At 41.4% G+C, this 72,089-nt stretch overlaps 2 protein-coding genes across 4 annotated transcripts in view; one reads left to right on the top strand and one right to left on the bottom strand.

Moving 5' to 3' along the window:
• cep170ab (centrosomal protein 170Ab) overlaps positions 1-957 on the bottom strand; it is a 15,606-nt gene extending 14,649 nt beyond the window's left edge. For 2 of the 3 annotated variants that reach the window (XM_075463690.1, XM_075463689.1), the window contains exon 1: positions 870-957. The gene's annotated coding sequence lies outside the window, so the exon portion shown is untranslated. The other variant, XM_075463688.1, reaches the window with a different exon arrangement.
• A 2,653-nt stretch (positions 958-3,610) lies between these two features.
• On the top strand, positions 3,611-37,821 carry LOC142378802 (BCL11 transcription factor A-like). Its single transcript, XM_075463691.1, has 3 exons — positions 3,611-3,949; positions 6,532-6,924; positions 32,551-37,821. The coding sequence occupies exons 1-3, from the start codon at positions 3,895-3,897 to the stop codon at positions 34,527-34,529; spliced, it is 2,427 nt and encodes an 808-aa protein (XP_075319806.1). The 5' UTR covers positions 3,611-3,894; the 3' UTR covers positions 34,530-37,821.
• The last annotated feature ends 34,268 nt before the right edge of the window (positions 37,822-72,089 follow it).

A 72,089-nucleotide genomic window follows, 5' to 3' on the forward strand; every position in this document is an offset into this window, starting at 1 on the left:
TATGATTTCCATCCAGCAGTCTGAATTCCTGTGCACATTTAGCACAACAGCTCTTTTCACTCCGCAGCAGCAGCATTAGGGCCTTGCTGACTCACGCTCTTGAGTAGCCATAGGTGAAATAATGTTTTTTAATTACGCACACTTTGTCATAACTGAAGCTCTCCTTTGTGCATAAACTCAATCCCAATGGGACCCGACAGCCCCATCAGTCCCTGTGGAGGACCTTCAGTCGCCTGGCTCCCAGTGCCCCAGATTTCCTCATAAGACGCTTGACCACACACGGCTTCACCCATTCTCAGACATCAATGCTCTTACAAATGACAACATATCAACTGTGCTTGCAAGCAGCCGCAGCTGATGGGTTAAGTCGGCCAAAGGCAGAGCCTGAAAATTAGCCCAGTTAGGCCGTCTCAGTCCAGCGCTTATCATGAAGCCATTTAAAACCGATACCATATCCAAGAGAAGAATATTCAGGTCGAATAACCAGATGCTACACAATACAGAAATCATCAATACAATCAGACGCATGTAGCTACAGTGAGTCCACCGTTAATTACCGACTTGTCATCTGAAGCGTACATTGATCCCTCACGTTAAGATCATCTCTTTAGGCGCGCAATTTAAGCCAAATACAAGCCATTTCAGACAGATTTACGACGATACTTCTCGTGCGTTTTTAAAGCGGATTAAACAATGTTACTGAGGTTTCCTAATGGTGTGCATCCAAAAAGCTCATCCATTATGGACGGCGTATATATTTGTCGCACAAACAGCGATGCTCATTTCACCGCCTCCATTCTCAAAGCAGCAAAATGTGTCAGAATAGGCCGGTCCTGAAAAACAAACTGAGCAACATAAATGTATCTCACCGGGTGCTCAATGGACAATCAGCATCCGATACGTTGAAGATTATGAACAGCGCTGCTCCTGCTCCTGTAAACCCGCTGCCCAGCCCAGTTCCTTCAACGATGCTGCGTCTTGGCCTCACGGTGGCGCTGTGCGCTAATGTAGGGACACTTCACGAGGTTATGTAATACTCAGGGCTACTAACAGCAAACCACGAGTGGTCCATATTAAGCGCGTTTTTGGATTTCTTTTAAGCAGTGACTCCAAAAATGTAACTTTTATCCTATGGGCTAAACACCATTTAGCCTACTTTGCAAGACATCCTTTGAGACACCCTTCATTTATATATTTATGCCCGAAATAAGGAAACAAGTAAAGAGATGTACAGGAATATGAGTAAATATGAAGGAAATTCAGTGTTTAAGGTGAAAACTGAGTTTGTACAATTTTGACAAGTTTTAAAGTCAATCTATGTTCTGAGCACCTTTGTTCTTCAACACAGCCTGAACCCTCTTAGACAAGCTGTCAGTCATTTATTTAAGTAGTCTTCAGGAATAGTTCTCCAGGCTTCTTGAACGACACCCCAAAGATCCTCTTTGGATGTCGGCTGCCTTTTGTTCCGTTCTCTGTAAGGACGATCCCACACTGCTTCAGTAATGTTGAGGTCCGGGCTCTGGGGATGATTCATCCCTCCATAAAACCTGCTGCCACAGATTTTCAGTCCACTTCTTGTGTCCTTTGGCACAGCTCAGCCTTTTCTCCCTGTTTCCTTTCCTTAAAAATGGCTTCTTGACAGCCACCCTTCCATGGAGACCATTTCTGATGAGGCTTGGGCCGACAGCAGATGGATCAGCTGAAGGTGAGGAAGCATCTCTCAGGTCCTGTGTCAGGTCAGTATATATTTTTTTCAATGTGCCCACATTTTTTTAGGTTTTGCTGACTGGCTGTTTGTATCTATGCTCTTAGAAAGGACTGTGTTGCTCAATATCTAAGTAATTGGGCTAATTTCATCCAAAAACCTATTTTGCGCACTGGGACAAAATTACGTTGAAATTTTGAACCTTTTGAAGAATTTCCAAAGCTCAGCTCTGTGGCCTTCTTTACGTGAATATTCTTGCAAAGCATCATTGTATGTACAGTCGATCTGACACTAGATGGCACCAAAGTCCGAGAAGGGATGATGACGATGCGGTCTCAAACGCAGTTGTCCATCTTTATTAATTATGAGGTAAGGTTTGCGTATCACATATCATCTAAATTACATACAACCAGAAGGGAAAAAAATACTGAAAAAGAAATAAAGACAAATAAAATATATTCAGAATGCAAGCATGTATCATATATATATATATTTACATATGTATCGCAGCAAGGCTTTAGGTAGTTCATTACCTAATATAAAGCGTAGGCCTAGATTTTGAACATCTGATGACTTTATCTCATAAGTGAGATAATTGGCTTTTATGCCTTACATGTGATTGGGATGTGATTGCTATGACTCTGTTAGAACTTTCTTCGGTATGTCACGGCATTGTCAGCACTCGTGTAAGTGTGTTTTATGAGCGACTGAGCACAACCTTTTGCCTTAAACTACCTTTAAATGTGGTTTATTGTTTTAGCTCAACACCCCTCTGAGGTTCCATTACACAGTAATTATCACCCAGTCTTTTAAAGCAGGGACACACTTCACTGATGCGGTGACGCATTGTTGCCATCCTGGTCTCTGAAGCATGCAACCATCATTTTTTCTTCTTCCAGTTTTTCTTTTATATAACGTTAAGTGTATCGGACAATATGAATAAATGCATGAGTATCTACGTTTTTCAAACAACGTTTACTTGTTTTCTGTTTTTGTTTTTAGCGCCCAGTTTCTAATGTAATTGTATGTGATTTAGTGGCATCTATACTTTAAGAAAAACTAATATAAATCATGTGAAAAGGACAGACAAAACACTTTTTTAAATTTTTTAGTGGTTTTAGTGTGTTTGCTGATGCCCCATATGGCTTTGAGTGTGAACTGTTGTCTTTTTATTGATGTCCGATGTTAGTTACTTATAAACGTTTCAGCTGGTCTGAGAGCCAGACCAAAACAAACTAACAAAATGATCATTGTTGAATAGTCTGATCGGGGATCTATAACAATCAACAAAACATATAGATACAAATATTTTGTCCGTCAAAAGACGTGTCATGTTCTAATATATTTTTTTTATCATCTTTACGATGTGCCCACGTTATTAATTTCAATCCTCTTTTTTTTTTTTTTAAGGCCACGTGGGTTTCACATTATGGTACTCATCAGAAAGTTGAGCAAAACCCGAAATGACTAAATTTCTTATGAGGTTCTTATAAAAAGCCAACGCATTCAACAAAAATAAGGAGGCCTGTCATGGCACTAAGATCTAATTCAGTTTAAGTAGTAGAATAAACACTATTCTCTTTTCCCATATGTATGTAATAAGGTGAAATCCTGTGTGCGCTGTGAATTTACATATGCACTGCATATTCATATGAGCATTAAACCAGAGTTGGGGTTCCACTATCCTTGTTCATGCGCTTTGTACTGCTCCTCTATAACAACTAGTAGTCTCTGTCTCTCCCTCGTAGCCCAGCCCCCTTGATCCCCTTCGTCCATTGGTTTCTTCGGGGTGTCTCTTTTTTCTTCGGCCATAGGTAGCCCATAATGAGTGTCCATTGGCTTCCATTAAGAATTGGCCCCCTCCCACAGGCAGTCTTTGCCCTGCCCATGTTTTGTATGTCCATCCACTGCCTGACGTTCAAGTTCGCAGGAACGTCACGTCCGCACTTGAACTTGCAGCTCAGGGGGCTTCGCTGTACCCCCATCACTCTCTCTTTGCGAAAAAGTCATGAAGAGCTCCACACAGCCCGTAGCGCGTTACGCATCACGCTCTGTATGATCTGCAGCTCGGTTTCTTTTTTTCCATCTGGATGACAGTCGCATCAATGAAGATATTTCATTTGGAGTCTACCTTGTAGGAACGGATTTCCCAATGTGAACTCAGCTGAAAAGCCGCCACTAAACCAACCATGTCTCGCCGCAAGCAAGGCAAACCCCAGCACTTGAGCAAACGGGAGTTTTCGCGTAAGTAGAGTTTAAATCACCGCTTGATTTATTTGCTGTGGTTGTACCTCTCAGCGATCCACGTCTTGTTTTCTTTCGTTTAGGGCAACTTCCCCGGGGGATTGTAATAGATAAGAGTAGCCTATGAACGGACCCTCCGCTGTCCTGAGCGAAATTACAAAACCCAAACAAGACACGAGCTATCTTTAAATGAATGTGGAATATCCTGGTGAAAGTTTATTAACAACGTGACAGAGAAGTTGAGTTAGTTTAACTGTTGTATAACACAGCCTTCAAGGTTTCTTTCGCCATTAAAGGGCATGCACGAGCTTTATGGCCAGAGACCTTTGCCTATATGTGAAAGGAGCAGCGCAGGCTCACAGCTGCTGCCGTTCACCTCTAAGTTAACATGTGTTGCTTGTGCAGCCACCACACAACAAGAGCCTCGCTTATTTCTCATTTAAGAACGTATTTACAGATGTTTGCGCCAGTTTGGACACAGGGAAGTGGTGTTTACATACACCACTCACAATTGTGTGCGCTACTTTCAACAAATGCAATTTCTTTGCCATACTTTATCCCTTCTGATATTTAAACTATGTGTATCCAGTATATGCTCGTGTAAGTAGAATCAACGGAAATAGGTTGCATTGATAAAACATAAATAGTCCGCGCACGATACTGTATGATGATAACGAGAGAGAGAGACAAGCAGGGAAGTCGTTTTACGCACGTGAGTGATAAAAACGCAGGAATTGATTTAGACTTTATGGCAGCTTTTACGCACAATAGAAAAAAAATGTATATGCAGAAGAATTGTTTCCCCACAATTCGGCGAATGACAGCAGGTCGCCAGTAACTGCTTTATCAATGCACTCGGCGCGTTAGTGAACGTGGAGACTCCAAATATTCATGTTGTTTTTATATCGCCTAAATTGATGGTGCAGATTAAGAGCCGGCATATTTATTTTGCCATTATTACGGCTATTATTGCTGTTAACGTGTCGCTGCGTGCTGTTCAAATTTCCGTCGAAACCAATTATGATCTCGCAACACGAACTCCCTCATTTATTGGATAATTGTCAGAAGTATTGCCAGTGGGGGGCGCACTATGATTATAGTCCTATTGGCCACTTTTGAGCACGAACTTGATCCACTTTGTCCTTGTGCTGCTTAACCAAGCGCATGTTGAGGATCGTTTTAGCAGAAATAAGTGATTGCATATTTGATGTTCACGTTTTTTTCCTTTTTGAGAAAAACAATAAATATATATTCAGTATATTAAAAGACAGTTCAGAAAAAAAGCTTTTAAAAGTCTGCTTTCATGGAAAAACAGGAAAACAAATGCCTTTCTAATTTTATTTTGGGGTTTGATGCCTACTTTAGTATATTGGTTATGTTTGTTTACACTCATATTACTAATTTGGACAGAAAAATACTCGATTGCATTATCATACTGCATAGTTTTCTTTTGGGGCTAATTATGAGCTGTCATAAAGCTAATGGACACTAGTTCCTGTTTGTATGGATATAAAAAGAGTGCTTGATCCATGCATATTTTCTCAAAATTTATTAGAAAATTAATTAGAAATGTTATTTCAGGTGGAATGAAACCATCAATCCATTGTTATTACAGAGATTCATGTTAATCTACAATGTCAAATGAAGACAGGCCGAATGATTTTCCTGATTAGGAAAGAGACGTGTTCAGTAGTCCAGTGGGATGGGCTGGCTTAAACTACCTAAAATTATCTGAAAAAGATATCTGAAAAAAAGAATTGTATTTTAGTTTTCAAAGTGATTCACATCACTTTTGCTTTGGCATCAAAATGAGATTATTTGGTTTGAAGAAAATCTTTCCAACGAAGCCAACCTCACATCTCGCCTGTGTCCGTTGCATAAATCGGTTAAGATAAGCTCTGGTAAAATAGGAGCGCGTACCTTCATCTTTAATGCAGTTGAACATACAAGTAACAGGGCCAATCTCGCATAGTCCCACACCACCTTCTCATCTGACCTGATGCAGAATTAAAGGTTGTACCAGCGGCAAGAATTCATCACATCTTATCTCAACACCCCAGTTGGGGTGCCCAATGTCGTTTACCATGTGGTGAGATTACTTCTTTTAAAATGCTCCCTCTCTCCTCTCGTCTCTCTTCTCTCTCTGTTAGTACTTCAGGGACCTACTCCACATCCAACCCCTCAATGTCTAACCTTGGTTCACGAGATCCCAGCACTTTTAACGAAATGGGGTCCAATCATCTTGAACTCAAATTAGAATCTATTTTTTGATTCTCAGAGGTGTTAGGTTCATTAAAAAAGCGAGATTGGCAGCACAATAAAGAGGGTCAAGCAACTTAATCGTTTGACTGCTGCCTGCAAGCTGAACATGTCAGTCCTTATCGAAGCTGTCTGTGTGCTCTCTTTCTCTCTTCTTTTTTTCCTAAAAATGTTGTAGACACACTTTAAAACCTGACCTTATTCTTGTAGACATCTGTAATGATATGTGGTAGCAGTGTGAGTCTCAATGATCATTCTTTCACAAAACTGCTGCTTCTCACTGACCATTATATTAATGTTCTCTCTTTTGTCTGCTCATCCAGCTGAGCCGCTCTCAGGTGTTTTACCGGAAGAAGACTCTCAGGACTTTCCCAGGCTGGGAGTGGCTCAGGGCGAGCCCCTGAAAGGGGACCAGGACCTGCTTACCTGCGGCCAGTGCCACTCCCGCTTTCCCCTGGCTGACATTCTACTGTTCATTGAACACAAACGGAGGCAGTGCCACGGTAGCCTCTGTGTGGACAAACCTCTGGACAGGCCTCCATCCTCCCCACTCGCCTCGCCCCTGTCCACGACCTCCTCGCACTCGCGAACCCAACATCACCTCCCTAGAAGGGGGCGTCAACCTGTGGAGGTGGCGGTTCAGGTGTCGCCGCAGGACGAGGATTGTTTATCTGCGCCCTTGCAAGGAATAATCCCCAAGCAGGAGAATGTCACAGGTAAACACAATGGGTGCTTAAAATGGCTGCCATGCAAGAGAGCACTGATGAGCAGGGAGAAAGAAGTGTTCAGCGAGTCTTTAAGATCTAAAGGTGTGGAGTGGTTCAAAGACAGTTTATTTCACAGGAAAACAGAAACTCCTTGAGATGTATTTGGTTTGCCTTTGGTACTAGGGATGTATCAAATCTGCATAACCAGGGTGTGAAATATCTGCTGCCCCATTTAGGAGCTGCGAATTTCCCTCAGCTGAGTCATGAACCCAAATGAAGAACAGCCCTCTTGAAAATGATTGTGAGAAACGGAAACATTTGCAGTAAAAAAGACACACAGATAGATGAAAACAGACAGACTGAAAAAGAAAGAGACAGAGAGAAAGCAGAGATGACTTTCTTTTTGTTTGTCCTGCATCACAGATGTGCTCAGATCCTGTTGACTTCAAATTCTCTCTCATGTGGTGTTTAGAGATGTATCTCTATCCCTCACTGGCTTATTACACTGTCATACAGTATCTCTTCTGCCCTCAAATATGCGCCTGTAAAGACTTACTCTGATGCTAAAATTAAAAAGCGATACAGAAGAATGTAATTATCTATGAGCGAAGAAGTGTTTATTTGAGGAACTCTACAGCCACTAATTGTCGGTGTTTTTCTTGATTTGAGTAATTAAGGACTTCTTAAGATGGCTAGTTGGTTTGTTGGCTGTCCACGGGGCTAAATGAGGCTGCAGAGAAAACATGAGTCGCTGCGCAAACAAGCATGAGTCCCTTATGACTGGTTTTATAGAGCAGGCTTTGATTTTGACCAGCCCATTTGAATGTTTGTTCCTTTCCTTTAACCGAGCTGATAGCAGGTGCCAGATTGTGCTGATTGTCTGGGCAGTTGTGATTTAATTTAAAGCCAATACAAGCTAAACACAGACAAAATTCGATCATTTTCACTACTGTGCTGTGTTACTCAGTGCTGCATCTTTGCAGATGGATTTGTATAGTTCTACTGTTTTTATTATGGGTTAGTTAGCCCCCTGTGATCCAGAATAATTGCTGTTCATTAATGTACAGTTTTTTGAGTATCATTGTGTACATACGCATGTGGTTTTATACACAAACGTCCTCAAACACATGCACACATACACATCTGACATGCCTCTTGGCCTTGTCAGCTGTTCAAACATGCTTTTCTTTTCTAATTTATATCATCATGCAGCGGAGTTCAAATGATATCATAAGGTCACTGGCATTGTGAGCAGAGCTTTATTTATAGGCCTTATGTCTTTGGACCTTGTGTTATAGCAGTCAGTATTTGCTTGGGTTAGTGATGATTAGATTAATTGGGCTGTTTGTTGGAGTAACAAGTCATCTGATTTTGTTGTTGTCCCATTACAACAATTTGCAGCAAATAAATAAACCTGCAAGAGATTTTGGGGTCAAACAGAAGATGCATCCACTATGCAGCATAGACACCACATTACTCTCATGTGCATACAAGCAACTACCCCCCCCCCCCACAAACACACACACCAATTTTTTCTGCATCCCAGATTGATGGATCCAGACTGGCAGTGCCAGTGAGCCACCCCATGCTCCATATGCTAGCTGCCATGTTCTTTTACCCTGCTCAGTTAGAGGCTGACACCGAGCTGAGCCATCTCAATACAAACTGTCCCCACACTTGCTTCATTCCCAGGTCATTCCAAGGGAGTAGATTATAAGTTGCAGCCCTGAACTTGAAGGTGGCCCCTCCACTGCCCACCCCACTTCCTGAAATATCATTTGACACAGATGGATTTCCATACAGCAGTTTATAAAGGCAAAGGCTGGGACTAGGTTAAGGAAAGATTTTGCTGGACAAGAGGGGGCTGACACCCAGGATGGTTGAACGTGAAGGTGGGGGAGATGGGGGAGGGATGAGGGGGCAATCTGTAATACATCCGGAGATGGAGATGAAGCTCTGCCTTTCGGTCTGTCTAAGGGACAGCTGAGGCCGTCTGGGAGCCTCATGACTGCAGCTGGGGTTGGGGTCTGCTGTCTGGAGCTGTGGGCCGTTAGGAGAGAGCAGAGCAGCCTGCGTCCCGTCATTTGCATGATAAACAATTTAAGATATGCATAGAGACATGGAAGCTTGTCTACAGATTATGGATGGCCCAGAAAAAAAGCAGATGATGGTTTCTCAGCCCATGATCAGGATTAGATAAGCATACTGGTGGCCAAACGTGATTGTTACCAGTACAGAAAACTGTTTGGTCTTCCTATATTGAGTAATTGGCGCAATAGGCCATTCTTTGTTATGATTTTGGATGTACGACACTACTGTATATAGGATTCTGCACGTTCTACATACCATAATTCGAACAAATCTACAAATCATTTGTCTTTGCTGGATTGTATAAATGTAGCACAATTTTTTTGTGCTTGTATTATCACATAATTTTGGCTCTCTACTTATCCATTCCAACATTAGCACCTTTTACATTCTCACCAGCATAGCCACATGTGTTAATGAGGCCATTGTAGCTGTGCAACTCAACCACCATCTCACACCTCTGCTTCTTTCCAGAGCACTGCCTCTATTGTAACTTGGACTCTGAATCGATACTGAGTCAATTATGGCAGCCACCTTTCCCCTTTTTTCCTCTATGAGGAGGAAAACATCCTAACAACGGAGCAATATTTCTTGTAACACCTCTCTGTGGCTGCACTGTGTTTTCCTGCAGAAGCTCGCCTGTCCTGTTTTCTCCCTGTGTGTTGTGGAGACAAAGGTGTTTAGCAGGCTCTGTGTTGGCACTTTGCCACTTTCTCCACCCCCCACTTCCCTACGCACATACATGTACACACTGGGTATCTATCTGGGTATCCATCATGCGGAACCTGGGGGGCTGGGCAGTGGTGAGCGTGTGTGTTAGTTGTGAGATGGATGGGCTCCTTGGTGTTGATATTTTGTCTAGCGTCCAGCATGCATGTGTGCATGCAGTCGTATGGGGGCATTGTCCAAGTTTATATGCGGTGCCTTTGTTTTTGTGATCACTTAAATTGATACTGAAAAGGCACAGATGTGTGCCGCTGTAATTATTAGACACCGGCTAATACTTTAATATAAGCACTCCATTGTCTGCAAAAACTGACTCTAATTTGATTGTACTGTCGCTTTGGGCTGTGATAAAATCAGTCCTATTTTTGGCAGCGGGCTCCGCTAAGTTGTAATGAAGGTGAACAGGAATGGTTTTAAGGATGAATTTTTCATCGAGGACATTTTTGTATTCTGAAGCCAAGCTCCAAACACCCACAAATGTTGTCGAAGGAGGTTTAACAGCCTTTGTTGTTGGATTAAATGTTAGTGGCACTGACTGCATTCAAGACCTGAAGACTAGTGGATGCTCACATCTTGAGTGCGGATGTGGTGTTAATGCATGTCTATATATGCACATTTATGTGTGTGTATGAGTGTGGTTTTGAGCACTTAAATGGTTTATAGCTTTGTGTGAGTGTGTGTGTGAGTGAGGAACGGACAGAAACATATGCTTGGTGCTGTTTGTTAAATCTTTACTACTCTGGGTGTGCAGGCTGAACATGAAAGAGTCTTTGACTTGGCAAGCCTCGCCTGAGGACACCCCTCTTTGGACCATGCCAGGCCAAACTTGGCACACACCGGTGGGCCTGAAAGACAGGCTTGACTTAAACACGTGTGTGTGTTAAAGCGAGTCAGCGTAGGTGTATCTGTTTTGTGAGTTCATGAGGCAAAACGTACAGTGAGGTGATGGCTACGTGTGTGTGACTGACAGCAGGGGTGTATGTGTATACTTATGGGTAGCAGTAGGATGTACGTGTGTGTGTGTGTGTGTTTGCATATGTGAGTACTGTCCTCAGGGGCTCCTGGCTTGGGCTTCCTGTGTCTCTGTTTGTCTTCTAACAACCCCAGCATTACAGCCTCAGGCCATTCAGGTGGAGACTAGTTGAAGTATGCACACAAACACAGACCCACACAAACACAAACATGCACACGACTGCACATAAAGAGGCCCATTCAAACACACACACACACACACACACACACACACACACACACACACACACACACACACACACACACACACACACACACCAAAAACCTTGTTTTCTGAGCACAACAATGAACTCTTCTCCTTGACAGTTACGTACCTACACACATGGTATAAACTCTCTTCTGTGAACCTGTGTTTTGTCTGGAATACTGTATTGTGGGAGGGGACCCATGATGTGTTGTGAGTTGATTAGCTCTGTCAGAAACATATGATCCTTATTTTAGCACCCTCCATCCATTCCCTCGCTGTCCCTAACTCATGCTCTCCTCTCGCATCGCTCCAGTGGTTTGCCTCAGGGAACTGGACACTGAAAGTTTTGGCTACATTAGCGTGTCTGCACCTCTTAATGGCTTCCAACATCCACTCTAGAGCTCATTTTCACTCTTGCAGATTTGGCCACAGAGGGAGTCGGACACACATTCAACGTCTCTTTCTTTCCCCTTTACCTACTGTCAGACCAAGCTATACGACAGAAACAACCTTGTTTGTCCACAGCCACATCACGCTAGATGAAAAAGCATTCTCAGAAATCAGTGTGTCTTGCCGCTGTCCTGTCAATAGCATGGCAGGCAGTCGCATCTCTGGGTCAGGGGTCGTCTGACAGCGTCAGGGCCTGTCACACCAGCCGCCGGCTTCCCCACCTGCAGGTTAATGACTTTATTTTTAGACAGAACAGAAACAGAGTAGAGAAAGTGGCTTTGATACAGCTGCAGCTCAGGAAGTGACAGATCAGAACAGAAAGGACAGACACGATATTTTAAGAAGCAGGCAGGTTAGTTTTGGGTGAGAATGAGAACAAATTTTGACGAGGCAGTTTTCTTTTTGATGGTTTCTAAAACAATCCACTTTTGTCATAATTTTGTAAATCATTTGATCATTTGGTTTTTCTTTACAAGTTGATGTCACATTTTTTCTAACCTGTATCAATATTGAGAACGTCATCTTAATCCTTGGTATTGCTGTTGTGACTGTTGTGATTAACTCTCCAGTGTTGTATCACAGATGCTTTGTCTTTCTGACACCCACAGAGATAATGCTAAGGCCATGCCAGAGCCACAGGGACGAGGGCATCATTTTAGTCTGAATCCGCTGATCCTGTCACTATCAGCCTTTTCAGTATTTCCACCCTCTATGTAGGATTTGGCCTGCCAAAATCATGTGTCATTCTGTGTGAGTCTATTTGTACCATTTGTATGAGGGTAGGTGGTCAGCTGCAGCTGTGTCTCACCTGCCTTATCTCAACCAGAAAGATACAGGACAGAGGGGGCCCCTATGTTTGACGTTACACTTGTTAAAACTCCCATCCCTTTCCGTGTGTGCATGTGTGGGTCGGTGCAAGTCTATGGGTGTTTTACCAAGTACATGCAAGGGATGTCTGCTGTTGCAGTTTTTCATAAATGTATACTAACAGGAAGCTTTATCCCTCCAGGGTATTCAAAACCCTCATCGTCTTGTAATAGTTCAAGTTAAACGTTCATTTGATCTTAAATTCAAATCCCACATCTTTTAAACATTGATCAGAAGATAATGACGTTCATTCATTTTTGAGAGAATATTAATTTATCAAATCACTTCGGGCTGTAAGATGGTATTGGTGCAATGTAGTTTGCTTTACACAAAAGCATGCAGTCACAAACTGGCACAAAAACAAAACTGGCACGGATACTGACGGTGATCACTTATGCACGGATGCATGCGTGCACACACATACTCACACCTCCACTCCATCCCCCATACTGACCCCCAGCCCTCATGCCACACATACACACACTCATACATGCACACTCCTGTCCCAGGCACCCTTTACTTTTGCAGTCTGAATCTCACTGATAACATGCTGGCGCCCTCATTTAAATTTGAAGCGCTTCTTTAATCTTCAAAGGCCTGATTGCTTTATGAATATGCATGGACTGAGCTGACTCTCAGTTCATTACCTTGTTGTAAATTCTAATGACCATTAGGGCCCCGCGCAGTAATTGCCAATTGTTTTGCATTTTTGATTAGCCCATTACCGGAGCACATTCTGAACATGTCTGCCCTGCCTGCCTGCCTGCCTGCCAGGCCACGGCAAGAAGGGAAGGGAGGGAGGGAGAGCGTGTAAGGAAAGTCTGTGTGATGTGTAGTGAAAAACTGTGTAGGCTGTGTTAATTTTGAGCATTGGCTCAAAATGTTGTTTTGGATTGAAAGTGGGATGAGCAGGAATGCGTGTAAAAAATGCAACACAATGAATGTAGACCTGGATGTTCTTTAAACAAGCTCTTTCCAAGTTGTTTCTGCTTGAGCTTGAGTGCAAGAGCATGTACCTGGCTGCAATTATGTCAGCATGTGTATTTGTTGACTCTGTGTGGGGATGTCTGCCTGACTGTATGTACATATCCAAGTTTGCGTGCAGTTCTGTTATTTGGATGGGATAGATGGAGTGGAGAGTTTCTGGTAGAGCATCCAAATGCACGCAGTGTCTGGGACTTATGAAAGATTGATGGTTCCTAGCAGAATGGCATTGCCCTGCTACAACTTGATAACATCTAATGGATTATTTAGAGCTCTAAAACCTGCAGGCTGGTCCCCCTCTCAAGCAGCCTGGAGATGACAGCAGCTGCTGGGGTTTTGGGGCGGATGTTGTTGCTGTTTGTTGGACTGATATGGGAGGACAGAGGTAGGAATTAAACAGAGTGTAAAGAGGGAGGGTGACAAATAAAAAAATGTTTGATGACCATGATGTCATGATGTGATGCCTAGAGAGAGCTTAATGCAACAGTCCTTATCAGTGTGATGTGGAAGCATGTGCTGTTGTTGTCTCTTCATGCAAAATACTGTGGAAATTCACCCGATCAAAATGAATATCTACTGAGCACAGGTACAATGAAAATAAAGAAATAAATCAATTAATTAAATTCATTATTTTTTTTACATTTACGATTGTTATTCTACTTCTTCCAGCATGCTTCTTTAAAACCAACTTGAGTTTGAATACACAAAACCGCTTTCCTGATAACCTTACCCATAAATGTTGTAGGATCATTATATGAACAGGAATTCCCTCTTTCTGTTTTCTTTCGCTCTCTTGCGTACCACTCATAATCTCCACAGAGTTTACACAGAGCTTCGAGGCCCTCTGTCAGTCTCTTATTCCCAGACCATTAAGCTATCGTTGACAGTTGGTTAATCGTCCCACAGTTTGACTTGAGGGGAATGAGTGAGGGGTCAGCAGAGTCTGTCTCCTTGGTGGGGAGGTTTACATGCACATGCTGTTTCTTGCTCTGTAGTGTTCTTTCATGTTGAGAGATTGTCTCTTTTAGGGGTGGGGGGTTCATCTTTCTTTGCTGTGGTCTTAGAGGGGCCAGGAGGGAAAGAGAGACACAATGAAGAAATTGTCCAGCTCCGGATCAGCTAGTGCAAGCAGCTAGTTAGGGTTTATGGGCTGGTTGGCTGGTCTGTGTCCAGCCTTTGGGTGTTCACACTCACACATAAAGACTGTGAGACAGACATAGAAGCAGCAGCAGAGCCTACTATGGCCAAAGGAGTCTCAGGCAGACAGCATGATAGATGGCTTTGTTAAAGGGTCCCAGGGTGTCCCCTGAACTTGAAGCACTCTGTTTATCTTGAATAGGAGAAGCACAGGGCGTTGGGGGGCAGTAAGGAGGAGAAGAAGAAGAGGGAGAAAGGGAATGATATAGCTTTCAGGGGATGGAAGAGAAAGGGAGTGGAGGAAGAGGGAGAGTGTGGCCCTGTATCTGAGCAGGCCTGGGTGGGGGTTGGGGAGGTTAAGGGGGGGTCGTGAGCAGGCACGGCTGCTGGAGAGACAGTGAGGAGGGAAAGAGGGGGATGGGGAAACTCTCCTAGTAGCTGTCCATTAACAGATGAACTTGGCAATGATCCAGGCCTCAAAGGTCTTGGGAGACAGGCACACACACACATGCAACTACACACACACAGATGCATGCTTCCTTGGTACCTGCTGACTATAGATGGAATGCCACCATGGTTCCTTTTTGTCCAGAGGCGAGACAGGACACCTATCTCTGGTTCACCTATGTCAGAACCAGTTTAGACTGGTTAGTCAGCCAGGCCGAAAGAGGCTGACGGACAGGCCTTGTTGCCTGGCCTTCCTCTCACTCTCCTCTCCCTTCAGCTCTCCTCGTCTCGTTCTCCTCCTCTGTTTTCCAGGCTTTAGTGTAGGAAACAGAGAGAACCTCTAACCTGAGGGCACAAGACAATGCAGAGGAGAGAAGAAAGAAGCAAGAGAGCGTGGGAACAAAGTGAGAGACCAATGGATCTGGTCGTAAACAGGGTGGGAAGAGTGTTTGGTTGTTGTTGGTGCTGTACTCTTGATGGGGCAACATGAGCTTAGCACCACTGCGGCTATTGTGTACTGAAAACATTACAGCAAACATGAGAGTGGGGAAAACTGGGGGAAAGAATTTGATATTGAAGACTGTTGTGCTGTGTGGGCAAGAACCCTTTCATTTGTGTCAGTTCTACATGTAACAATATCTCTTATAGTGCATTTTCATTTGTTTCAGGAATGGAAACCTTGCGTGTGAATTCATAATTATAACTTAGATGTGTCCTTTAAGTTTTTAGAGAAGGTTGTTCGCTATTAGAATTGATATGCTTTTTGTTTACAAACCAACCATGCATCAACATGGCAGTTCACAAAGCTCTTTCAAGTAAATGTAATCCTTGCTTTGGACTATTGCATTCTTAATTTAATTTCTTTCAACAATTGACTTGATGATTAAAGTTTCGGACAAGCATGTGGTCACAATATCAAAGTGAAAAATGTAGAGCAAAACATAAATTTGATCATTACTAAAGCACAAGTGACTTTCCAGTTAGACTTGCAGGTTTCTGTCTGTCACTTCCTTTTTCTATGCTCCTGTTTGCATCCTTTTCTGTTATTTTTTTATTCACTCTGGGTTTTGAGAGTTTTGATAATGACAAAAAGACAGAAGACAAAGAGTTAAAAGTTCAAGTACAATTCATCATGTGTCAAATATCTTTATTTCAAATTTTTTTATTGTTAAAAATTTGGAATAAATTCATAAACCCAAATGCCTGATGTGTGTAGAAATGATTTCAAATTTGTATGAAATGTGTGTTGTCTAACCTGAGGACACTGGACAGATGTTATGACATCTTGTGTCAATGGATGAAGGGAGTCTTTATGTGTGAATTATATGCATGCTGCGGGGCAAACATGGATAATGTATGTTTGAGTGTATGTGCGTGCAAGTGCTTGTGCACGTCACCATGTAAATGCATGCAATCCCATTTGCATGTATTTCACACATGTACAGATTAGTTTATTATTTGTAGAGAAGGTTTTTCTTTTTATCTTCCCACTTTTCTCCCAGCCTTCCAGTTCCTGCTCTATTTCTGAGAAATGTGTGTTTTCTTCTCCAAAACACTTGTCTGGCTGTTTTGGTTCAGAGGCCAACTAAATATCTTGCTTCTGCGTGTATGTGTGTGTGAGACGATGGCTGTTTTTATAATGCCCCCCTGCTAATTTGCATATGTATATGTGCAGATTGTATGAGAAGAGCTCTCACACTTAGAGCAGTTGGATGTGAAGGGTGATGGGTGCTGTTGGAAGGGTTGTGTGTATGGTTTATATGTGTGTGCTTGTATTAAAGGGGGCGCTTGTTGGCGCTTTCACTCCCACCCCTAGACAAAGCCGGCCACTACTCCCAGATGGCAGTCTGCTCTCTCCGGCCATGTGTCTGGTGTATAAGTGTGTGTGTGTATGCGTGTGTGTGTGTGTGTGTGTGTGTGTGTGTATCATGGACAGAGGCCGATACAAAGACAAGAGAGAGTGATGGAAAAATTTGCAAGCGAGAGTTGAGTGCATGAGATTCAGGCAGATGATGCTTCTAGATACACATAAATGTCTATACATACACATGGACAAATAGAGTGTGAGACTTTATGGACTTTCAAACCGTCCTTTGGATGGCTACACATGATGGGACTAAAAGCAGTCCACTATGGTCCTCCACTTTGTGCCTTACTCTGAATGCATTAGAATACATCATTCAGGACAGCTGGACAGAGGAGTTAGAGGTGGACAAAAAAGAGAAATGTGTGGATAGAAGTTTGGACTGACAAAGGGATAAAGGGCAGGGATTGAAGTCCTAAGATAGTGACTGGCTACTCTTTGTATTAGAAAAGATGACCCAGAGATGCCTGTGAATGTCTGGCTAATGAGGTCAGCTTTAAAGAGCATGCATCAGGATTATGCTTACTCCAACTGTCGGCCGGACACTGAGATATGAATGTCAAGGCTGGGACTGAGTGAATAGAGCATGGCATAACATTTTGCTTTATGATAAGTTTGTGCAAAGAGATTTTGAGAAGTATCTTTCTTTCTGACTTTGTGCTGTTGACTGTGAAGTGTCTCTGATGTATCAGGTGAGCTTGGGGAATAGCTCTAAAACTGTAGAGATCTAGGTATTCTAAATGAAATCCAGCCTAAGGGTTCTATCTAAATCCTGGTGTCCTCCCTGGGGGTGTATATGTTAAAACAAGCCCGCAGCCATGTTAAGAGGGGGCTATCTATCGTTTGGACAGACAACAGCGTCTCTGACCTTGATGTTTGTTTTCCTTGTTTCCCCAGACATAAACAAGGCTCTCGCATCCAGAGACACAGACAGACAGGAAGTTATCCTCTCTGATTTTTTTTCTTCTGAATCTGGCAGAACACAGTGTAGACGTATTAGATTTGAAAATTCATTGTGTGCACTAGAACAAAGTCAGGTTGACATAGATGGTGTGTGATTTTTTCATTGTGCGTTTCCTCACCTATAAACCGCCCTCTCTGGCTGTTGTCTTCTCTCATACCTGTCAGACTGGTTCTCCCTCCCTTTCATTAAAGCAAAGCCCTTCTCCTTTTTCTTGACCAGGTAGTATTTTGTTATCACACAAGAAACCAGACTCCCTTATGACAACCCTTTACCCCATAGTTCAAAGTGCCAAGATAACTATTCTCTATTTATACCTTTATTGAGGCAAGCTCCTCTCTGCCAGTGAGCGGTCTGGCAGGGAGTGCTTTCCATGCTGGACATGCCCTGTTCTCCCCAGGCTCTGGTACTGCAGTGGTCTGCCAAGTTCCAGGGCCAGATTGCCTGTAATAGGCCTGCCATTTCCCTCTCATCATCTGTCAGCACTCTGGATCCAACTGCAGGGTCCAAAGAGGGCTACCACTCTCCAATTAAAAAGGTTAATTTGCCCTTGCGCATCCCCCCCTCACCCCCCACTGCTTTCCATGTCTTCATTAGCACTCATTTGTGTCTGTGTTGCTTTCCCTTGAATTTGCATGCTTTCTTTCTAACATTAGTTGCCTTTAGTAAACATTTTTTAAATGGATGAGGTAAGGGTGAACGTCCATTAGCAGTTTTTTTGAGCCAACATCTTTATTAAATTAATTTCAGGGGTTTCAAAGAGCTATTACATATCCTTGGCCAAGCAATTCACATTGCAATCAGCACTTTTTGTACATTCTGCTTCCTGTCTAATGTCACTTGGATTAAAATGACCTGTCTTGTCTTTTGAAAAAAAGATGAATCTGTTCTTTTAACAAGTTATATGAAAAGATTGAAACTGTACTCGTATTACTAGAAGTGGAAACAGCTATGCAAGTCCTGTCATCACAGGGAGCAGAGACTGAATGAAGTCAAAGCACTTAGTAATTAAATGACAACATAACACTCTTTGAAAATACACTGTAACCTTTTACACTACTTGTATGTGTTAAACAATATAAAATGTGCTAATCACTGAGCTTTAGGTGATTTTTTCCCATTAATGTAAATTGCTTCCTCATTTCACCTAAATTACCAGAGCCATAAGAACCTGCAGGTTCCTGCTGTGTTAAAGCATCTTTATTACAGATTGTCAAGGTATCACTGAACTCACAGCTCCTACATGCCCTCCAAACCCCGTGATATGTAGAAAATGCCTCAAACTTTCCTCAACAAGTAAAGCAAAAACGTGTCAGGCACATGGTAGACATTACTATGAATCTATGAATTGTGTGGATTTGACAGTGAGAAGAAAGACCTGCCTGTCATGCAAGACAAGAAAAAAGATCAACAACTTTTTCCATATATGTAGCTATACTTCATTGTTCTCACACAATGTTGTCAGTTTCTTAAGCTGAAGCCAGTCCAGAGTGGATGAGCAGTGTGCAAGTGAGACCTACTCCAGAGGGATATAAAGTCATAAGCTTACTCTTGTCATCTGTGATACATGCCATTCAAACACATGGAGAAAGGATCTTGACCAGACGGGTTGTTATAAGCCCCTCCTGATGTTTCTCTTCTTGGTCCTCTGGTCTTTTCCTGTATTCTCTCAGTTTCCTTATTCTCTCCACAAATTCTTTTCCTCCCTTTCCATCTTTTTACCTAAGAAGTTGAAGAAAAGAGGCCCCTTTCGTCCTCCTCCTCATCTTTTTGCCCTGTGCCTCAACAGTTGTATTAGTGAGTTACATACCTCCTCACCCCTAACCTTCCCTTCAGTTTGTCTCAATTCAATGTATGTGGATGCATGTGGACATGTTGCCTTGTGAACCCTAAGATCAGGAAGGAAATTGCGCCTAACCGCCGCCTGTGCTGCTACTTTTTGTCAGTTAGTCCTGCCCTCAAAGCTCCATCCCTGTGTCAGGCTAACATAGCTAAACGATATGTGCATTTGTACTTTGGGGTATCTAGTTCTGAGGGAGCAGGATATTGAGGGGGTAGTTTATATGAAGAATGAGTTTTTAAAGGATAAAGCTGGAATTAAATTTTTCATATCATTCTTACAGTTAAAAAGGAGTTTGTTGAATTATGATTTTTGTCCTTTAAATACTTTAGGTCAGCTTATGGCCTTAAGTGTTTGGTAAAAGTTGTTTAGCATCCTTTGTCCAGGGTTTGCAGGTTAGAAGCATTGTTCTCACAAAGCACATTTAAGGATGATTCAGATCCACCAGAAAGGATCAATTGTATGTTGAATCTACGGAACTGGACTTAGATTTTTTTTGTTTGTTATGGATCTGTAATATATGTTTAAACAAGGTAAACTGAACAAGGATTGAATTCCAATTAATCACACATGTGTTTAAGAATGACAAGAAGTTATTACAAATTAGCTCAAAATATAGGTCCAGTTGTATAATTTTATGTTGATAATTCAGCAGTAGCAGTTAGATATTCATCTGCTCTTTACAATAGGGGCATACTATATGAAATTGGGGTTTACTCTTGGTGGTTTAAGCGATTAACATAAGCTAATGACTTGGAAGGATGAACAGGAGGTGAAGATAAAGGGGGGATAGATGGAGGGAAGAAGAAGAACGTTGTCTGGCTTCCTCACACACCATTAAGGACCTGCTCAAGGACTGGGAGAGCAGGCCAGTTTCCCATGCACCGGCGACACAGGCAAGCTCTCTTTGGTTACACAAAATGTCGGCCTGTATGGCTATGGAGAGATATATTATTAGTGTTATTTTGCCTTAGTTATATGAGCATAGGGCTTTTAGTCTCCCTTGTTTGAGTGGCTGATAGACACTTGAGTTTCTGCAGCAGATTAAATGAAATTTTAGCAGCTTTTTCTTGGGGCCAGGCCATAAAACTGCACAAAGGAAGCAGCTGCCACTAATGTAATCTAGAATGGAGTACTGCAGTGTAAAGCTGTCCACCACTCCTTTGTTTTTACTTTATTCTCCTCTTCACAGCTTTCAGTGCCATTCTTGACAACCTTCAGCTTCACTATTTTATTGTCATATACAGTCAGGTAAAAAAGAAAGTACACACACTTTAATTCTAAGGTTTCACTTCTGAGGTTTCACTTCTGATGTTAGGACATCAGGTCCTTACTATGTTTTAGAATTACATAAAAACAACATTATATGAATAACACATGACAAATGGTATTATTATTTATTTAACTAAAACTAAGCCAAAACCAGTGTGTGAAACACTTAGTAGAGCCCATTATTCAGTAGCTTGCGGTACCACTTTTAGCATCAATAATGTGAAGCAATTGTTTTCTGTATATATCCATATGTCTAATTTATAGTAGTTTTACAGTCCATACTTCAAAATTGTTAGATGACAGCATTATTTTGGGTAATTGTTTTGTGCAAGGGAATTTGCAGAATTTGCAACCAGTGAGTACAAAACTTGACATTGTATACTTTTTTAACCCTAGCAATGTGTTTATTATGTAAACCTTTCTATGTATATTCATTTTAATCCTTATGATGTACTTTTATCTCCTAACTATACCATTAGCGGCTGAAAGTGAAGTAGAAAAATAGGTAATTGGGAAATAGAAAAGCAAACAGACTGAGGAAAAGGTTGAGAGCGACAAGATTTGAACCAGCAGTCTCTTACTTGAAGGTTGGGGACTTAGTGCCACCCACTGCCCCAACCTTTTGCTTCCACGAGAAAATGTTATTTTTTTTTCCTGGTCGAGAGTGCCACAGATTTTTCCATGGACCACACATCACTTTTTTACAATTTGTCATGAGATTACATTAGTTTATAACCCCTCCCAGGTTGATGGGCAGCAACAATTGCTTCTCTGAGATCATTGCTGATGTTTTTCCTCATTGGCCTTGCTTTCACGTAACCTAAATGCTCCAGCCTAGAAAACTGCCAAAACTTCTGCTTTTACAGAGGTGCTCACTCTTGCTGATGATCAATTGATTAAGTGCATTTGATAAGCCATATCTGGCTGCTACTTACCTTCTTAATTCCTATTTAGGGTGTACTTAGTTTTTCCACTCAATTCTTCTGCATTATAGATTAGTTATTGTGCAATAAATGATGGCACTGTGTGATATGTCATGTGTTGCTGTTAATCTGAGGTTGTGTTGACCTAATTTTAAGACCTATGAAGAACCAGCAGTTGTTTTTTTAATGATGTCCTAAAACCTTAGAATTGAAAGTGTATACTTCCTTTTTCACATGTACTGACCTTTATTTTAACAGCTATTGATTCCTGTTCTCATCAGAAATCACTCTGTGTACAACATAGGTGATAGAACTTGAGAGGAGAATTAAAGGGAATATGTTTTAAAAGGAAACTTATTTTGTATGTCCTTATTTATCGAGACAATAATGTCAAAGGTACAAAAGATAGCTGGTGGATCATCTCCAAAACATTCGTAGGCCTCTGAGGATTTTCTGTTGGCCTGAACCCTATCAGCTGGACATGTATAGAGTGAGCACATCGGACCTTTACGGTTTGACCTTGTGCAAACAGAGTTCATTTCTCGGAATGCAATACGAGCAGTCCGATGGGGTCACTGGCCCTGCGACCCCTGTGTGAGTCACGGGTTGTCAGCCCCTCTCAAAATGACAGGGTGAATCTTGAGAACCTGAGTTCATGTTGGCTGGGAGTAGAGTTACATTCCTGTCAGTGCTGTGATTGTTGAAGTGAGAGGAGGAAAAAGAGAGTGGGCAAGAGAAGATGTTGAAGAGAGATGTTTTTAGTGGTTTGGAGGTGACATTTGCATTGGTGTAGCAAAACTGTAGCGTAGCGTCAAAAACATCTGGCCCATAAATCTCAGCTGGTGCGGCACAGTGCAGCATGAAAGAAACAGCTCTAACCATCCTCTGATCAACCATTAATTCAAAATTCCAGTCTATTTGAAGATAGACTAGAATCTATCAGGCATTGGTTAAGCTGTAGAGCTGCATATGTTCCAGTGAGTATAAATGCGTGTATTTCCATTATGCCTGCCTATTAGCTATGTGTTTGTCGGTAAATGCGTGTGTAAATGTGTCTTGTCATTGCCTGTTGTGGAATGTCTGAGTTCATGGGTCCTTTTTTTCTGCTTAAATGATGGCTTGGAGGTGGACTCATCCTGTTTTTAAACCATCCGGCCAGTCAGTCAATGTGTTCATGTGTGTCATGTCCTGCAGCTGTCTGTGAATAAATCCTTCTGTCACCAAAGGCACTCAGACTTTCTTCACATGTTATGTTCATCAACTATTTTTTAAGGTCTAAAAGCTCATTTTGGCATTTCTCTGAGGTGTGCATGTGCATTTGTCTAAAAAGCCAGATTGTTTCTTGTTTGCTGAGGTTTTTTACCATTTAACTGCAGATCTCATCATCTGTCTCAATATTTCTCTTGTTAGCTCTGGTTTTACCTTTGGTTTTTATTTAGACCCTTTTTAAAAACTGAGATAAATTTTTTGCACATATACATGCATGCACCACACATGTGCACACTCCAACACCACACGTGCATACTTAAACCTGATGACCCATTAGAAATAGCTCTTGTCCCCTTTTGCCACCCTCATTTTCTGCCCCTCTGCTTTGCCCTCCCCCTCCACCTTAGGGTAGGTCGCAATAGCCCTCCTTATAAACACAGAGATCTATAGGAGCCCCAGACAGATTTTTGGCATGGCTGTGCAGGTAGCATTCCAGCACGGTTTGAGTTCTTAGGGCCCTAGCCTTGTTAAAAACCTGATTTATGCACTACAGCTGGGCACAAAGGAACCTACAGGTTGGATACTTTAATTAATATCACGCTCACTACTACTTAGACTGATGTATGTTCCTGACATACTTCCAGGGAGATTAAGCTTAAGGATCCATATGCTGTGTTGGATGCAGCTGTAAAGACACTGGCAAAAGTGTTAAGCATGACTTCAAATGATTTCCACAAGCACCTATAGTGCCACAAAGTTAAACATTTCATTGACAAAAGGTAGATTTTCCCTCCTGTTGGATGGCAGCAGGAGGGAGGATAGAATTCTTTTTGTTGGCTTTATGAGTTTCATTCTTGTCTCCTATTGTCCACCGATTTACCAGCTGCTACTTCATTGCTATGGAGGTTGATCAGACCACATGTCTTCAATTAGTAGGGAGGAATCTGGTACGGCAAGTCTCGGATATGAAGAATTGTGTGGAGTGTGGCCTGCCGTTGCCAAGCATATGGTCCATCCATTTTACATAGTGTTATTGATGGTAAATGTTACATGTACATTTACTGGCTGCCCTCAGCAGGTTTTAAGCAGTACAGTCTTCTCTCTTACACGTGCAATATAGTTTTGTGGCATTGTGAAACAGAATTCTACTCTGTATTGTCCCATCTGAAAGTAACTAATTTTATTTTGCAACTAGTTTTTGAGGCATTTATCCACAACAGCATGTCACAAAGTTTTGACTTTATAATAGTTCTAACAATATCATTTTAAAATTTTAGCTGGGAGCAGAAGACCACTGACGGAAATGCATGTAGATCACTTAGGCTGTCTGACCACTTCCTTGTCCGATGTCTCATCCTACTTCTGTCAGAATGTCTTGAAGGGGCTGGAAAAGGGCTTAACAGGAGGCCATTTTGCAATTTTAATCGAGATTTGGCCCAGCACAGTTTTCTCCTTAATTAATTAATTATGGGTCGGGGCATGGAGGATTGGATGAATGGATGTTGGTGGGTTGTGGCACTGAAGCTGCCCTGTTTTTGGCCATGCCCTTATTACAGGATCTTCATGTCATTAGCTTTACTAGTTATATCATTTGAGTGAAGCCAGTTCAGTGAAGGATGTGTGATGGCAATGTTTTTCAAAAATTTCTCTGAACTTATGACTGAGTCACTCTCTGACTTCTACCATCTCCAGAGAAAAGGGATTTCCGAGCTGCATTTGACCCTGAGACACCCCTTGATCTAAAGAGTGGCTATTGATGCTTCTTAACCACTCGACCATCGTGTGCACAGTCACACACACCAGATGGGACGCGTGTTAAACCCTCAGTCTCCACAGCTCCGGGCCTCAGGACACTTTAACACTGGCCCTCTTGTTTTAAAGGGCCATGTCCCTCCACAACGCCTTGAGGCTCCTATGCATAACGAGCTGCTATGGTTGGCCCGAGCTCACATGCCCTGGTCTTCTCACCCTGAGGTGGTGGTACAGGGTGAAAAATAACTGCGTGTTTAAAACAGCCCTTGTTCACTGGTATCTAAGTGATGACCATGCTTGAAAGCTTCTGGGGCAACTGCGAGTGTTCAGGAACAAACAGCTCAGGTCAACATTAGTTCTAATTTTGTATCTTTTCTAACACTTCACCTTAGCACCAGCAAAAGGAAATATGGTATTTTATCAGTGACCTACTGTATGCAACCCCAAGCCCATCCCGTACACCCTTAGACTGCTTAGATAATGATGATTGTGTTTCTGTGGCGCATCCCATACTTTTCATTTTGCCCGTGTCCCTGTATTTCTCTGTAAGTGTTATCTGTAGTGACAGAGCACCTTAGCCCTGTTAGGAAGTAAAAGAAGGCTTGTACACACTGGTCAAATGGATGGATTTTTAGATCTGTGCAGCATTAAATAAATATTGGAGAAGATGAGACAAGTATTGTAACACAGGTGCTTATGGGCAAGTTTGTGTGTGGTATTGACCAATGCTATGGATGTAATAGAAAGAGATGAGGGAGAAACTGCGTTCATGTATATTTGGGTCGGTGTGTGTGTGTGATTGTGAAAGAAAGAGCCACTTTAACCCCTCTCTCAGAGCTGTCATCAAAGCGTGTTCAGAAAAATAGCATGATGGAAGGAGTAGTAATGGAGAGGCGTGCAGGCTACATGGGAGACAGAGAGCAGGAGGAAGGGACTTGTCTTTACTCAGACCAGACAGAATCACGAGGTGTTGGTTTGTATGTAAATGGTGCTTCCAGTAGCCCAGAGATGCTCTAATGACGGGTCTGTGCCTGTAGATCAAGTGATCAGTCTCTAACCCTCACTAACTCTTTCCCTTAAACTTCTCTTCTGTCTCACTTTGTTCCTTTGTCTCCCTTCTTTTAACACTTTCTCAGTCATTCAACAACATGGGCTCAATAGTGCCTCTAGACTTAATTTTTTGCCTTTGATTTTTGTTTCACTCCTTTATTTTAATTTGTTTTTTAAGGCCCAACTATAGTAAATAGTTTGAACACTGAAGAGTTTTTTTAAACCTCTTCTTCTGATACATATTCCACTTTAACTAGTTATAGTCCATTATTTTCCCTAAACATAAAATGAATAAAATATTTCCCGTTAGGAAACTTTTGGATTTGTGTCCTGGTTAAAGTACAATTAAGAATCTTTTAGCAAAACAGTTCATTTTAAATTTCTGATGCTGTTCACCTTCCAGATGGCAAATGTAGTTGTTCTCTATGGAAATAAATCAAGTACATAAAATAAAAAAGTACAAAATGTATTTTACAGAATTCTGTAAATGTTTAATTACAGTAAGAAATAAGATAAAAAAATGAAGCAACAAGGATAAAACTATTGCTCAGTTTTTTGCATTTTTTGCTCCCAACACAAAGATTTTGCATAGCGTTGTGATACAAATTGTACTAAAATGAAAGACCAGTAAAACATTATTCATGTTAACCTGACAGCTTGCAGTTCCTGTTATGTCATTTCAAAGTGAATTCCACCTATCCTCTTTATATTTTTGTTAGTTCCTCATTTTGCTCAGATCTTAGTTGTCCTTTTCTGTGTGGTGTTTTTAAAAAAAATGTTTTGTCCATCTCCCTGCATGTCAAGGAGGAGGAAAGAGGAGAGGTCAGATACAGGGCCCTGTATGCTTCAATGAAGCCGAATCGCATCCTGGCAAATGGTATGCAGGCTCATAACGCGCTCCACTCGTCCAATAGCCAGGGACGAAACAGTTTTGACAGTGTCGAATGCCCTGCCCTGGGGGCCTTATCATCCTTCGCCGCTTGCTGGCCTGCCTCCCCTGTTTCTCTTCTCCTGATGCTATCTATCTGGAGATTTATGCAGAAATGTGCAGCTTGTCGACCTCTCTGGTCCCGCTCCATCCTTTCTGAGGGGACTGTCGCCTGTCATAAGCTGAGCTGTGCAAAGATAGTGAAGCCCAGGCTGCTGGCCTCATGTCCTATGGAGGCTATCTTGTCATAGCATTTTAAACCAGGATGATGCACTTATGTGAAAGTTGTAGGCCATATTTTCATAACAAAAGAGCTAAAATTGTTCATGTGTTTTATTCTATTCTGCTGTTTTCCATTTATTCTAATAAAATTGGGCTATATTCTTTATTAGCATATTTTACTCTGTTCTCCTCCCCTTGAGCTGCAAGTTATTGAGACGTATCTTTTCTTTGACAGAACACTTTTCACATTTCCCCTCTGAAGTGCTCAGAGACTTCTCGCCCATCTGGGATATTGCCCGAGTCCAAAAATACTCCTGCTTGATTAAGTCTTCTTATGTACCTGGATATGTGTGCTTAAAGTGACACTTGGCAGTTTGCGGTTTCTTTGATTCCACTCCTTTATTTAATTCCTTGTCCACTGAGCATTGGCTTTTGTTGACGGTGGTTTGATCCTGTGAAGCGGATCCCAACTCAGTAAATAATATCTGTGGCTGCTTACATAAGCGATCGTCCATTTAATTAGACTGGTTAAGCTTAGAGGCCCAGAGGTCTTTTCACTGTACCATTAGAGCTAGTATGAGAAACAATAGAGTGTGGCCTCCCACTGTCACTGGTAAGCAGAGAGCAAATAATGATCTGCATCAGAGACATGGCTGGCTCAGCTTATTATAAGGCCTGCTGGACCTGAGCCGCACCCAAGCACGAAGCTGTCCAGCTGGGTTTAGTCAGGATGGATAAATGAATAAATAGAATGATAGATGGAGAAAGCGTGTTGGACGGATGGACAGAAGTGTGGGTACATGGTCAGTTCAAACATAGTTCAGCTGAGATGAGATCAAAGGCATGCAGGGAAACAGACAGTGTTGGGAGATGCTAATTTTCAAAATGATGGTGGCAAGTGCTTTTACATTGAAATTTCCAAACACACACTAACATGTGTGGATACATTTATTGAAATTATCATGCGGTCATGTTTGGTAACAGTAAGTATCTATGACCATAAAAGAAATGCTTGCTTAAGCACATGTTTATGAAAAACATTCCATCATTTGTTCGTCCCTTAGTGGGTGCCATCCCTCTATAATGGTTTGAGAAACTTGGTCCCATGCTCATTCTTATCAGCTTTCAGGAGAAGGAGACTGGGAAAGGAAAGGTAAGAAGCGTAAAAGTCTGACTGGAGACAGAACCACAGCCAGCAAATTACTTTATATTGGGCACAGGCCCTCAAAAACCACCAAACATCTTTATCTTGAGATCTGCTGCTTTCCCCTTTTTGCTTGTCCATGCCAGCCAAGCTTTCCAAGTCTACTGCACCTGCCATTTACTGTGCTAGCTTTTTGATCTTTTTTTCTCCAACTTTTTCTATGTCTCTCTTAATTTTTCTTTTTCTCTTATTGTGAATTATATCATGGCCAGTGGTCAGCTTCCCCCAACAGTATGAAGTGTCACTCCAACACCAGCCAGCGTTGGCTGGTTTTCTCTTTCATAAACTGTATTTCCTGCATCCGGCTTTATCTCAAGAACAAGTGTCGGTCAAACAAGCCTTTTGTCTGTGTCCAGTTGCTCAGCATGCCACAACAAGCTTGGCCCAGGACAAAGAAGTGACTGAATGGGCCTGGATGTGTGACAGAAATCACAGATAAACAGACAGGGATATTGATGTAAGGAGGAAGGTCAAGGCCAGCCAGTATTTTATTTGGCATTTTCACAAATAGGAACAGAGGCACACACGGAGAAAGCAGCTTAGAGATGATGAGACATTCTAATTCCCTCAGAAGCTGTTGATAAATAATTACATTTCTCTAGCTTACAGTGTTGGTTTCCATCCTACTTCAGCTGAAAGTCATTTACATGAGAACGTATAGAAGCAGGACACTAAAAAAGTGCCCTTATGTGAGTCACTGCTACTCCCCCCCATCTTTTCCCTCAAGCTCTTCTCTCCTACTTCACCCTGCACCCCTGTCCAATCCCTGACTGTGAATACCCTAATGACATAAACAGAGTAGTAATCACATTAACGGCAGTTACGGCTGAGGCACTCTTAAGAGGCACTGTATTGACAACCCTCCATCTTCCCAAAGCACTCCCTCCAACACCTATAAACACTTATGAATATTGGCAAAGACCTGCTATTAGCATAATCACTTTTCAGGTGTGTGTGAGCGCTCCCTCAAGCCGTGGCGACTGATAACTTTGGGAAATGGCCGTGACTTGTTGTGTCCCCGTGTCTTGTGCCTCTGTTCCTTCCTCCTCCTCCTTCTTCTTTTGGAAGACCTGGAAGCTAATCCTGTTAGCTCTTTCCTCCATTAGCTAAATGACCAATATCAGTGAAAGCTGCATGGTCGCACAGGGCGGCTTGAGCCCTCTCTCAGGGTTGGTCAAGGACAAAACGAAAAAATGGAGGTCAAGTGTGCCAACTTCTAAATGAATGGCCAGAAAGTTTGAGGGAGTACTTCTTTAGATGGTGACAGTTTTCTTCACTGGAAAAAAATAGTTTTCTTGTTGTCCCTTGCCTTGTTTTTTGTGTTTATGGACATGTTTTGGTTGATGGTATAAAGGGGAATGAGATGATTGATTTTTACTGGGCATGTGTGTGGTGATGAAAGGACTAGGTTTGGGGGTTGGGTCACTAACAATAAAGCAATCTACATGAGCAAAGTGTATACTTCAGTCGCCTAGACTGTGTATTGCTTTGTCTAGTCAGCACTGTTGTCTGAGTGTGAGTTTTTTTAATCAGCTGCTTAAAGTGACATAATTTATTTTCTCCCCTTGCATCACTTGGCTTGATGCTCCTTACATGAGCCTGAGATCATATTCTCTGCCTGATGGCAATGCAGTGTCCATTACCAACACCATAACCACCATCTCCTGCTTTGTGTTGCAATACACTGAAATGACTTCAAAAGACTTGTTGTTAAGCCCCATATTCTCATCCATAGACTGTTCTATGTCTCTCCTCCACAGTTCTTTATTATATATTTCTCTTTTGTTCTTTTACTTCTTCACTTATTTCCCCACTCTTTCGGTTCTCCTTTATACTTTCTGTCCTCCCTCGTGCAAAGTCCCGTCTTTCAGCCCCTGCCATGAAATGGCAGCTAAGGGTTTGTCAGTGTGGTTTCTGCTCTCTGCTGATCCTATTTCAAAGGGACCTGGAGATCCAGCATTAGCCCCAGCTCTCCTGCTCTCCTGCCCTAACTTGCCACAGACTTTAAGTTACTAGAAGGGGAGAAACAGACTGGGAGAGTGGGAGCTCTTTTATTCCATTAGAGGACAGACTCGTTTGTAAGATCATCCGTCCTCCCTCGCACATTTCTGTGCTCTTTGTATTGAAAAAAGTAAAAAAAACATCAAACGCCTTGTCAAAATGTCTTTTATCCTTTTGAATAACTGTCCTTCCATCCCTTTGAGGACAGCTATTAAGGACAATAGTGGGCTTATTTTGATATCTTCTTCGCCATTGTTGTGAATCTGGGCATGCGTTGATCTAGCTTGCTGATGCCCATCAATGTGTCCACTGCCTGGATGCGGATAACAGTTATTATAACTGCTTATGGTATGAGCATGGTTTGTCAAATGTCCCTAGATGGACGAATGACTGCATCGCTCAAGATATACTGGTTCTGACACATAAAAAATGGATTTACTACAGTCTTTGAAGTGTTTTGTTATTGCTATTGTGTCCTTCAGAAATGTTGTGGGTTGTCATTAGGAATGTCCCCTTCACGCCACACTTCTTTCCCTCCTTTACCCCTACCTCCTTCCCTCACTTTCAGGATTCCTCAACGCTTTCCTCTGATAGACATGACACTCAAACACACAAACCCACACCCCCATCTTCCTCTTTTGTCCTTCACAATAACAGAAAAGGTGTATCTATTTTCCTCAGGCATATGCACTCTCTGCTTACACATTAGGCCAGAGTGGAGGAAGTATGTATTGGCTGCAAATCAAAGAAAAGTGTACAGGAGAGCCCAGGTTATTGCAACCGTTTTACGAGTGATATGGGGCTTTCTACTTAAAGCCGTAAAAACACACACATAATCAGGAAACATACATAGAGCCAAAGCCAATGTAATGGGCACATTTTATTTGTGCTTATGAGAGAGGGAGCAAAAATGCGTTCGGGCAAATGGCTTTTTTATGATGGAAAAATTCCATAGTGGGTCAAAGCCCCTTGCAGGTGGCAGCAATTAACTGTAATTTTTGCAGATTGTAATGATCCATAATTTACCATTATACCCCCTTCCAACTCCTTTCAGTCAAGAGAAAAAGGTTTGCGTGGAGGTTTGATTAGGTGCACATTTTATACTGTGCTCTGGTCTTTAAGTGAGATTGTTCGGAGGGGGCCACAGTGGCTGTGGACACATGAGATAGAAACCACATTACACAAAACTCTTCCCTCTCTTCCACAGCATCCCTTATTTTTCCCCAGCAGCAGTCCTCTTTTTCTGCCCCTTCTTTACTCCTTTGTCTCTGAGCCGCAGCAGGCTTAAAACATGCAAGACTGTCCATCCACCATCTTAGGGTTTGCTCATAGTCTCAATCATACATGCACAACCTATCTTTCACTCTCCGGTTCCCTTGTTCTCCCTCTCTAGCACAGTACAGCCATGGTTTTTGGGTTCAGTGTCTACAAATGACTTTAGAAAAATGCCCTCCAGTGAAAAAAAAAATAATAATAAGAAAGGATAAGAAAGGCAAGAGATGAAAGAAGGAACGTACTTGCAAGTGGCGGATGCTTCTTATTTTGCATAGCTCTCACTTCTGCTTTCCCCTTCTTCTTCTTTTCTATTCACCTGAGAGGATTTAAATAAATCCATAAAGCATGAAATATCAGAAATAGAAAAGTAATGCATGAAATGCATTTTCATTGGAGCCTCCCCACCCACACACAAATAGGCATACAAAATTTCCCTTTTTGCTTCTTTTTGCTGTGAATGTGTGGTTTTTTGTGATAAACGGTGGTACCATTTATTAACATGTGACCCCTTATTTGTATTCAGTGTTAATATGCAGCATCCGATACGTGTCCTACTTTATCCTACTAATTCTGTAAACAAGGTATTGGAGGGGAGATGAGTGTGTTTAACGAGATTAGGCATGCATTGTCAGGCAAATCTCAGGTCAGTGTACAAGTGCTATTCAAAGTCAATTACTGTTTGAATTATTCCTATGCTTTCTCAACTGTATAAATTGGGTGTTTGCTGCCTGAGATATCCCTTGTCACTATGTTTTATTTCTTCTTATGGTAAAAATAAAATGCAAATATTGTCTTTTGTGTAAGTCATCGTCATTGGATTCTATAATAATATCTTTTCAAAAGGGCACTTATTTCATCTACCTTAGCACGACATTTCTTGAACTTTTTTTGTTCTTTTATCTATCATGAATTTTTTTTGCCATAAGTAAAATACTTATGCTTTGACATAAGGTGTGAACTCAAAATGATTAATTAACCTGGTTTACTGACTTAATTACTAAATTCTGTCATTAAATCAGTTTTCAATGACACATTATTTTGTTATGTATTTTTAAAACATCCCTTTCATCTTTTAATTGTTATGGTTCTTTTTTTATTTTAAATTTCTTTCTAATAACATTGTTGTATCATTCAGATAATCAAGTGACTTAAGTCTTATCATTTTTATGGGTCAATATAAATTTAGTTTCTCTCTTTTTGTCTCTTTTTTTGTCAGATAAAGATGAGCCCAGCAGTTATACCTGTACCACGTGCAAACAGCCCTTCACCAGTGCCTGGTTCCTGCTCCAGCATGCCCAGAACACCCATGGCTTCCGCATCTACCTGGAGAGTGAGCCTGGAAGCCCCCTCACCCCCCGCGTTGCTGCAGCTCCTGGTATGGGGGGTGATTGTGCCTCCTCCCAGCCTCCCCTACATGCTGTTCACCTGGCTGAAGGCAGCCCTTATAGCCTCCTGAGGATGCCGGGCTCTGGTTCTGGCCGGGATTCAGCGTCCACACCTCGTGAGGGCCGTTACCCCCGAACGCCCCCGCTGTTCAGCCCACCACCACGCCATCACCTCAGCCCCGATGACCTGGCTTTGGCAACCCACCATCCTAGCGCCTTTGACAGAGTGATGAGGCTTAACTCTGTGCCATTAGAACCCCCTCAGAGTATGGACTTCTCTAGACGTCTACGTGAGTTGGCCGGCAATGCCACTGGAGGTTCCCCACCTCTCTCCCCAAACAGACCCAGCCCTATGCAACGGCTGCTGCAGCCATTCCAGCCAGGTTCCAAGCCTCCATTTTCAGCTACCCCTCCTCTCTCCACCTCTCAGTCCCCTTCCGGCTCACGCTCCACCCCTAATCCTGTATCCAATACAGTACAGCCGGGCACCCCTCTCAAGGCAAAATCTTGTGAGTTCTGCGGGAAGACCTTCAAATTCCAGAGCAACCTTATTGTGCACCGGCGTAGCCACACAGGGGAAAAGCCATTCAAGTGTCACCTCTGTAACCATGCCTGCACACAGGCCAGCAAACTAAAACGCCACATGAAGACGCACTGTCAGAACAAGTCTTCTGTGCTTAATGCCAAGTCTGATGATGGCCTCTCGACTGCCAGCTCCCCTGAACCTGGTACCAGCGAGCTGATGGGCAGCGCTACAGATGCTCTCAAGTCAGTTGTTGCCAAGTTCAAAAGTGAGAACAATGGCTTGCCTGAAAATGGAGAAGAAGAGGAGGAAGATGAGGAGGAGGAGGAAGAGGAAGAAGAAGAAGAGGAAGAGGAGGAAGAAGAGGAGGAGGAAGTGGAGGAGGAGGAAACTGAAAGTAAGCATGTAGTTGAAGGAGAGGGAAGGAATGACTACCATTTCAGCTTGCGGCTGGAAGGGGCCCGTCACCACCAGAACAGTGAGGCCCTACACCCGCACCGCCGGAGCTTGTCCCGGGAGCCTGTTGATGAGGACTCAGCTGCAGAGTTAGACCGAACAAATGATGGAACCACCACTACCATTAACGGTCTGGGACCTTTATCCAATGACAGCCTCTCCAGGAAGTTGTTGGGTGGTGGGGTCAGCCCAGGCTCCCTTAGTCCCCTGTCCAAGCGCATCAAGGTGGAAAAGGACCTTGACCCCCCTACGCCCACCATCCCAAACACGGAGAATGTCTACTCTCAGTGGCTAGCTGGGTATGCTGCCTCCCGGCAACTCAAGGACCCCTTCATCAACTTTACTGGTGGGGACTCTAGACAATCGCCCTTTGCTTCCTCATCAGAACACTCATCAGAAAATGGCAGCTTGCGCTTCTCCACTCCACCTGGTGAGCTTGATGGTGAACGGATCGCTTCAGGACGCAGCGGCACCGGTAGTGGGGCCAGCACTCCCCACGGAGGCAGTGGGAATGGCAGGCCCAACTCCAAGGATGGCCGCCGCAGTGACACCTGTGAGTTTTGTGGCAAGGTGTTCAAGAACTGCAGTAACTTGACAGTGCACCGACGCAGCCACACTGGAGAACGGCCATACAAATGTGAGCTGTGCAGCTATGCGTGTGCCCAGAGCTCTAAACTCACCCGCCATATGAAGACCCATGGACAGATGGGCAAGGACGTGTACAAATGTGAAATCTGCCACATGCCTTTCAGTGTATACAGCACTCTAGAGAAACACATGAAGAAGTGGCACAGTGACCGCCCCCTGGCTAATGACATTAAAACTGAGTAGGCAAAGAGCAGCTCTCTCTTAGCTCCCCTGGCTAAAAAGAAACCCTGGCTAACTTGCCCATAAGTAAGGGGAAAAGACAACAGGGTTAGACACCAGAACACAGTGCAGCCCTGCTATCATCCCCTACTGGAGAAAGCTGGATGCATGATCCATGATGGGGCAATACTATTGCATCAAAACTTTTCGAGCCTTTCTATTGTGCAATAATTTACACGTTTTGTATTTTTGTAAATGGACAGCATGCTCAGTGTGTTTTGGCTACTTAGAGAGAAAATTGTCCTCAGCTGGTGGGTTTGGTTGTACATGTGTTGCTGTTGATATTTTTGATTTCCTCAACGTAAAAAAAGATTAGTTATGAGAACCCAAGCTGCATACAGTACATACTGTTTTACATATCATGTACAGTTTTGTGTTCAAACATAGCAGACAGTGTCATATTGTCAAAACATCAAGACAAGCAGGGTCAAACATAAAGCCGATCTTTGTGAAAGATTTTCCATGCAACAGTGAGATAAGATATAAATATATATAAATTGGGTTGCCTATTAAATTCTAGGCTCTAGCGCCATTAAATATTTCTTTTACAAACAGCAATGAAATTAACAACATGGTGTGAAATGACAACAAAGAGTGCCTTGGATATTTTACCTGCATTAGTTAATCCTCCTTTTTGCTATAAGCTCGGAGTTTCAGCTGTAAAAGATTACAGGACATTTTTGTGCACATGTAGAATAAGCAGGTCCTTGCATCAAGCACCTGTACGACCCTGTCGTTTTTGGACTTAGCAGAGTATAGGGAACCAGCTGAAACAAACATGAAAAAAAGGCTGGGTGTATCTCTGGTAAATAATTTTTCTGCCTGACTCATGTATATTGATATTTTCACAATTACATTTCTGTTTACTGGCATGTTACATGCTGAAAAGGGGTTGGAGTCTGGTGTGTAGATTTTGGTTTAGGGGTTAGTTCTAGGTACAACTGAGAGGGTACTCTGACAAGTTGTTTTAACCAACATAAAGCTCTTAATTTTCCAGAGTGTTTATTTTCTTTGAAAATTAAAGGTTTGCAGGTGTTATTTTTTAAGTAGCACAGAATCATGCTTCTTCTGTGTCAGCCAGGCAGGCAGTAAATCCAGGAGTCACTTGAGGACCACAGAATGGGATTTAGTTGTTGTAAACCAGACATATTTTGGGTAAGGGGTTTTGGTGGGTGGGTGTAGAAACATTTGGGTGGGTAAGGGTCAGTGTGGTGAGTGGGTTTAGCAGGTGTCTCTACAATTCAAAACTTAAAGTCCTTAGAGTGATAATTATCTAGATTTTAGAAACCTTGAAGTAATCTGAGACCTATTTTTCATGAACACACATTGGAAACCATCTAAAATTTAAATCTAAATCAAGAAACTGAATTTAGCAAACTACCCCTGACAGACAACTTGTATGAATAAGAGGTTCATGTTTTGTTGACATGCTCTAGACCTTGTTGTTGTAGCTGTATTTTTTTTATGTTTCTTATGCTCCATCCCCTGTCATTGTTGATGATATAGCACTTGTCACTCGGCCTTGGATTCTGTATCTGTCTCTCTAATCGGAGGTACAGTTGGTTGAGTATAAAATGAGAACCAGATTTCAGATCTGGGACTACCTACGTGCACTGTTCAATTTTCCCAGTTTACAGTCGGGCGCTCAAGGGAAAACTTGCTCCTATGCTGACAGATTAGTGTGGTATCATTGCTTTGCATTAAAAACAAAAAAAAAAAAGAAAGAAAAAAGATAGAACTAGAAACTGCTGCCAGCCATGTCTCCTTCTGAGAACTAAACATTAGTTTGGCTCTTGGAGGTATCAATGCAGGAACCGCCATAGAAATATCCTGTTTCATACCAACTATAGAAATTATACTGCTCAGTACAGAAAAATAAAAAAAATTGATTTCAAAAGATAAGTAAACTGTGTTTTTTTTAATGTAACACTTCAATATCTTTAGGGGGGAACCTTATTTAATTTTTTTTTCTTTTTCTTTATTGTTTATGGATTATTCTCTTCTCTGTCTTGGCGACGTCCAGGACTCGATCACTATGTAATGAACTGTAATGAACATGTGTCTCATCTTTTTGCCTTTACTATACACAAGTCTTCAGGTTGAACAAAAAATTTGCATTGAGGGGAGATTTATGATATATAAATATATAGAGAGAACTTAAAACACATAGGAAAATGCACACTTGTATGTTCCTATGTTCAAAACACATTTATGGTCTACTTTTTCCTGTATTTAGAATGGTATTTGAAATTAATGTTCACTTAGTGTAGGCACTTATAGTATTTATGTTGGAGCCTGTATTTTTAACTGTTTTGCCTGTACTCTTTAAAGTTTCAGTGTACTCTTTTTCTGTAGTGAAAAAAACCCCAACATGCTGCCACCGTATATTTTCTTAATTTGGCAGGATAATATAGTGTGAATAATTTGTATGCTTGAAAATAAGTATGTTTTTGAAAAATGAAATCCTGTGGTGTTCCCCAAGGGTGAGAGGTCATATGATGGCCTTTTCAGGCAGTCCCGCTGGAGCGACCACAATGAGGTAAAAACAGGTGGTTGTACATATCTTTTTAGTTTGTTTTATATATTTTTCTCTCCTGCCATTTTATATGCAGTAATACAAGCTATTGTTGGGTTTTCTTGGTAGCCAACTTTTTACTGTCCTTGATCATGTACCACCTGATAACATTCCAGCTGTTTTTTGAAAAAGACATTTTGTCATATGCAATCAGTTCAACATCAACCTGGGAAAACTTTTTTTTTCTTCATTGCCAAAATAATCCATGGTGCTTTAGAATTTTATTATGGTACATCTCATATGCAAGGCATATTCTAAACAGAACAAAAATCATGTAAAGAAATATTTGGTACATGCCATCATGCTGACGGTATTGAGGTACATTTAAGTTTTCAGCCTGATTTCATCCTGTGTTATGTATTTACTCTCAAGCTATCTGCTCTGAACTGAACTTGAAGTTGACCTGCAACATGGGTTGACATTATTTATTATGACTACACACTCGCGCTCTGTTCAGAACAGAGTCACGGCAAAATAAATCAGTTCAGTTTTCTCCCTCCTGAAGAATTGTGAAGGCTTATTTTTCTCTGTTTAATGACCAAAGGTCATTGACCAACATTTATGAGATTTTGCTCGACTTACAGGTTTGTTGTTGTTATGTTTCAGTTATGGAGATGCCACTCTATTTTCAGCTGTTGTCTACATTATTCTCTTCACTCAGCCATTTTGTCTTGAAAAAAATAAAAGGTATTACATACATATCTGAAGTTCATGCATCTTTTTTTCTCATCTGCTCACGTATGTTGTACTTAAAACTTAAATACTGATGCTGAAAAAGATTCTTTTTAACAAAAAAATATAGAAAAACCACATGTATACATAAAAAGAAACAATTTAATGTTTTCTACTTTGTACATGAGCACACCACTGTTTGTTTGAACCAGTCACAGGGATGGAAGTTCACCATCATATCGGTGCTCTGTGGCCTTGTCAGAGCAACAAAGGATCTGTGTTATATCCGCTGCAAACCCCCATGTCATGTCTCTCTCCCTGTCTTCCCACTTGTCTTTTTTTTCCTATCACCTCCTTCTTTTGTGTACCTTTTTTCTCCGTCTGTGTTTAGTTTCTCTTTTTTATGAGGCTTTATCTAACTTCACGTGTCCTCCTATGTCCCAATCTCTCTTGTCCTCCGACCGCTCCCCTTCTTGTTTCCTCCTATCCATGCCGAGGCAGTGGAGGGCAATGTGACAGACTAATCGCTCTCCTTGCCCGAGCCCAGTACTGTTTGCCTTGCAGGGCAAGATTAAAGTTCACAGATAGGGAGAGGTTCCTGCTTAGGCCAGGTGTTGACAGTTGAGATAAAGCAGAGTCGCAAGGAAGTGGTGCTGGTTGGGTGGGTGTTGGGAGGGAGGGAGGAATTGTTAAGCCTGCTTGTGTTCTTGCTCATATACTCACTGGTAATCTTTCGGAGGGTTGTTTCCTCCGGTTATTTGTCCAAGATCACCCAAGTTCAATGTCAGGAGAACAAGAATGCTCTGGCCCACAAATCCCGCCACCAATCAACCCATACATAGCAGACATACTTTTCCCATAGCAGACTTTCAACCCCTGCCTCACTCCTCCTCCTCCTTGTTAGGACATATGTCCTTACCTTGTGAAAGCATCCGTCACAGCACTTGGACTAGGAGAGCAGCTTAAAGAAAGTCCATCATCATCATCATCATCATCATCATAAAATGATACCAATAATCTACTTTAAAAGTTTTTTGTTTTTTATTTGCAAAACAAGATATAAGTGAAAATATAAAGTCTTAGGGGTATGCATTGGTTTTCTTTTGGAGGATAAGAATCTATTAGTTTATTATACCAATTAAAAGTACTTCACAAAACTCTTGAAAAGATAAAGACTACAGCCTCTTCTTTCGCGCTCTCCCCTGCTTCATCTTTCCCTCTGTGTCCGTAAGTGTGGTTAAAGCAGCGGACGCCTCTAAGGCATAGCTGGGGAAATCCTGTCCAGGAGAGAGTAATTTGAATCACCTCTGTAATTCTCCTAATATGCCGCTTCTCCTGTTTACTGTTGCCCCTCTATTCCTCTGCCTTTCTCCTTCTTTCTGCAGCTTCTGTCTCCTTTTAACTTTAACTTTCAAAGCTTCTGTATGTCTCCTATCCTGCTTTGCAGTCTTTCGTGCTCCATTTTTTTGTCCATTTCCCTCCTCTAGTTCTTGCCTCAGTTTCAGGCAATTTTTTTTTTGGCTCAAAACTGCCTCACGAGTGTCAGTGAGTAGGGGAAGACTGAAGAGCAGAGATGGAAAGGCAGACTGCAGCTGTGCTGCAGTGCAGTGAAGAGGGGGCCTCGTCTCCTTGGAACAATATAAAAGCACTAATCACCCAGGACAGCTGACACCCAGCGCCTCACACATATACTCACTGTATTTCACAGAAACACTCACACATACACAAAGATCTGAGGATCACTATTACAGAGAGGAAGAAGAGGAGCTCTGCCCTGACAAGACTTGCAGGTCTGGCACGGCCAGAAAACAAAGTCTGTGTTTTGTCTATAGGCAACGATGCTTCAGGGCTGAAAGTGCTCTCTCACAAGTATGCACATGTGTACATAGACATCTCAAGTGCACAATAGACAATAATGCAGGACACACATGAAAAGTTAAAAGGGAGTTAAGCACAAAAGACTATACAGGAAAATTTCCCCTCTTGCATGTTTGTACGCATACACGGAATCAAACACACATGCTTATCCTGGAAAACAAACCACATAATAGACTGGATGCATGCACACTCAGATACACACTTAGACTCACACACACGTGCATACACAAAAGTGTCTTCGGGAATTTGACCTTTTCCCAAAAGCCTCCCTTTCCTGCCTCGGTTCCCCTCCCCCTCCGGCTGTGTGAAGACTGAAGAGGTCAAGGGTCAGGTTTTGGGGGGCTGAAGATTAGGTTTCACATGACTGAGCACCTTTGTTGGGGCAGGCCAGCAGAAAGGAAACGTCCAGGAGGGTAGCTGTGTCTGTCTGAGGGAGAGAGCGAGAGAGGGGGGAAGGGAGAAAAGAGGGACAACGGATGGACGGAGGGACCAGGCTTTAGCTGAGGTTTGGTCAGGCAAAGACAACTGAAGCTGAAGTGCAAGATCAAGAATGAAGAGTTTCAGACACATGAGGAAGAGGAAAAAGAGGCAGGAACAGAGAGTGAAAATAATGTGAGAACACAACAGAGAAACCAGAATAACTTCACACAAATTCCTCATCCCATAGCTCTCCCTGCCTCTCTCCTTTCACCTCTCCTACTCTTTCTGACCATGTGGCTTCTGTGTCAGGCTGCAGCCAGCCAGTGTCCTCAGTGCCTCCTGGCTGCGCCGATCTCCCCCATGACCACACAGAGAGAAGAAAGTCCAAGCCAAAATAGTAAAATGGATCACAGCAGAATCAACCCCCTCCTCCTTCCCCTCTCTACATCACAACATCTGAGACGTAGTCTGCCCGCTAGACAAAATGTGCTGTAACTGGCAGGGAAAATCTTGGCAGAGACCTGGATTACCTCGCTTGTGAGGTATTGCTTTAAATGTCTGCGTGTGTAATTTTTTTTCTCTACTTCTCAGACCTAAAGAGAACGATTTTAACGACGTGCAAAAGTTTCAACTAAATGACTCACAGAGGTGGGACTGGTACTGCTGATGGCTTCCAGATAAGGTGAAAACTTTGACCTCAGAGTGAAAAAGAAGGACAGAGGGTGAAGGGTGAGGGAGGAAGGAATGTGTTGAATCTATCGAATGCAGGCTATAACTGAGAGGACTCTTTTAGTATCATGCTACACAATGACATATGAACCTTGGCCTTTGTTACGGACCTTTTTAGATATTGCATTCCAAAAAACTATAATACGTATCACTCATTATCCAGTACCACAAGTGTTTTTGCTGCTTCTGTATATTTACAGTGGGTGCACAAATACACAAGGGCCCGCCTTGCACTGGTCATCACCACCATCACAGCTGCATTGTATGGTTCTAGTATATGGTTTCTCGATCACTGACAGGGTTTTCTTTGGCACACTGAAGGGGTAGATGGAGGAGAAGGAAGGCGTTAAGAGTTGGACCGGGAAAGGGAAGAAGATTTCAGAAACTAGTTGGTCTGACCTTGAACCCGTGGGTGTGGAGTCATTTATTCCTTGTTACTGGTAGACAACTTACACATTAGGGTGGTGTGCGCTTACATCCATATGTCAGGGCTAGTGTATATTTTTTTAGGTATGTGTATGCGTGTTCTCCAGGTGAACTGCTGGTGGAGTTTATATGGCCAGTAAAAGAGGGTCATATTATCAGTGCCCTCTCCCTTGTATGTGCTTTCCATTGCACCTGCTTGTGTGTCAATGTGTTTGTGAACTGTATGCTGTGTGTGCAATAGGAGACTGTTTACTGTCCTGTGAATAAAGAGGCAAAGTTCATCCTTTGGCCACTTAATGCCACTATATTTCAGTGTCAGTAAAGCTGGACAGTAACTCAGCAAATACATGTTTTATGGCTTGTAAAGTGCCAGCGTTAAAAGGGACTCTTTGAAAGTTGATCTTTCTTTCTGATTTCTAACTGCAAATATGTGCAAAATGACTTTTGTTTATGTCAATATGGTAAATGATTTTCTTTCAGTTTTGAATTCTTGAATCCAGGATTGTTGTTAATGGAGACATTAAGCTACTCTGTGCACTGTCTTTTTAATATTTATGTAGTAACTGCTCAGCATTCTGTGAAATATGCTATTCCTCCCTGTTTTCCAGAGATACATGAGAAGACTGATACTGTCGTATCTGTGCAGTAAATATGAGGCTACAGCCGGCTAATTGCAAAAAGATGTGCACGTTGCTGAAAACTTTAGCTACTCCTTTAGAGTTCAGCCTTGGATACGAAACAAAATAAGTTGGAATTCAGTTCTCCAATAAGACAAAAAATTGTTACACATTTTGGGTTTTCTTATCCAAAATTTCTGGGTTGGGAGAGTTCATGACCTCAGCAGCTCAGTTTACAAAGAAGTACATCAACATTGAATAAATGCACTTATCATGCCTTCCGTCCACTGCCAGAGGTAAATGCTTATGTAAGAAGCAGTCAGCCATTAAATTAGGTTGACAAAATGTAAAGGTGATCTAAATGAAGTTTGCTTCCAAGAAAGCAAAGGGGTGTTCAAGTTCAATTTTCACACTTATATACTATGTGACATTTCCAAGGTCTGGCAAAATAACCATGATGATGTAATTTGGATCCTTTTTTTGTGAGAATGTAACAGGCAGGGAGTGTTTCATAAAATGGAAAATGAGACATGAAAATACATATTTACCCTGAAACTAATATCAGCGGAAAGTTCACCCCCAAATCCAACATACATATCTTTCATCATGTATATGGTGCATTTCCGAATCCAGACTGTTCTGGTGTGAGTTGCCCAGTTTTAGAGATCTCTGGAATTTTAAAGAAATAGATAAGACCTGGATTGTGCTGCCCAAAGTACAAAAAACAAACAAAAAGCAATTTCTTTCCATAAAGTTTCACATTAGAGGTTCTTCATTTTATACTGTACTAAAATGATCCAGAAAACTGTAGAGGGACTCCTGACCCGAGGCTTTTTTTCCCTCCACATTTTAAAGGAGTGAACAACTATTATTATCAACTACTGCTTTTATTGGTGTTACCTTACTTTACTATTACAAATTTGAATTTACGTTAAAAAAGTTTGGGCACTGCCAGTTGTAGATTAATCAAATAAGTACATAAACGCTTGGTAACAGTGTTGAAGTTCAGGAGTTTTAATGTCCTGGTTGCAGTCATGGTTGTGTCACACCTACATGTATAGTTCTTTCGTGTTTACATAAATACCCTCTTATCAATATTTACTCAGTGTATATTCCAAACGTACGTGTTCGTTAATGCGTTTGTGTGTATTCAAGGGTTATTGAGGTACTGACCCTCCCTGTGGGGGCCAGCAGAGCTCTCTGATCCACTCCAGCTGCTGCAGGGGTGATGGAGGGTAACACCTTTGAGGTTGAAGGGTGAAGGGCTTTGGAAGTTACTGAAAGTTTCTGAGAATTGTTGCTCTACTCGTGGTTCACTCCTGGTTCATTCCTGAGGCCCAAGGGTTACAGAGTGGATTGTAAGGGGGGAGGGGCGAGGGGCTGTAGGGCCACAGTCACATGCTTGACCTGGCAAACCTTGACCGTTCTACCCTCTATACAGGCTTCTCTCTGCCTGCTGTTATAGTTTTTGCATATGGACTTGTATATCTTTTTAACCTACATCAGAGTAACTTGAGACATTTTTCATATTGAGTTGGGAAGGTAGCCATTTGGGGTTAAATTCATGTTTGTTATGTTAAAATTTCTTAAAAGTACTTGTCTTTCAGACATACACATCTTCATTTTGTATAGTTTACACTTCACATTCACACTTTCAGAGCACCTGCAGGGATATCAACCTTAGGTATGATAAAGTTTGCAGTTGTCCAAAGATCTCCAGTGGGATTGCATAAGTATAGCTGACATTCTTGGACCGGACTGCTTCTAATATTCTGTTTTTTATGTGGCAAACCAGTAGTCTTTAGTGGGGACACATAGTGGGGCCTCCTCTCCTACAAAGGGCTTGTCAGTCATTGTGTTGAACTTGTGTTGTTTCTATGCGGCGCTTGGCAGCACAGCTGTCGTTAAAAGACCCAAGGCTACTCTACCCCCGATTGAAAGAAACAAACAAACAAAGCTGTAAAACAAGAAAATGAAAGACAAAAAAGGGTCACAAATAATGAGTATACAAAAACCATCTTGTCGAATTGCACCTCAGGAGTCTGTCTTCAGGATGAGTGAGGAGTAAGAAGCCTCTGAGCAGACCTGGGGCACAAAGGGACTTGGTCCCTCCTGTGTTACTGTTAGCCAGGCCCTTTAGATGAACTTGTCTCCTTTCAACTGGCACTCTTATGCCCAGGTGTGTCCTTGTGTGTGTGTGTGTGTGTGTGTGTGTGTATCCAGTGCACTGACATCTCTTTGGCCCCAAGTGCTCCATTGAAAATAAGACGGAGAGCGAAGCGAATGAAAAGAGATAAAGTGCAAAACAAGGATGAGAGGAGGTATAAAAGAAGAGTGGCTTCCTTGCTTTTCAGGGCAAGGACAATGTTCCGGCCGTTCTCCCACGCTCTGTACAACACTTTCTGTGCCCCCGTGGTCTACTTAGTGTCAAAGACTATCAATTCATATAAATTTATTGAAAGGCCCACAAGTAATTCCATGTTCAGCTAACAGCACTTGTATGAATCATTCAAGAGGAGAGACTTTTAAGTAAGTGTGAAGTAAAAATAGAAACAAATTTAAACAATTCTTTTATTCCTTTTAAGGTTATGAGTCACACAATTATCAAAAAAGACTGAAGAAAGTTTCTCGATTACTAATTGGATAAAAGTTGCCAATTTCTTGATTAGGCTCAATGATAGTGATCCAAAAAAAACCCCTATTGTTTTTAATATGCATGACTAATATCCTGTCCATACTTTCCCAATATTGCAATCACCTTGCAGATCTCTTGGGCTGGGTAGGTAGCCAGCCGGCGAAGCAGCTATCCAGACAGGCCAGTGAATGGCTCGATGCCAAGGCCAATTGAGAGGTGCTACTGTGGTGGAGAGCCAGAGGGGAGATGGTCATCCATTATTCATCACTAAGCCAAATAATCCCCTACAGAATTGGTCTCGTCTTGTCTGGCCCAACGGTTGGCGAATGGATGGGATGTTCCGGGGGGCAATAGGGGAGGGTTTTTTGGGGTTGGGGGATGGCAGGTTTGCAATTTTTTTTCTTTTTCTCTGGTAAGTTTAGTAAGATCTTTTCGGGGGGCCGAAAGGGGGTAGCAAGCTCTGTGTGAGGGGTGGGAGGGGGCTCTTTGAGGATTAGATGCAAATATGTCTTTGATAGCTTTCACAGTCTGGGAGTCCCATTCTGTTTATGGATATTCATATTAAGTCTAGTCTTTGGAAACAATCCCTGGCACGAAGAAGTAAGAGGCTGCTGAGATGAGGGTGGAGCACTGAAACAGCAGGGGGTTCTGAGAGATGGAATGGACCTAAATGGGGCATCCTCTGATCCAGATCAGGAGTAGGACCAGCAAAAACCCTTATGTGTGTGGGACTTAAGACCAAGGGGGTGATGACCCCCCCTTATGTTCTGCCCAATAATTCATTGATGTGTCAAAATGTAAACACAAACACATTTAAACACACAGGTTCTCAGACATAGACAAAGCAATGGCCCTCCAATAGTGTCATGGGCAAACACTTTGCAGACAAAACATAACCTTCATCTAAATTTTCTTGCTCTTGTTTCCTCACATTGTGACTTATCTATGTAATTGTCCTTGCCGTGGGCCCACATCACTGTTTTGTCTGTACCTATGTCTTCCCTGCAGGCAGCTGCTCTCGATGATGAAAATGACTCTTCTTAAGCTGCAGTCTACAACTAGCAGCTTTACCTCTTCCAGAACACACAAATCTCTGCAACAGTATTTACCTTATTCACTCAGGAATAACATCTTGTGCGCAAAAAAATGGTTTTGCTCATGAGCAGTACCTTGTCCCAGGATTTTTGCGTAAGAGTATTCTGTCATTTGCCATTTTCAAAGTAGAGCAAGTAAAGGTTGCCTGCCTTGATCAAGGTCCTACTCTAAGGACTAATCCTAAAATCTGAGTCCTCTCTCTTAAATTTCAAAAGTGCCAACAGCCCACAACTACAGGGAAGGATGCAAAAAACAATTAAATGAATGAATAAATCTCCAAAAGAATATAAATGAAAATTGTCATTAAAATAAAATATGACTATCTAATTTCAGCAGGTGTCCACTTAGCTCAGACCAACAGACAGTGATGGACTAAAACAACCTGTAGCACCATAAGTGTACACCAGGGTAAAATGTCTGTTGTAGTCATTGTCTACCATTATCGTATTCTAAACCAAACATGACCAACATAGCGTAGAAAAGTAAGCAAAGTCAGGAAAGTGTTGCTGCTCGTTTAAAGTGTGACTTGCTGTAGGACTCATACAACACCATGCAGTGGACCAGTCGTGGTCCTCTGCTCCGCAGCAGGTCAAAGAGTACAGGAGAAAGGGGGAGGAGGGGAGGTTTAATGCTCCTCCTCCACCCCAGCTGGGACTACAGTCTCTCACAAAGTTCCTTCCCCCCATCTACCCTGAGCCATCTATACAGCTTACCCCAAGTCCTGGTCTACTGAAAAAGACTGCAGGTCATGAGGTTCATAAAGGTTATAGAGGGTTTCCAACTCGATCTATGTGTCCACAATCCTGTGGGTGTGTGGAGCAGTGTCTCAGAGGCATCAAGGGAAAAGGAGAAAACCCTGGAAATTATATCACTAAACACCCAAACATCCATGGAGACAATCAATCAAACATGTATGCATGTATTACTCTATCCCACACTACTACTCCCGTTATTTGATAATTATATACAGTACTGAGGACAGAAAGCCTAAATACATGCAAAGATAAATACATACTTTTTCCTGAAATACCATAAGCCACATGACAGTTGATATAATTACTGACAGAGACAGCATTGTTATCTAACATTGCTACAATGGCACATTTCTGAATGGTTGCCAGTGTAGCTATCAACATCATGAGGAGACAAAACATTGGTCACAATGGACTATGTTTTCCATTTGAATGTGTTCACTCTCTTCTCTCACTGAGGTCGGTGGGGAAACAGTGGGCTGGGGCAATAGGGGGTGCACTGTGTGTATATGTGTCGATGGTGGTAAGGGTCAGCTGATGCTGACCAAGGCACATAAATTTATTTTCCAACCCATCCCCATGTCTCAGCCAAAGAGGTTTAACAGTGACACACACTTTGACATTTATTAATACCTGGTTTATTTCAACTATGTGAAGTATTTATGAGTTATGGCAAGTTAACATAAAAGTTAATTGAGTATAATTTTACACATGTGTTTTATGCGTGTGCATGTATGTGCCTGTGTACGTCTATGTGTGTGTGTGGAAAAGAGGGGTTTGGGATTCTGGGACCCCCTTTCCCAGACATGCACTGACCTTTCCAACCAGACAGGGATAAAGGGACAAGGAGGGAGGGCTGGGGGCATGAGGGTTTTGGAGTGTGTGTACATGTGTGCTTATTTGCTTGTGTGCTCATGGCTACATCCGTATCTGTGTGCTTGTGTGTTGATATTGTGAGCCTCAGAACCATTTAGTTTGCCCCAAACTGCTGTATTTGGCCTGGTGCAACCGATCTCCGCCAGTGATACACATCCCACCCAACTTCTCTTTCCCTTTCTTGTCATCCCTCTCTCCTCTCATCTTGGATTGAGGATTGGACTCGTTATTGCGTTATCTTTTCAGTCCTCTGCCTAGAAAAAAGCTGGTCCTCCAAGGGCTAGACAGCTCTGGACCCTTTCAAATCAATTTGTCTATGTAAGAGGTAAGGGCAAAGGAGGCTGCGGGGAGATTTTGCAGCACTGAGGCTGACACTGAGATATGCAAATCTCCTTCCTAAAACAATGTCACAGTCTTTTATTCTTTGCATTATTTCTTGCATATGAGGAGTTTCCCAATAAGCCCAATCAGCAAAGATGCAATTTTGTGTCATCACAGTCTCAGCATCAAGAAAATGAAAATAAGTACGGTCAATTTTGAGTTGCTTTGAATGTTCACTCCATTTAGTATGTTCTATTCTGCTTTTCTATTAGAGTTTTTTTTTTTTGACTGAAGACACAAGGGAAAAATAACAATATTGACATTTTTATGTTTTGGCCATTTCACCATTTGTTTCCTGACATATCCTATCTTACTGCTGTCAGTCAGAAACAAAAAAGAGAGGTAAATTCAGACTGACCCTGCTGCTCTCAGAGGAGGATCAGACATTGATTGCAGTTGTCTCCCTCTCACTCCTTCTCCCTGGATGCAGACAGGACTCTCTCTGAAGTGCACAGGCTTGAGGGGGTCTTTGCTTGACTGGAACAACAATGATCAATACCTGTCACTTCTGTCTCGTCTGACCAGAGACCTACCCCCCTTCCCTGTCCCCCACCCCATGTGTCGTTGTGCACACACTCTCACAAACATGAAGAAACAGGCAAGCATGAGTATGTGTGTTAACACAAAAACAGCAAAATGTGGTGTCCCACGCACATGCACACATGGGCACATATGAATGTTTACATGCAAACAGGAACAGGAAGATATATGCACAAATATGCAAAGCACATAGACATATATACAAAGCATGCAGTCTGATGAACAATCGCACACACACAAACACACAGAGGTCAGACAGGGCATTCAGACCCAGACACCAGTCTCTTCTCTGGGGTCAAACCACGAGGCCAAGGTCTACTCCCTGACCTCAGTAGCCCTTCAGACAAGCACACACACATTCACACACGAACCCACTGACCAGACAAGACAACAGAGAGAAGGTGGTGAGGAGGGGTGGAAAGGGGTAAAAGAAGGGTATGATGGGGGAGGGTTCAAGGAATGAATAATAGTTTGAATGCAGGCATTGAACAGAAAAGGTGAGTTAATATTTGAATACGTAAACATATTAATCTGATAGATTAGCAATTTAAGAGCAGTTTTTAATCATTATTATTGTGATTTATTAAAAATCCTCATCAACCATCATTATGACATAAATGTGAGTAAAGCAATATAATTAAACTCAGCTTTATCACTTTTACAGTGTTAAAGGTAAAAAAAGAAAAAGAAAACCTATTGTGTTAGGTGTTACAGATGAAAAAGAAGGATATAGTGAGTCATAAGGAAAGTCTGCTTTCTTCTAGAAACCTACACATTCATTTGCTTGGTCTCTTTTTCTTTGCATGTTTTGCTTACACTCAGCTTTCTTTCTTCCTCCCCTTCTGTCCCTTCATGTCTTCAAACTCAAGAGAGCCCTACTCTGCCCAGCCAGAGAGATAAGGAAGTAGAGGGGCCAAGTTTACCACTGCAGATAAGCTGTAATTGCAGGGTAGTAAAAAAAAATGAAAAAAAAGAAAGGAAGCAAATGTATGAAGAGAGGAAGAAAGTGCATACACAAAAGGAGGAATTGAACAGCCTGAAAAATGATTGATGTAAGCCGTGACATCGCCTTTGCTGACAGTTATCAGCGAGGGAAACCTTTTGCTCGTTACAGACCTCTTTCTTGCAGCCCAGGACCTGAGACTGCACTCACATAATAGCCACTAGCCTTGACCCCTTCTGATAAACAGCAACTGCAAACTAACTAGCTGAACAATCGCTTCTCTGTTATGTGACATCACTCAGTCTATGCTTCTGTAAACGCTGGTTATTAACTTGGACATTGTGTTCCCACACATAAAACCAGCTGTTCCAGTTTTGTAAATTTTTTTTGTTGGGGTAATAAAACTACGAGGCCATTGAAATGATTGTTGTTAGTTGTCATTCAGAAGAAGGAACAATCACATTTACCGTATTTCACCCTGCAGCTGTGTGTTTTTCTGTTCAAACTAACTTGGCTGAACTGAAGAATGCAAACTGAAGAGGTTGAAATGAGGGACTGTGAACAATGCAAAAGTGCAGACTACACTTGAGCCAGAAAAACAAAAACAGTAGTTAGAGGATGTATCTGTGAGTGGATGTGGAACTGGTTTAAAGAAGAGACCATCTGAGGAGGTTTGCTGTTATGTCACTCATCTATTCACTCAAAAGAGTAGATTATTTCAATTTTTCTTGCATGGGAGCTCCTTTGCTATGATTTTTTTTCTTCCTGATGTGCATACGGAGAATGTGGCAACATGACACTGACTTATAATACATTAATATATGAATGGAGCTGTGTGAAAAAACATAAAATCATCTCAAACCTAAATAGCTTTACAGCCAAAACCTTATCAAACATGTACTAAAAATGAATACTCTTGTACATCAGGTTTGTTGGACAGGACATCATCTGTGGAAACTCTCTGGATAAGAGCAGGCCCTTTCAAGACATACTTGGAAGGTTATAGGATAAACTATCGATTTATCTCCAATATCTACTATCTGCCAAAAGCCTTCACCGTCATTCTTTGTCCTTTTTCAAAAAGAAAATGCTCTCCTGGACATATTTGATGCTATATGCATTTATTAAAAACTTATTTAGGAACCATCATTGCTGTTTATCATGACATCTGAAACAGATCTGAGTATGGGATGTTGATTGGATCAAACCAGTGTACCTTGGCTGCAAACATACCAGCTTGGACCTGGCGAGATGGATTGCCTTGTGATCTTTTGAATCTTCCAAAAATCCAGCTCCATCACAAGGTAAGAAAACATCAGTCTAACGTGTGAGGTTGCTCAACTGGTTGGACTGCTGGTCCTGTTCAAGTCCTGGTTTGTGGCATGTCATCCTTCTCTTTACCCACTAGTTAAAGGAGCTGTGCTGCAGCGGTTCTCTCCCGTTTTACAGGATATATGAGGATCTCGAGTGATCTGAATATCGTCCGAAGGACGCCGACTTTCACCAAACTGTTGTCGGTGAGTAGATGAACATATTTTATGCCAGAAATAAGGTACGGGTTTAAAAAAAACAAGTCCTATATCTTGGTCTCACCTGCTTCTTTTTACTATACCTCACGCAAAAATGCCTTATTTACCTTCTTGGTGCAATTCTTTTTTACTATCCTGTACAGCTCGTTACTCACCTAGATTGTAAACACAGGTAACAGTCATTGAGTCACCCAATGAGATAACATCTCAACATCAATTTTGCCAACGAGTCTTTCATTTATTGATCTGATCGGTCAAAGACCAGGGGTCTGTTTCACAAAGCAGGTTCAACAAACTCCGAGTCTATTCCTGAACTCTGAGTTGATCTACTCTTGAGATAGAAAACTTTGAGTTTTCGGTTCCAGAAACGCTGATTTGAGTGAGTTTAATCAACTCTGAGTAGGTTCACCTTGAGTTTTGCCTGTGCGCCACAATTTTAAAAAGCCAGCATCAATGGAACCCCGATTCGACGAGTTACCATGGCAACGGGGAAGAGGAGGGGCTACGTTTTTCACCAACCTCGAATTGGAAATCTTAATGCGCTCATACGGCGAGTTTCAACATGTTTTTAGAAATAAGTGCAACACCGCTGCAGCTACAAAAGCAGAAGTTTAAATGTAGTCCTTTGCAATCATAATAATATTACAGGGGAAAACGGCTTGAATGGTAACCCATTCATTTATTTCATTTAGGTGCAATCCCGCGGGGGAGAAGCGCACTTGGCAGCAGTTTAAGATGAAATATAAAAACATTGTTCAAACAGGTGAGACCTCGGCATGGAGGTACCTCATTTTGATCATGTTTTACACTGTAAAATAAATATTAAGTGGCTATTTGATTGTGCAGTTATTTTATCCCCAACATAATGCTGTTTTCACACACATGAATGTATTTTCATCTATATCATGTTCTGTTAAATAATTAAGCCTATTTAAACTAACACAGACTTCTACTGAGCCAACAGAAAGAAGGCAGATGCCCTTAACTCTTATGGAAGAGCAGTGGCTGAGGGAATCCCTGGAGGGAGTCCACCCCCAAGTCACAAGTGTCTTTATAAAATACAATAGGCCTATATATATCTTTTTTAAGCCTATTCATACACATATTTATTTGTCTTTTATGTCTTTTTTTTCTTTTGTCCCAACAAAATTCTGATGGTGCCGCTCAAAAAGATAATTGTCTGTAAATGCAAAAGTCTATGCGTGGTCTGATAACCATCTCCCGATGAATATTTAATTCTCCGCCCAATAATGCTGCACCTTCATCCACGGGATCGTTGTCAAAAGGACATGCCATGTTGGTGGAAAGAGTTGCCTCCTACTGTGCCTAATGGACTTCTAGAAGTAGAAGAACTTAACCCAGAAATCTAGACGCCCCTAGCATCCGCAAATTGAATTTGATCCCGGGCTAGTCTTGTCAGTTGTGGTCGTTTTGCGAGGCTGAAAATCGAAACTTAATCAGGCCAATCAAATCGTGAGGAGCGGGGTCGGAGGCCGGGCTACCTAATGACGACAGAGGTGCAACGTTTCAGTGTGTACGTTTCCAGAGAGAGGTAAACAATAGCTGCGCCCAGCGAACAGTCTTTCGATTTGGCTTTGGCAACGACTCTAGAAGATTTAAATATACATTTTTCTTTGCGAGATGAACAGATAACTGCACTTAAGTTTTTCTTGAAAAAAAAAGGACGTTTTCGGAGTTTTGCCCACCGGGTACGGTAAAAATTTAATTTACCAGCTTGCTCCGTTGGTGGGACGACGCATGGGTCTCCACAACCCGCTGGTGGTTGTTGTGTCACCCCTTTTGGCACTAATGGATGACCAGCTACAGGAGGCCGAAAAACTTGAACTAAGAGCAGCACAACTTGGCAAAGGCGACCCAGAGGTCAGCCAGTTGGTGTACGGGAGTTCGGAGTCCTGGCTTAACAGGGAATGGCGAAACTTGCTAGCCAGCAAAGTCCACCAAGACAACCTTTTGGGACTTGTGGTGGATGAAGTTCACCTCACATACAAATGGTAAATATGCTTTAAAAGTCAGTTTTCGAGTAATATGAACTGAATGATGTTGTGGGCAGCCTACAATCAAAGCTACCACAAACTACTCTGATCTGTCTTTCGAAGATATGAGCTGAATTTACAAGGATGCCAGAAATCCTCATATTCTTTTTGCAAAAACGGCAACTGTCATTTAGTTCCATTCTTCCACATTATTCGCGTACAGTTTCTACATTAACAGATTGGAGTGCTGGTATTGAAAACACAGGCAAAGTCGAAAAGAAAAATAATATTCTTTCCTCTCTGACATACAGACTACACTCCACCATGTACTTACCGTCGCGCTGACTACGTAATCCTTCTTCATCGCTCTGATTGGTTGTTGCGCCATCCTATTGCGTGGCATTGAGTGCAGAGGCAACTTAACAAACAACCGTTTATCCCGCCCACACTGCTATCCAGCTTCACTAGACCCCTGTACAGCTTTTTGCTGTAGTGGTCTGGCTTGCTAGGCTAAGAAGAACTCGCTCTGCTGACTGAAGGAATGAGGAAATCAAATGGCGTGTGTGGCTGAAAGAGGGCGGAGACAGAGAGAAACTCGAGGTTTCTTGAATAAAACCTGGTCCCGACCAGGTTAGGTTCATAGAGTCTGTTACTACGGTAACTGAGAGCTTAAATTACCTCTCTTTTGGCGCTTTTCCACTGGCTCGCTTCGGCTCGCTCTATTGCGTGTTTCCACTAGCACGCCGTACCTGCAACCGGGTAGATTTTCCGTACCACCTCAGCCCTGGTTCCAAGCGAGCCGAAGTGTTACTAAAATGTGACGTCAGCCGACTGCCTTCCACTGATTGGCCGATGAGTGTCGTCACTTTTAAATACTGTTTTGTCTGGCGGCCAGGAGTCTTCTCTGGCTCTCTTCTCTTGCCTTCTGTGCGACAAAAAGCCACAGGGTGAGCAGCAACACGAGCGCCTCGATGTCCTCCATGCTATCCTCCTCATATGTTGTTGTTGTTGTTCTGGTCGCGCAGCCGTGTTACGACGACCCCGCCCATGTCGAGGAGACACGAAGTATATTCGGTTGTAATGGAAACACAACCAAACCGAGCCATGCCGAGCTAGTGGAAAAGCGCCATTTGCGAAACAGGCTAGAGTTACCCCTCTTTCTCGGGGTTGAGTTACCTCCCTTTGTGAAATGGAAAACTCAGAGTTTCCCTCATTTCAGGGTTAACAAACTCAGAGTTTTCACTAAACCTGCTTGGTGAAACGGAACTCTGGTTTCATTGTTTTACCGTCACTGAATACTTGGCCCCTGTGTTATGTGGATCTTATTTATGGTCATTTTCATTAATTTATTTATTCATTCATGATTTTTGTTCGACCTGTTGCTTTTGTTGAAAGCAAAAATGTAAAATTACAAATAATACTGTTTCTATATCTGTTGGCTGTTTGTACTATGTAAATGTTGATAAAGGATACAGAAAACTTTTTAACTTTAACATGGCCTACATAGCTGGTTTAAACCACATTCAGAGATCAACCTACAAAACTTTCCAAGGAACTGCAACTGTGCTGATCTGGCTATTTGTCATGTTACTGAACAGGACTGATTCCTATTTTATTAAAGAAAATGTACTAAAAAAATATTTAGTTTAATCCCTTTTCTGAAGTTGCAATGGTGAAAGGAGATAGTAACTTCACATGCGTGTCAGGCAGGTTTACCGTTGGTGCGTTGTGTGACCACCAGCCCTTACTTCCTTCCTCTCTGCTGGCCTGGGGAAGAGTGTGTGTCCTGTTGCTCTGTTCCCCTAGGGCTTGTTCACACAAGTGCGCATGTGTATGCATACAGGCATATGCACGCATGTTTTTGGTCACACTCTACAGCTCACAGAAGGTCAGGTGAGATTGGGTCTGGTTCCTGATTCCTGGAAGAGTGGACAGCTGCAGTGTCTCAAACAAATGCCATGACACGAGACACACACATGCACAGTAAAACACACAAACAGAGCTCACACAAAGTCTTTTTTTTTTTTCTGCCAAGTTTTTCAAATTTTTTTTTTATAAAGGTCTGCGTTGTGAGAGAGGTTGTGTATCACACTTATTTTCTTCTTTTTCTTCACTTATACATTGAAACTACTTAAATTATTGTCTCGAAACTAAAGATTTTGATTAGAATTTTGCTAATAATAGACAATTTTATAGGTAAAGTTATTGTATGGCTTCATTCAAATGTAACATAAGAGAACTGTGGCTGCTTTTGGTAAATCAACAGATGGTTTTGCTGGATAGCATGTCGATTTCCAAAGGTATTGTATTAAGTATGCCTATTACAAGTGATATCCAACCTTGCTCAATATCCATCTCTCCATACATTTGTGCAGACTAGCAATAATGTGGAACTAATTATAATCTACAGTCTGGCCACCATTTATTAATCTAATCTTAAATTGTCTGTCCACCTTTCTCTCCTGCACGCAGACTTATCTGTGGAGCCATTGAAGCAGCTTCTCCATGTACGATTATCTTCATCAATAGTGATAAGAAACCAGTGAGGTAGGTAGACCAGAGAAGACAGAGTATCTTACTGTGTTTCATACACATACACACAAACACACACTTGCTTGGAAGGCCATAAACAGGTTGTCTGCATAGTATCAGGGATTTGGCTTTGCAGCGATGCACCATAGGAGCTGCAGTCTCCTGTTCTCTTGGATTTGTGTAAATACGCTGCTCATTGTTTATACAGCACGGTGTGGCTTCAGGTTCCAGAGACCATCACTCTGGGTCTGGGTCAAATCGCCAGAAACACACACACCAACTTGCAAAAGTATGGCTGCACATGTGGCTACACACACACACACACACACACACACACATATTCATGCTAATGCAAACCAGACTCCCTCTGTCCCTCTTTTCTTAGAGAGAGAGGGAGCGGTAGTAGGGAGACCGCACAGTGCTGGAGCTTGGCCAAATGGACCAGCGGAGCTTGTTTGGAAAGCTTTCAGTCAGAAAGCCACTTTTTGGCAGGGGCCCTGTGAGTGCTGCTGAGCTCTCTGAAGCGGGCTGTAGCTGCTAAAATAAATAATGGTTAGAGCTGAGGAGGTAAGAGTGGCGTTGGAGGGTAGGGGGACTACAGGGGCAGCAGGAAGAAAAAAGGAGGGTGGGAGATGGTGGCAGGAGGGGGGAGATGAGGAAGGCGGGGGGGGCGAAGGTTTTAGAGACCGCTCCTGTAATTATATCTGTCAGCCGACACCGAGGCACCCGGACCGCCAGCACTCATGTTTCCCCTCACTTGCTTGCTGCCACCAGATAGATAGAGAGAGCCTCTGTACATTTGTGTGCCTGAATTTGTCGGACTGCACACGCATTTTTATGTGAGCATCAGCATGTGTCTGTGAACAGTCCCGTTTGCTCCCTGGGTGGTATGTGAATGTACGTGATGTGTGTGTGTATGCTGGTGGACCTGCAGGGAAACAAACCTGGTCATTCTGGGAGTGGGAGATAAGGAGGTGTTTCACACCAGAGTATGTTGGTCTTTCAGCAGGGAACAAAGTAGTGGCCCCTTTGTACACCGGCTTGCAACAAAATAGCCAAGAACAGCTTTTTGCTCTTTAGCTGAGTGTGGTCCACTACTTACGAGGAAGTGCGCTAAATGTTTATTTTGCATGTCATGGTCAAATATAGCCTATCTGTTGATTTCGTTTAGCCTTGCATGCTGTGTAGTATCTAATCCAATCCAGGAAGCGGTGGTAAAAGAGGTATTCAGAACTGTATAATCACCACAACACCTTACAAGTAAAGGTAATTTACTTAAGTAAACGTTTATAAACAATGGGCACTTAATGCACTATTGGCAAAGCTGGTTTCTATCATTTTATATACAATTCAAAAGCTAAATCAGAGGGGTTTGAAAGATGATCAATGGTAGAGGCATACAGAATAGACAAGTTCCGGCAAACAAATCTCCATATTTATTGACCTTTTACAGTCCTTTTTGGTTATTTTTTGAGGTCTTTGGAAAAATACTGGACCAATCAAAAATGAACTGCAATGAAAACATCATACAATGCCTAAAAGAAATGTTCCCAAAACTTGAATTTTTAACAGGTGTATTTTAAAAGCTTGTTATATCATCCACATTGTGTCATAAAAATGTGGTAGAGTAAAATGTACAAAAATGTCCTCTGAAGTACGGTGGAATGGAAGCAGAAAGTGAATTATGTAGAAATACTCACATAAAACACAAGTAACTCAACTTGTACAGTTTTGTACAACATCAACAAGCTTTTATAGGGCGGGCAATGGACCCTACTCCCCTGAAAAAGAGTTGCTCTTTCTGACATCGTTTCAACAAGAAAATGACATTTTGAGCACCATTATATATCAAATTATGATTTCTTCAACCTGGTCTGAGAGAAATGTTGAAATGACCACAACCCTTTTAACACCACATTATGTGGTGGTGGCACACAATTATGGGACACCATCAAAGAAACTACATCACTGGAGAGTTGTTTAACAGCTATGACATTGTGGACATGCAAAATTCCCTTGTTCAGTAAAAACAGACAAAAGTAGACACAAAACTCAAGGCATTGTGGTACATCTGCATGACTTTTAAGCAACATACTCCTGTGGGACTCTTATTATGCCGCTTTACTGTCTGGGCTGCTAAACCTCACGAGAATTAGATTTTTTTTGCATTTGTGTGAATGAAATGAATGCAAAATCTAAGCACTCAATTCTACCAGATTTCAATGCAGTTTTCAGAGGTGTTGGTCATTCCTCATATTTCTGTGAGATAAGCTTGTATGTATTCCCACAACTTCTCATAACAAATTACAACATTAGAAAGATTTAGAAGTGCAGAAATTAAAAGGACAAAGCTTAGTGAGATTATCTAAGCTTATTTTTGAGAAGTGAAACTAAGACTAATATGAAAATAGGAACATGGGAAACATTGGGAGAACAGGAAACCTTCCATTATTCCAATTTAGTGCTTTTTAGTCCTTAATCACACCATTTATAGAGGCTGAATTAGAGAGGGGTGTTATCAAGTGAAGCATAAACAAATTTGCTCAATAGTGACTTTTTCTACCCAATGACCGTTTGTTAGCAACTACTGTATACGTCTAGTCAATGAGCAGGTGATGCTGCCACAGCTAGAAACTGATTGTTTAAATCACAACTAGAAGCGAACATGAATGGTTTTTATGGTTTTGTTACTTGTAATCATATGACACAATGCTGCACACAGCATGTTCACAGGTTAAAGCTGGAAGACAAAGTCAGGCTGTAAAGTATGGTGGATGTTTACATTTTGAGCAGTAATTACATTTTCCACGTGTTCTCCTTTGTTTCCTCTTCTAAATAAATTGGACTACTCAGCAAACTGGGAGTTTGTGAATGTCTGGCTAACTGCCTGTGGGTTTCACACTTTCTGACTCCTTCTTTACATTGTTGCCAAGTTCCAAGATCTCACTGATTAACTTTGTCAGTAATCTGCCACCATAAATACAAATATAGGGCCCAAATTGTTACAATCTAGGACTGCTGTTTAAAGTCACAGATTACTGATAGACTGTTTAATCCCAGCACATATTTTTGACTTGTTAAAATAGGTAAAGAAATGTAAGTAATGCAGCCATCAGAGGCATGTGTACACATGTATTGTCCATATTCTTCCACAAAATGTAACAGTTTCACAATTAAGGGTTATAAATTTTGAGATGACGATGTTTCAGTAGGCAGTTGTTTTTTGTATGGCATCATCGTGTCATGTGACCGGAAGTGCAACCAATAAGTATCAACCTGTGTAGTCCATGAAAATATGTATTTTTCTAATCCTAATCCTAATTCTAACCGTAACTAGTTGGAGAAAAGTTTTAAAAGAGTAATAGAGACTAGAAGAATTGAAAGAACTGCTCAAAATGTAGTGCAGGACAAACAGTGTTGTGCATGAATGTGTTAAAATGAGTGTGAAAGATGAATGATGTTTATATTTTCTGTAATTTTGAAATGAACAAGAAGCAGAAGCCACCACACTTCACTATAATTTCTGCACTAGACAAAGGTGTGTCTACTATATATACTATATAACTGATGCAACTGCTTTAGGACAAATGTGTAGGACTAGACAGCAACATTCCCACAGCAGATAGCAAAACGGAAACTTATAAAAACTGGAGTACTGAAACAAAAGCAGGAGATCTATAATGGAGTTAGAGGCCTGCAAGCACCTGTAAGGTAAGTTGAACTTTTAATTTGGTGTTGGAGAAACTGTGCTGTGCACCAGCCCTGTCCTCACCTCTGTTATGCATGATTTTATTAGATTTATTTTGCTGTCGCTGTTTTTTTCACCCACGCCTTAAGTTGTCGTAGTCTGTTAATGTGCTGGTAATTGTGCAACTGAAGTGTTTGTCACTGGCACTCTGATGGCTATAGGGTTTTAATCAGTATACAAAATTTTGACTTGCAGATGGGACAAGAGGCAAGAGGAAAGCAAAGCCTGCATACCTCTCTGTGATTCGCGGGTTCCGCTTCGACCATCTTGTGGTAGAGCACTGTTCTGATTTCTTACTCCATCAGCACCAGAGTATTATTTTTAAAGGTTTTTTAAATTTTATTAACATAAGCCAAATGTAAACTGATTGAGCTTACAGTTTCTGATCATTTAGAGCCGTAAATTTTCTATTCAACTAGACAGGAGCAGAATTTTTGATATCAGAATGTTATTGTGTGACTTCTGAGGGCAAGGTTGCGTTTAAAATCACAAAAATGACTGTCAGGGCTCAATTTATCCTGTGAAACTCCATCAAATGATGGGCTAGGCACAAAAAACATCTTTATTTTTTTAATCATATTTGGATTTTAAGTGAGTAATGAAATAGATAAATGCGAAGATGTGCATGAATCTGCTCAGATGGAAGTGGATCGAGCAGCGCTAATAAAAAAAAGTGAGACATGAAAATGAACTAGTTAATTTTCGGACTGTGAACTTAGTGTATGATTTCAAATAATGACTTATGAACTTGAAATAATTGAATTTTAATCCGTCTGACCTGAACTTTAAACTAATTATTATTATGATGTGTGAACTTGCACGTTACTGAGGACAGGTTTAGCATCTCCTAAACCTCCTTTGTCCAAGTTGACAGTGTGGACTGTCAGCAAGCATCAAAGTCATCACATCTCAACAGGAATGGAAATGTCATAGCAAGAATGGAACAATTTAGCAGAGAACAGGGAAAGGGAAAGCGTAGCAGTGGGACTTTCGTATTGTGTCATGGACCAATGTAGCTATCTGTTCTTTTGAAGCATCCCAGTCAACTTTGACAATTGCAAGGTTTCCACAATGTAACGGAAAAAAATAAGTTATGGAAGCTCTAAATATGAAAAAAATAAATAAATAAACCAAAAATATCTCGTATATATTGCTTCAGATTTGCTTTGCTCGTGCATGGAAACCTAGTTAGTGTGACAGTGGGCAGCTTGAAAAGGATCCTGAAAATGAAACTTCTACAAGGAAGTCACCTATTTAACAACTAGTTTAACATTGTTTATAAGGAAACATGAAAACTTTAATTTGCTTTGAAAATGATATCAGCCTATAAATTAATACAAGCAGACACACTTTTTCAGTGGTCTGCCTTTCTATCTAATCGTATCTCTTTCTCCCTCAGCTTTGCAGGAATCTTCCTCGGTCTCTGATCTCAGCCAGGATCAGGTCCATGGATCTCACCCCAGAGACACAATTACCACACCGGGCTAAACATGCCACCCACAAGTTACGGTACCCATCAAAGGCCTTCTCCAACCCACTTTTCCTCTGATGCTTTTAGTCTTTCTCTCTCCATTATAACTATATCTCACTCACACATTCTGCCTGCCTGTCTCTTCCACCCCTCACCCGTCTCTCACACACTTTTCTCCATCATGATGCTTCAGATGATGTGACATAAGTGCCTCCATTTCTAGAATCGGTAAAGACAGTAAAAATGGATGTATAACGCATTGCCAGTGAGGAACCACATCTTGAGGTCACATGTGTCCATTAGGCATCACTATATCCCAATACCACAATAAATATTTTGAAAAAAAAAAAAAAAAAGTAAGAACGAGCTGTTGACAGCTAAAAACCAAATGGTCAGATAGAGCAGCAGACAGTCAGCAGTGGTGGTCCGGAACAGCTCAGAGTGTGTAAGAGGTGTTGATTTAGCTGTAGGAAGGAGGATTAAATGGCTCATTGGTGGGACTAGGAGGGGAGAAGGTGTGAAGCGATCAGCCCTCCCTCACTCCTGGTTTTCTTTCTCCTCCACCCTCTCTGTCCCCCTCTCTGCCAGGAGAAAAAGGCCAATGGGGCTGAACAAACAAATCACATGGCCATCAAACACTACTCACCACAGCTGCACTGGGACTTCATTCAGACAGCATTTTTACTGGTCTCTGCAGTGTGCTCGTACACACATTCAAAGACTGGAACACACTCTGAACAAACACAGGCGTGCAAGCACACACACTTCTGAGTCTCCCCATCAACATGACAGTGGTTTTACAAGTCCCCATAGTGTGAGGTCTCTTATTCCCTAAGTAGCACTAGAACAACATCAGCAGTCTGAGCAAAAGGAACAGGGGAAAGAGGGACAATTCAACTATTGAACCGCTGTTGCTCAGCATTGCCGGGAGAGTTGTCAATAAAGCTCGTAAAAAGAGGTTGTGAAAGTTGTAACTGTGTTTTGTAAGGGGAAGTTGGTGTCAATTCCCTTTAAAGTTATGGCCCATTTAAAGAGAAGTGTGCTTAAAATGTGACGAGGATGCACCTTGCAGAACATTCAAGATTGATGGAGAAAACTGAAAACGGTCGTTAAGTTTGAAGCTGCAGTTGTGTGTGCCTGTGCACACACGTGTATGAGTGTGCATTTTGGGATGCTGTGTGTGTGGTATGACAATCTGCCTGTAACAGAAACCGTAGGCTGGTGTTTTCCTTTTAATATGAAACTTTCACTTTCATGTTTGCTCCCTCGCCCCTCGGTTAACCACTAAATGTCAGTCTCTCCTCTTTAAAACAAACAAAGCTGGTTGAGTCCAGTATTAGCCACTATTTGAAATGGCTCAGAGCCTTCAGAAGGAGCCCCTACAATCCTTTAAAAAGTGTATCATACACAAAATGTGCGCCAATACACCATTAGTTTTAAAAATCAGATGGAAAATATCAGAGAAAATCTCTGACTTGACTGGATAATCACAGCCGTTGGATATTAAGAGGCTGCCATGCTATTATGGAGGGATATGGAAGAGGCGGAGGGAGACACAGATAGTAGTAGAGTGAGGTAGAAACACAGAAGGAGAGAAAGAGACTGAGAGCCAAGGGCACACACTTTGATTTGAAGATATGCTAAATACCAGCTACCTCCAAACCACATATGACATGTAGCTATTGCCAAAGATAATTCTTCAGTGTGTTTAATGTCATAACATAATCACATGGAGCTGAAATGACCTCTGTTCGCTTTTAGAAAACATATCTCAGTAACTATTTTGTGTTTCATCAGCTGTTAGGATTTCAGACAACTCAAACTTTTGATTTTCTAATTGCTTCCTATCCATGTCAGTTTAAATTCTCAAAATGTTTACATCAAACTAGACAATATAGTGACAAATGAGTATCTAATAAAGTAACTTCACAGATAAAAATGTCACATATTCTGGATGCATGAAAGGGAGTCATCATGGGTTTACTACTCAGTATGTGACATCTTCTGTGGCTGTTGTGGATGTCATATGAGGCAAGATAATTTCACTTTGTAACATATTTGCTGTCATGACGAGAAGGTAGTGGGAGTTTAAAATCCTTTTTTGAAAACAGGCAGGGAGGATCAGAGTAATCCAGTTATATTCAGTTTATTCATATAGTGCCAATTCACAGAAAAAATAATCTCAAGGAACTTGGAAATGAAAGTTTATAGACATCACTCACTTGTTATATGGGAAGTATACTTTTTTCAGAGGCACATCAGGATGTGGTATTTTTTAGTCTCTATTTCTTTGGTTTTCACCATTCTTTAGCTATTTTCTCAAATCGACTTCAGACGATGTCTGAAGAACTGTCTGGGCTCAGAGAAATTAGTGAAATGAGTACGACTTTTTAATACCCAAGTACCTTGAGTCTAGGAAAAATAAAAGCCTCCATTGTCCCCGTTACCAAGGTGATGCACCCAACCCCATAGGCTTTTTTGTCTACTATTGGTGTTTTTATGTCTAAACCATGACCTAATCCTAACCAGTAGTTCTGATAACTTTCCAAACAATACAGGGACTCAAAATTAAAAGAATAAATATTCATTCATTAAAAAATTGCATATAGTAGTTTTACATGGGCCATAAACTCCACTGTCTTGGGTGAAAGTCCGGCTCCCCACCTCTTTTTGCCTCATCTTGAAGGTGAAATGTGTGACCTTAAATAACCACTCAATGTCAAACAAGAGCAGCAGGATCTAACTTAAAAACACAAAACCAAAACTGTTTGTCTATATGTCCAAAAGGCAGTGGTGTTACAATACATGGTTGTAAATTGTGAGATGGCAATGTATCCCTGGGCTGTTGTTTTCTATCTGGCAGTCTTCGCGGGACATGATGGCAATAATGACTCATGAACAGTAAAATGTGGAAACTAAAATCATGCAGTGTTTTTTAGAACTCTCAAACCATGTATTTTGTAACACCGAACGCACCGAACCTGGGCATAAATTCTAACTCTAACCATGTACATCTAACTCGTACCCCTAACATTTCGTAGGAAGCTGCAGACAGCACCGTAAACAATAACAGGTTAAAACAAGTGTTCTGGATAAAATGTTACGCATGACAGGTTTCAAAAAAGCAATCTCTTGCATCAATATCTGTGTATAACATAGGAACACATATGGAGATGTACAACATTGATCTGCAAACAAATCAAAACTTAGCTGCATGTAGCAAGCTGAGTAAGGAAAACTTTGTATAAATTTTGAGCCTTTATAATGAAACTGCCACATTTTATGCTCTTGGTCATCTTAGCTATTTCACATCCTTTAATGAGGTCGGGTTAACATTGTCATCGGTAGAGGTTATAAACTATGGCAATATGTTTGGGGACGTGCAGGAGCAGTTCCTAATACAAAAAGTTTGTAAATTGGTCTGAATAACCACGTCCTTGGCCTCTCTGGCTTATCTGGAAAATAACCTGCGCTATTCTCAAATGGGCTTAGTCGGACATTACGCAGACTTTGTACGTGTTAGCTGTCATACGTTTGTTTATTCTCTGGATCTACTGATTCTTACGTGGATAATATGTGCCGTGCATTTATGAGAAAAAAGAGTCTTTTTTTAAATGTTTCTTAAAAGCAATAAAAGCAAGTTTCTCTTTATCCAGACTGAATTTTCTTTTGAAAACAGAATTCAGTATTCATTCATTTTTTTGCATTACGCTGTGTGTACATCATCATCATCATATTCATTAAAGTATAGGCGTAGTTCCTTATACCAAAACATAGTCATTATGATTAATTACTCTGTGCATGGCTAATGTACAAAATATCAGGTGCAGAACTCATATTGTGGTGACAGGCAGATCTACCATAATGCAACAAAAATGAATTTTGCACTGCTGTTCTCTCAGGGTTCAAGGTGTTTGTCGAGTCTCTGTCTCTGCTGGGACACGATCTGACATCTGTAATGCATTTTTCTGTTCTTTTTGCATGATTAAGCAAACTTGGCATGCAGGTGCTACCCAATGGACTGCACCAGTACAATAATATTCCCCGAACAAATTAAAGTAGCTGTCATATGGATCAGTCTCTCTCTCTCTCTATGTTTCACTGCCTCTAACATACACGAACAAACACAAAGACACACATCCATGCACACCTTCACGCACTCAAAATAAACTCTAAAGAAAACTAATGGTAAAGCCAATCTCAAATCACTGGAGAATGAAAGAAATCAAACAGAGAAACAACAAATCTCTCAAACCTGAACAGAGAGAGTTCTGGTTTCCCTGAACGTCTGCTCTGATGCCCGTACATCAGTGCCGTGGGCTCACTTACTACGGTAACTGCAAAAGTGAAGCAGTGCAGCAACTCCTCTAACCCAAATCCACAGCCTCCTGCTCTGAGGGTAATGATGAAGGGGCCTCGTGTGACATCACTAATGCACTAAGTAGTTTCAGTGCTCTGCAGTCATCACTTATTCAGATGGACGGAGAAAAAGAAAAAAAGATATGGAGAGAAGGAAAGAGAGGTGACAAGCACTTCACACTCTCATTTACGCAGTGAAGCTCATCACTTGGCAATCTGTCCCAATCGCTTTAATTGGCTTGTAATACTGCCTGTGATCTTGTTGCCCAATTAACAGGCCTGTCTGGCAGTAGGACTCGGAAGCTAGCAAACATGTGATGCCTCCTGATTTGTGCCATATGGAGCAGTACCACTGATTGAGCACTGATAAGACACTGCTGTACCCCTCTCGCACCAAGCCATTGTACGACTTTTTACGAGTGTGGGCCTTTTGTATCGCTCAGTTTGATGAGGCAAATTATTGCTGTGATTTAATGTGGAGAAGATGACTCAGTTTGTGATGACTTGCCAGAAGCATTATGAGTATGTTGATCTAAAATTACATTTATGATTATAAACTTTTTACATTCAGTCAGAAATTAAATGACACTCATTCAGCTTGCTGGCTTCATGACACACAACAAATCAACTTTAAAATGAATTAGCACACACCTTTTTTTAACTGATGTTTCCAGTCTTATTCATAAAACTTATTTTCTAACAAGGTACTGATTTTTCAAATTCCTCACTTCTCGAAACAGAACAGAGTTTTAAAGAGTGTTGGAGTTATTGCTGATGCCAACAAATGATGGTGCTGATCTCTTAAATATTCTAAAGAGCTGTGACCCAGGTGGATATTCAAAATTCAAAAAAGGAACACAAACAAAGGTAGGAATAAGGAAGGAGTGATTCAAGAAAACTTAAGAATGTTTGTGTCATTTGTAAGTACCTTTGTAATAACTCCTAATTCATGAGCATGTAGTAGATAATGATTTGCCACAAGAAAATGGAATGAGAGACATTAATATGAATCAATAGGTAATGGTGACATGATTATTTAAAGGAACTCTGTTCTTGTGAAAATCTTGACGTAACTCACCTTTTCCTGTAAAGCAGTGTGTAACATTGTTAAGAAAAGTGCTGTGCTAATGATACTGAATTACTGTTGTTATCATTATGATTTCTGGAGTTTTAACAGCATTTTTTAATACGTGCTTCTGCTTTAAAACCATGCCCTAGGCTTCAGCAGAGTCAGTTCAGACTGATGGCTGTGGGTAAAAAGAAGATACTTTTGGCCAATTAACAAAAAGATATAAGGCACAAGTGACACAAGACAAGTAATGTAATCAAGATTCATTTTTAAGACTATGCTCTATAACATATTAATGCAAATATAAACTGATTACTCAATATGCAATGCCAAAATTGGAAAACTGTTTTGTTTAGAATAAAGTCAGTGTTCAAAAATGACAGACACATATAAAAATAGCTTATAGAGGAAAAGCTCTGCATAGAGCAGGACATGCTGTACACATTTTCTGTGTGAATGGGTAAGTGTAGTTTCTTTTGTAATCACAAAAGAGTGACTATGTTGAAATATTTAGGAATAATCACTGATTATTATTTAGTGTCTTTCAGTGATGGGATTGGATTTAATCGGGATTGAGTATTATTGATTTACAGATCATTCTAATAGTGAACTAAATCAGTATCTGCTGTCTGTTTCTCCTGTAAATTTGAAATTTGTTATCAACTATCTAGAATTAGGAATTGTTAGAGAGCATAATCACTAATGTTATGGATTTTCTACACCCTTGACATATCTCCTCTACAACGTGGTTAATCACTGTTCAGCAGTTATATAAAAGAAAAATGTTTGGGCATCAAGAATTCACACCATACTTTTGCTTGAGAAACTTTGGACGTAAACATAACTAAATCAGGGTACCCTAAACCACATCAGCTATGCACTGTAAATGCAGCTCTGCACCCAGTAAACTGCCTTTGTACAGCCCTGAGTGTGGTAGCTGATCCTTCCATGGTGAGTTTTCTCAGACTGAGAAAAGACAGGAATCCAGTGTCGTCTGTCATTAAGCATGGCGATGGCTGAGAGCCCTTAAATGGGAAGCAGATCCCTTTAAACTCTGACCCACTTTTGGCTGAAAGCCTAAAAGAAACAGACTGAGATACAGAGGTCGAGAAGATGAGAGGTGAGTATTGACAGGAATAGTAGCATTTGATGTTTCCCAAGCTCTAACATACTGAAAACATAAGCAGTTAAGCAACCAATTCGAAAGGATATTGTGCATTGACTGAGATCTCACTTTCTGTCAAATCACCATTAAATACCCTGTAGTATTGTGCTATTTAACTACTTGGCTAAAACTTTTTCTCACTCATAAATATACAGTAGCAGCAGTTTTAAGTATCTCACACCTTAGCCTCTACACATCTTATCTTCCACTAAGCTCTTGATGATATAATAATCTGCAAAGATCATACAAATCGAATCACTGGAGCGTCTCTGATTTCACAGTCCAAAGTGAAACCTTTGATTGCACTGTTGCTGAGAAGAGTACAATCTACAGAGGTTTGGTCCTGGCGGGTTTTTCAGTGACAGGCGAGAATCCCAGAATATTATGCACTTGGCAAGGAACCTTCTGCAAGGTTCATGGCAAGAAATCCGTCCCGATCCTCACAAGGCTCCACTGACAAAAAGGACACAGGGATGAACAGGCAGGGGGAGAGAAGTGGCAAAGAGGAGAGACGAGATTTTTTGGAGAGAATCTGGAATTGGTAGAGAGGTAAAAAAAAAAAAAGGAAATAGAACAGAAGGAAAGATATGGAGAGAGAGAAGGTGGGTGCATGAATGAGCCTGTCTGGCCTTGTCTTTGTGTCCACTGCTGCTATTTCCCCATTAAGACAGCCCCACATCTGTTTCTCTCATTCCAACCTCACTTTAAGGTCCCTGAAGGTGCTGTTAAATTAGAGCCAGCACAGGTTTATAAATGTAAAATCCTCCAATAATCTGGAGCTGACATGACCCCTAATCTTCTTGCTCTAGTCAGCACGACGTAGAGTGCTAACTAAGGCCCTGCCAGCACTAACATGTGTTTTGGACGGCAGACTTTTAAAAGGAAGGTGCAGACATGGAGGATTTTATTGGGGGAACAAGTTCGAATCAAGGATGGATCACAAAATCTTTCAAGATCACGAAAAAACCCTGAGGGGACAGAAAAAGCATATTAGGACAGACAGAGGAAAAGAAGACTGAAATCCCAAGTCTCTCAGCTCCAGAGGAGGGGGTTTCACTAAACTAGCCTGTCTAATGCAATTAATCTAATTGGAGCCGGCGTAAAGTGACAAATTACTACCTTTCACTCTAGGGACTAAAAGAACCTCAAGAGATGAATGTTGGAAAGGATACCTAGGTAGTTAATGTAATATCTTTTAATTCCATCTTAAAGCCCATTGTAAATGGAAGAAAAACAGTCAATTAGATAGGAATCATTTTCCATTAATATGATGGTTTGTTCAGAGCATGTAATTAAACATGTGTTAATATAGTATGTTAATCTTAGAGTGTAACTGTGTTTTTAGGCTACAAATACGTGTAAATTTGGTTCTCATAAAATGTGTGTATTAATAACAAATGTTATAGAAATTAAATGATTTCTGAGAGAAGGAAAATATTAGAGATTGTCATTGTGTCATTGAGCCTGTTATAGTATTATCAGAAGCTCTGCCATATTTGCTTGGATCTGCATGCATTTACACTTGACATTTGAGTTTTGGATTTAATCTCCGAACATATGTACATGAACTCTGCATATTTCGCCGGAATTGTGTTAATGCTTGCCCTTTTCTATAACCTTGATTACTTGCTGTGGTATCAGAAAACCTTTTTGTGAACATTGATTTCTGCCTTGGGCCACACTATTGAACCTGGCCTAGCATATCTCAGTGGATATAATGAACTTAAAAAGAGCTAGCTATTACTAGCACCTCTGACAGTTTGACATTATAAAATGCCTTGGTTAAAATGCATATATGGAAGAAATAAAGACAAATTTTTTTTCATTCATTTAATTTTCATTTAATTTTCTAGCTATTTTCAAATGTAATGGGAAGTTTCATGTCATCATTTTTGGTTTAAGATGTTGGTGCTTTATCATGACATAAGGTTTTTATGGAATTTATAGTTACCTATGTCCTAAGTCTTGTTTTTCCACAACATGACTACTTTTTCCTAGAAACATTGGTTGTCCTTGGTTATATTCCACATTTGTGTGATTCCACTTACCTGTGATAACTATGAACTCTGACCCCAATAATTGTTCTAAGTTATGACCTGTGAACTTTTGAGCTTGTGAAAAAACAGAGACTGATGCATCCAGAGGTGGAATGTTCTGCTATTTCTTTCCCAGGGCAGGTACTAACATGTCCCATGTGAGGACCTTCATGACCCAAAAATATGTCTTTTCAAGCCCACCTGAATCCCCCTTCTTATTTCTTTTTCTTTCTTTTTTTTTATCCATTATCTCATTCTTAAGTTCATTTACTTTTCCTCTTTATCACTTTACCACTCTCTTCATCCGTCTCGTCTTTCTCTGTCAAAGTCCACCCCCCCTCTGCCACCTTCACTCCAACCTCCATGCCCCTCCCTTTCTTTTTCTCTCTGTCTGGAGAGGAAACGGTGGCCATTAAATGTGTCTACTGGGGTCTGGGGGTCTGAAGAACAACCAACACATTGTGTGACCCTGCCTTGGACCCCAGACGGACTAATGAATAAGGGTAACCCCGTCACACTCACACCCCCACCTCTTTCTCCATCCTCACCCCTCCAACCCCACCTCTCTTCATGCCAGACCCCTGGTAGGTAATTCCCCCACTTCTTTCACAGGGTCCCAGACATCTCCCGCGGCCTTTGACTGAGAGCTTATCTTTTCAGAGGGAAATGTGTGTCATTTGGGGTTTAAGGAAAAAGCAAAACAAAAACATTGTCACTGCTATACAGTTCAACCCCCTCCCCAAAGCCCTGGTCCTACCCTTCTTTCCCTTCTCTTCGAAAAACTTTCAGGCTCTGGATGTAGGCTTAAGGAAATGGTGTGAAGCATCTACAGTGTCTGCAATTATCTTCAGGAATATGTAAATAGGTGAAGAGACAGTGGTAGGATTATATGCAACTGGCAACGGCTCATGACATGAAGTGGACAAAAGGATTGGTGGAAAACAGGATTATTCTAACACTGAGGGACCGCTATATGACTGAGATGGATCTGGAACCTAATTATACTATAAAATCACTGTAACCAAGAAGGAACATTTGAAATGTAATATGTAAAATGTATCAGAAACTTACAATTTTAAAATGCATGTGAAACTCTATATATTTTCAGAGCATAACCGTACATGTCATTTTTGACATACTGTCTGATCATTGACAACATCTATAGCCACCAAAAAAGAAAATGCACTTTTTAAATTTTTTTATTCTGAGACACCCACGCTCGCAGTAGTCTCTTCAAAAATCACATGAATAACACAAAGCACTGGTTTCCCTCGGAAAGCCAACCATGTATCCCTAGGAGATTTAACAATGGTGACATGTGTAAGCTCAATGCATACAAAATATCGCTCCTCTGCTCTGTCTTTTTCTCCCTGTCTTATTCCTCTCCTGTCATGTTTGCCTTCCATGGTTTCTGCCCACAGCACATCTGAGCATCTCTTCACAACACTCAGCTATTCAGAGAAGTCTAATTATTAGTAGTTCTTCTGTAGCTTTGGAGCCAAAGCACTTGCACTTATGGCTAATGTATTCTGCACACACCAAGACTGACTGTCGCTATCAAAGGACTTGCCTGAATAGCAGTAATAACTGGAAAATTATTTCTGATAGCCTGAAACAATCTTCCAAATCATCACAGAACTTTATTAAAATAATATCAAATCAAATTAGCCAGCGTCCCCCTGTAATGAATTAAGTAAAGGGTTATGCCAGCATTAATCCCATCATGCTCGAAGGCATGAGGGCGGTGGGAGCGTTTAATAAACCAGTCAGTCCCTTCAAGCAGCAGGGCCGGCTTTGGATCCTGCATCTACCCTGATGCCCTCTCTGAGGAGAGAAACAGATCAAAAGACTTCCTCACTTTCTCTCTATCCTTCATCCCCTGATTCCCTCCTCCTTCCCTCTTCTTTTATTCTCTCCATCCTGCCTCTCCCCCTTTCTCTCTTGTCAGCCCCTTTTCCTCTTTCTCTTTTTTTATAACCCCTCAAACTATCCCCAACCCTCCCCATGTCTTTCTAAATAATCTACCCCCCCCCCATTCCAATGCTCCATTGTGCCTGTGGGTAAGATTATTCATAAGAGGTTGAATCTTGGTGGAATCTCAGAAGACTGGTGATAAGTGGTGGAGCCCATTGGGATGGCTTGGCCAGTCCTCCCAGAGCAGTTTTTTTCTTCCAAGCACATACAAAAAGAGGAGTGAATCAAATAGGTCATTCTTCAGGCATGCGAAGACAGAAGTATTTTGGACTTAATTATGGTCAAATATTACCGAAGCTCAGGAGGAAGTACTTTAGTTTTGTCATCTTAATTCAACTGAACCCCTACTTAAAATGGGGGGGGCTTTGATCAAATCATCCATGTATGAACACAAACACAAAATGATCCTTGGCACTTTATTTTTGGAAATCACAGATGTCTCACTACCTGTTTGGTTAGGTTTAAACATCAAAACCACTACTTGACTGGGGTGTAGAAAAAAATCTGGGTTTTCTGGTAAACGCAGCTTTTTAAACCCTGAACCCTGACAGTGGGCTCTTTAGGATGACAAAAGTTGAGATTATGCATCTTGTAATATCAAAAAATAAAATGGCAACGTCTTACACTGGCAACTGGGCTGCTTGTACACCAACAGAAGGTGTTTTTAAAATGTCTCTTTCACCTGACCAAGTATGCCTCATAACCCTTAGTAAATGAGGCTACTGTGTTATCATTAAGAACACAATATTGGCAAGACTAGATAACCACTAATAACTCAAGAGACTTTCAAACAGGTTATCTGAGTTTCAACTTTGAATTTGAACTCAACAGGCACTCATATACACATTGGATGGTAAAACACAGAACAGAGCGGCTCAGATTACAACACACACTGAGAGAGGATTACATCTATCACTGGTGAGAAGGCCATTACAATCCTAATATATTTATGTGACAACTATTTGCGCTAACACTGTCAATAAATGTACCTTCTTGGGTTTTGATGAGACATACAGATGTTTGTAGAGATGGACCTGCTCATTTAATTTTCTTCACAGCGCTTTGGAGTTACTTTGGACAACAGTGCACCAGGTATTGTGATGTCAAA

Source organism: Odontesthes bonariensis, chromosome 4 (assembly GCF_027942865.1).
Source record: "Odontesthes bonariensis isolate fOdoBon6 chromosome 4, fOdoBon6.hap1, whole genome shotgun sequence".
NCBI lineage: Eukaryota > Metazoa > Chordata > Actinopteri > Atheriniformes > Atherinopsidae > Odontesthes > Odontesthes bonariensis.

Coding starts and splice junctions, on each gene's coding strand:
- LOC142378802 (XM_075463691.1), top strand. CDS start 3,895: ATGTCTCGCCGCAAGCAAGGCAAACCCCAGCACTTGAGCAAACGGGAG. Junction 3,950..6,531: donor GAGCAAACGGGAGTTTTCGC/GTAAGTAGAGTT, acceptor CTGCTCATCCAG/CTGAGCCGCTCTCAGGTGTT. Junction 6,925..32,550: donor CAAGCAGGAGAATGTCACAG/GTAAACACAATG, acceptor TTTTTTTGTCAG/ATAAAGATGAGCCCAGCAGT.